The sequence below is a fragment of the Zootoca vivipara genome, chromosome 5, assembly GCF_965207765.1.
Source record: "Zootoca vivipara chromosome 5, rZooViv2.hap1.1, whole genome shotgun sequence".
NCBI classification, from domain to species: domain Eukaryota; kingdom Metazoa; phylum Chordata; class Lepidosauria; order Squamata; family Lacertidae; genus Zootoca; species Zootoca vivipara.
The window spans coordinates 4,974,575-5,046,442 of NC_142588.1; the positions used below are offsets into that span (position 1 = coordinate 4,974,575).

At 46.4% G+C, this 71,868-nt stretch overlaps 1 protein-coding gene across 14 annotated transcripts; it reads left to right on the plus strand.

Moving 5' to 3' along the window:
- The first annotated feature begins 20,220 nt into the window (after positions 1-20,220).
- Positions 20,221-59,316, plus strand: A4GALT (alpha 1,4-galactosyltransferase (P1PK blood group)). Of its 14 annotated transcripts, XR_015950110.1 has the most exons (6): positions 20,221-20,669; positions 20,781-20,864; positions 21,001-21,205; positions 22,262-22,366; positions 45,236-45,324; positions 57,120-59,316. XR_015950110.1 is itself a non-coding variant. In XM_035137890.3 (4 exons), exon 4 carries the CDS (start codon positions 57,167-57,169, stop codon positions 58,226-58,228), a length of 1,062 nt encoding a protein of 353 aa, XP_034993781.1. In that variant the 5' UTR covers positions 20,916-21,205; positions 22,262-22,366; positions 45,236-45,324; positions 57,120-57,166; the 3' UTR covers positions 58,229-59,316. The 14 variants fall into 14 exon arrangements, 11 of the variants coding, with proteins under 11 accessions (XP_060131126.1, XP_088526106.1, XP_034993781.1 ...); XR_015950108.1 differs by lacking the exon at positions 45,236-45,324 and having other exon boundaries at positions 20,273-20,669; XR_015950109.1 differs by lacking the exons at positions 22,262-22,366; positions 45,236-45,324 and having other exon boundaries at positions 20,272-20,669.
- Positions 59,317-71,868: the final 12,552 nt, after the last annotated feature.

Here is a 71,868-nt window from a genome sequence, read left to right on the forward strand (position 1 = left end):
ATCAACAGATATATAGTGTCCAGATCAAGGGAAGTAATAGTCACACTGTATTCTGCCTTGGTCAGGCCACACCTGGAATACTATGTCCAATTCTGGACACCACGGTTTATGAAGAATGTTGACAGGCTGGAAGGTGTTGACAGGATGGAAACTAAGCCTTATAAGAAACGGTTGAAGGAGCTGGGTATGTTTAGCCTGGAAAAGAGGAGACAGAGAGAAGATATGATAGCCATCTTCAGCTATCTGAAGGGCTGTCACATGAAAGATGGAACTAGCTTGTTTTCTTCTGCGCTGGAGGATAGGACTTGAACCAATGACTTCAAGTTACAAGAAATAAGATTTTGACTAAGCATCAGGAAGAACTTTCAGACAGTAAGAGCTGTTTGACAGTGGAGCAGACTCCCTCGGGAGGTGGTGGACTTCATTTGAGGTTTAAGCAGAGGTTGAGTGGTCATCTGTCACGGATGCTTTAAGGGAGATTCCTGCAGGGGTTGGAATAGATGACACTCAGGGTCCCTTCCAACTCTATGACACTATGCCTTCCTCTCTCCATCTCCCAATAAATGTAATCCATTAGGATGACCAAGGCCAAAGCCAAAAGGAAATGGATCAGGATTTCTGGTTTCCTGCAAGATTGCTTGAAACCAGCTGCCACCCTCTCAAGCAGGGTGTTAGTTATCAAATACCAGGATAGTTCCCCCCACCCTACTTCATGAGTGGGCACAGCACTGCCTCTTCATGGGCGGAATGTAGAGATGCATTGTAATATAGGGCTACATAACAGCATCCTTGTGCAACTTGGATCTCAACAAGCCAAACCTTGCCCACCAGCCATCACTCATGGCTTGACAGGCTCATGCATGTGGCACAGTGAGGACCGGGCACAAGCAGTTTATCAAGTCCTCAATGAGCTGCAATGAGATTAGTGGCCACAAGGTGTACAGCCTTGATCTGTAGAAAAAAATTGATGTAATACAACAGGGGTGGCCAACTCCCAAGAGACTGATCTACTTACAGAGTTAAAGACTGGCAGTGATCTACCCCCTTTTTGGGGGTACAGGTCAAAGTTGTTGAGCTTTTTTAGGGATGGGGAAAGCTCCGTTTTTGGGGGGTGCAGGGCAAAAAAAATGAGCTTTTTTTAGGGGACCCAAGGTTGTTGAGCTTCTTTGGGGGGAGCCAGTGATCTACCAGTGCTCTACCACAGATGTCCAGTGATCTACTGGTAGATCAGGATCTACCTGTTGGATGTGCCTGTAATACAGTATCTGGAAATTTCTTCCTAGGCAGAACACTGGCAGGAATTTTCAGAAAAGTTAAAAGAATGTTTAGAAGTGCTGAGAGGTTTTCCAGGGGAGTTATGTAAACCACACGTTGGGCTGAAAGAAAATATGCTTCTAGATTCTCTCCAAGACTATGTTTTCAAGAGTGGCAGAAGACACTGTCTAAATTTGTCTGGCAGGGGAAGAAACCCAGGATTAAATACAAACTTTTGACTGATGTAAAAGAAAGAGGAGGATTCTCCTTGCCAGACTTAAAGATTTATTTTGAAGCCGCAGCTTTTTGTTGGTTGAAGGAATGGTTTTTGTTAGACAATGATGACTTGTTGGATTTAGAGGGCCATGATAATGCGTTTGGTTGGCATGCATATTTATGGTATGATAAAGTAAAATTACACAAAGGTTTTAAAAGCCATATAATTAGGAAATCATTGTTTAATGTTTGGATTAGATACAAAGATCTATTGGAAAGAAAAACTCCTAGGTGGATCTCACCACTTGAGGCAAAGAAACCTAAAAGGACAAATATGGATGAGAATAGGTTGAAATACAAAGATATCCTGATGGAGGTGGGAAACCACTTTAAGTTAAGGCCATATGAACAACTGAAAGATAGGTTGAGTGACTGGTTTCAGTATGTGCAGATAAATGAAGCATTCAAGCTAGATAAAAAAATAGGATTCCAGACAGAAAAGTCGAAATTAGAAACGGAGTTATTAGAGACAGACTACAAGAATTTGTCTAGAATGTATAATTTGTTGCTAGAATGGCATTTGAAAGATGAGCAAACAAAATCAGTGATGATTGAATGGGCCAAGGACTTGGGTCATAATGTGATGATGTCGGAGTGGGAAAAATTGTGGAAGAAGGGTATGAAATTTACGGCTTGTACTGTGTTGAAGGAAAATTTGATGAAAATGATGTATAGATGGTATTTGACGCCGGTCAAGCTGGCTAAAATGTATCACAAAAGCGACAATAAATGTTGGAAATGTAAGCAGGATGTTGGCTCATTCTACCATATGTGGTGGACATGCCCTAAGATAAAAGGCTTCTGGGAAATGATTTATAATGAGTTGAAAAAGATGTTTAAAAACACATTTTTGAAAAAACCGGAAGCCTTTTTGCTTGGAATAATTGGGGAAGAAATCCCCAAGGACGATGTTAATTTGTTTATGTATGCCACCACAGCCGCTAGGATCTTAATAGCACAATATTGGAAAAAAGAGGAACTGCCTTCGAGGCAGGAATGGCAAATGAAAATGATGGATTATATGGAATTGGCAGAATTGACAGGAAGACTCCGGGACCAAACAAATGACAAAGTTTTAAAAGATTGGAAGAAATTTAAAATATACATAGGGTATGAATTTGAAAACTAGATTTTGAACATCCAGGAAAATAAAGAAGTTAAGGCAATAGGGAAATAATAGAAGATTGAAAGGGAGAAAATATGATAGATGATATAAAGATGAAATTTTTGAAGTGTTAAAGAGACTATATGATGGGTAAGAAGGATGATTTAGAAACTGCTACAGAAGTTTATAAAAAAGAAAATCAGATAGTAGGGAATTGGGGAAGCCAGAGGACAATGAATATTAAAATGGATTAGAGATGATATATTTTTTTTGTTGTATTTTTGTATTTTTGTATTTCTGTATTTTGATGTTTACTTTTTGTATTTGTGTTCTGTATGTGTGTTGATAAAATGTTTAATAAAAAATATAATTAAAAAAAAAAATAGATTCTCTCCAAGACTGTTAAGCACAGAAGACGAGCCCTGCTGGATCAGACCAATGACATACGTATACAGGGCAGGACCCAGTTTTCAACAGGGACCAGCCAAATGTTTCTGGGAAACTTACAAACCTTGCCTAAAGACCATAGTTCATCCAGTTAACTGGTTTACTGCCTCTGTACAAGGATCACTCACTTAGCTATCATGGCTGACTGCCATGTGTAGACCTCTTATCTATGTATTTGCCTAATTCCCCTTTCAAGCCAGCTGACCTAGGGACTCTCATGTGGCAGTAAGATCCGTGAATTCTGCACTGTAGTTTTGTTTTTCTGCTCAGTCAAATAAACTACTGTTGCTGGATTCTACTGGTAGACACTGACATATTCCCAGCTTTGGGAAGACAATTTCACTGTCGTTATTTAATTTTTTTAATGCAATATCAAACAACCCTTTTATGGAATGAAGAAGGAGAGCCATGCCATCGTGGCCAAAAGCTGCACCCTCTGGCCCTAAAATTTTATAGGGCAGGGTATTCATTTTAAGGATGTTAACTGCCCCGCAGAGTCAACAGCAAATTCATCCACCTGTCGAAGTCCACCCTCGCACTGTTATTTATTAAATCCATACAGGATATTTCAATCTAGTGATAACAGTACCATAAATACAGGTGGCAGGCCAACATTGCATGTGTTGGTTAATCAACAACTTTCAAGGGCAGAAACACACCATAAAAAGAGGAGGAAATAATAAGCAAAGCACAAAGTTGTCCTGGTAACCAGAGCAACAAACTGAAAGAAACAAGTGGAGTTAAAGAAGATTATTATTCAGAAAATAATACACTAATTCAAATGTGAGGAAAGCAGCAATTATACAGCATAACTGTCGCAACAGAAAAACCACTGTTCCTTTCATGGCATCCAAGCTTTATGCTAAAATCACCTAATTGATGACAATCTGCTTTCACTGTATAGCAATATTTTATATCCGTTAGCATCCTTGTGAAAATTGCACCTGGATGTGGGGTGTATCTATCTATATATATATATAAATGTAAACTGCGTATGTTCCTTTGTCTCCAATGCTCAACAAAACCGCTTGACCGATAGCGTTGAAATTTGGACACAAAGTCAAATGTGACTACCTGAGTGACCCCATACCGTTTTCAAAAACAGATGTGTCACCTACGCCAGGTAAAAAACCCAAACCCCTGTGTTTCAGAACTCACAAATCATATGAAAGTGCATGCTGGGAGCACAGGAGAGATTGCAAAACAGCGCCCTCTAGCGACGGCTACACTGGTACTGCAACTAGGAAAGCTTCCCTCTCCACAGTATCTCAGCTCGGCTTTGCAGACTAGGCTGAGTGGAGGTGGGGGCTTGCCTGGGTGGGCCCAGTCACAGGGATGCACCTGTGTAAACCTAACACACGTAAAACAGGGGGTGAAGGTGAGGGAAGTCTGAAGGGGGACTCTGAGGCTCCATTTAACAGACTGAGCCACAGCAACGCGTGGCAGGGCCAGCTACCGTGTTTCTCCGAAAATAAGCCATACCCTGAAAATAAGCCGTAGTGATAGGCAGTTTAACCTTGTAGGTTAACCTTGTAGGTTAAACTGTACCATACTTAATTAAAAAAAATAAGACATTCCCTGAAAATAAGCCACTGTGTTTTGTTTTTTTGAGGAAAAATAAATATAAGGCGGTGTCTTATTTTTGGAGAAACACGGTAGTTATTTATAAATAAATAGAGGGAACAATGAATTGTGACGTAGCAACATCTAAAGCACAGTATATGGCCATGAGCAATGACACATTTTAGATCTATCAAAATCAGCTCAGAGATAATTGAGTGCATAAAATGCAAATCTAAATCAAGAATCACTAATCCAAGAATTAAATGCATATACAGAATAAATGGGACAGAAAAAGGAAAAGTAGCTCTGAAAACATTGTGTTTGTAAATGTTCTGTTCCACAAGTGGGATAAATAACAGCTGCTTTTGAATTACGAGGTAGTCCATTACTCACAGATATCAGGATTGTACACTGTAGTCAGAGAAGACCAATGCAAGTACAGTAGATCCATGCAATCATTCTTAGGATCCATTATTTTATGCATTGACCTTCCTGGGCACTGAGTCAGGATAACATTGCCATTTAACATGTTGTTCCAGCTTGTCTTTGGGACACAGTTACATCCTTCCCACTCTCCCACCGGGTGATAAGTTCCAGGGGCACTGCTGGGGACATAGGGTGTGTTTGTGCCATCTGCGTTGCATGCAGATATACAGGCAGAGTTGAGCAGTTCAAGAACTCTGCTTTAGACCAAATAGACCCAAAGGTGCCTCCAGAACGCCCCCCCTCACATTCTGTGTCTCTCTGTTCTCTAAATTGTGGTTCTCTGCCTCCAGACAGAGCTTAGTCCATTCCCCTTAGTTGTCTGTGGGTGTGGAGAGAATGAGTCACCTTCCCATAGCATTTCCATATATTTCATGGACTGGCTGTTTCTCGAAGTCATCTTCTAACACGCAGCGTCCACAAAGAGCCCATCGCTGACCATTAAGAACATTAGTCAGTCACTCTGGCCTGTTATGACTCTTTCTTTCCAACCCTAGATGCATTCAGCAATCAGATAGTACACTCCTAAGACAGCGCCATTTAGCTAAATGAACCTAGCAGTTTATTGCAGACAAGAGACACTGGTCCACGTATGAAACAATCAAGATCACTTAAAAATGATTATTATTCAAGCAGATGAGTAGCTATATAACCTTTAGAAGACATCTGAAGGCAGCCTTGTCTAGGGGAGCTTTTTAAAATGTTAAATGCTTTATTATGTTTTTATATCAGCTGGAAGCCGCTCAGAGTGCCAGTGATAACCCAGTCAGATGGGTGGGGTGCAAATAATAAAACTATTATTATTATTACTTTTATGTGGGAAGTATATTTGGCTTGCCTGGTGCTCTGGTGCTTAAATTCTTCTGTAGAATTTATCTTGCCCACAAAGCAATGTGGGTCAGTGGTTGCAGCACCATGGACAATTCCCAGTGAGCAAAATGCTCCGACAAATGCTAGAGAAGAAGAAGAAGGGTTTGGATTTGATATCCTGCTTTATCACTACCCGAAGGAGTCTCAAAGCGGCTAACATTCTCCTTTCCCTTCCTCCCCCACAACAAACACTCTGAGGTGAGTGAGGCTGAGAGACTTCAGAGAAGTGTGACTAGCCCAAGGTCACCCAGCAGCTGCATGTGGAGGAGCAGAGACGCGAACCCGGCTCCCCAGATTACGAGTCTACCGCTCTTAACCACTACACCACACTGTGAAACGCTAGAGGTGAGCTGAGGACCTTACAAGTCATAGAATCATAGAATCATAGAATCATAGAGTTGGAAGAGACCACAAGGGCCATCCAGTCCAACCCCCTGCCAAGCAGGAAACACCATCAAAGCATTCCTGACAGATGGCTGTCAAGCCTCTGCTTAAAGACCTCCAAAGAAGGAGACTCCACCACACTCCTTGGCAGCAAATTCCACTGCCGAACAGCTCTTACTGTCAGGAAGTTCTTCCTAATGTTTAGGTGGAATTTTCTTTCTTGTAGTTTGAATCCGTTGCTCCGTGTCTGCTTCTCTGGAGCAGCAGAAAACAACCTTTCTCCCTCCTCTATATGACATCCTTTTATATATTTGAACATGGTTATCATATCACCCCTTAACCTTCTCTTCTCCAGGCTAAACATACCCAGCTCCCTAAGCCGTTCCTCATAAGGCATCGTTTCCAGGCCTTTGACCATTTTGGTTGCCCTCTTCTGGACACGTTCCAGCTTATCAGTATCCTTCTTGAACTGTGGTGCCCAGAACTGGACACAGTACTCCAGGTGAGGTCTGACCAGAGCAGAATACAGTGGTACTATTACTTCCCTTGATCTAGATGCTATACTCCTATTGATGCAGCCCAGAATTGCATTGGCTTTTTTAGCTGCTGCATCACACTGCTGACTCATGTCAAGTTTGTGGTCTACCAAGACTCCTAGATCCTTTTCACATGTACTGATCTCAAGCCAGGTGTCTCCCATCCTGTATTTGTGCCTTTCATTTTTTTTGCCCAAGTGTAGTACTTTACATTTCTCCTTGTTAAAATTCATCTTGTTTGCTTTGGCCCAGTTGTCTAATCTGTTAAGGTCATTCTGAAGTGTGATCCTGTCCTCTGGGGTGTTAGCCACCCCTCCCAATTTGGTGTCATCTGCAAACTTGCTCAGGATGCCCTCAAGCCCATCATTCAAGTCATTGATAAAGATGTTGAACAAGACTGGGCCCAAGACAGAACCCTGTGGCACCCCACTAGTCACTACTCTCCAGGATGAGGAGGAGCCATTGATGAGCACCCTTTGGGTTCGGTCAGTAAGCCAGTTACAAATCCACTGAATGGTAGCATTGTCTAGCCCACATTTTACCAGCTTCTTTACAAGAATATCATGGGGCACCTTGTCAAAGGCCTTGCTGAAATCAAGATAGGCTACATCCACAGCGTTCCCTTCATCTACCAGGCTTGTAATTCTGTCAAAAAATGAGATCAGATTAGTCTGACATGACTTATTTTTCAGGAACCCATGCTGACTTTTAGTGATCACAGAGTTTCTTTCTAGGTGCTCACAGACTGTTTGCTTAATGATCTGCTCTAGAATCTTTCCTGGTATTGATGTCAGGCTGACTGGGCGGTAATTGTTTGGGTCCTCTCTTTTCCCCTTTTTGAAAATAGGGACAACATTTGCCCTCCTCCAGTCTGCTGGAACTTCGCCTGTTCTCCAGGAATTTTCAAAGATTATTGCCAGTGGTTCTGAAATCACCTCTGCCAGTTCTTTTAATACTCTTGGATGTAGTTCATCTGGCCCTGGAGACTTGAATACATCTAAACTAGCCAAGTATTCTTGTACTACCTCCTTACTTATTCTGGGCTGTGTTTCCCCTGCTGAATCATCTGCTCCATATTCTTCAGGTCGGGCGTTGTTTTCTTTCTTGGAGAAGACTGAGGCAAAGAAGGCATTGAGGAGTTCTGCCCTTTCTCTGTCCCCTGTTTGCATTTCACCATCTTCTCCTCTGAGTGACCCCACTGTTTCCTTGTTTTTCCTTTTGCTACGGACATACCCATAAAAGCCCTTTTTGTTGCTTTTAACCTCTCTAGCGAGCCTGAGTTCATTCTGTGCTTTAGCTTTTCTGACTTTGTCTCTACACGTGCTGGCTATATGTTTGAATTCCTCTCTGGAGATTTCCCCCCTTTTCCATTTTTTGTACATATCCCTTTTAAATCTTAACTCAGTCAAAAGTTCTTTAGATAGCCAGCCTGGCTTCTTTAGGCACCTTCCATGTTTCCGTCTCATTGGTATTGCCTGAAGTTGTGCTTTTAATATCTCCCTTTTAACAAACTCCCAACCATCATGAACTCCCTTCCCTTTTAGTATTACTGTCCATGGGATTTCACCCAGTGTTTCCCTAAGTTTTCTGAAGTTGGCTTTCTTAAAGTCTAGAATTTGGACCTTAGTATGCTTGGTTGCTCCTTTCCGCTGGATAATAAACTCCAGAAGAGCATGGTCACTCCCACCTAATGATCCTGCCACTTCTACCCCACTAACCAAGTCATCACTATTGGTTAGGACCAGATCTAAAATGGCTGATCCTCCCCCACTTTCTGGACAATGGAATTGTCTGCAAGGCCAGTGAGGAATCTGTTCGACCTTATGCTCTTGGCTGAGTTTGACATCCAACAAATATCAGGATAGTTGAAATCCCCCATTACTACTATCTCACTTCCTTTGGAATGCTTGGCCATCTGTTCCAGGAAGGCATCATCTGTGTCCTCAGTTTGGCTTGGGGATCTATAGTAAACTCCCACAATGAGATCACTGTTGTTTTTCTCTCCCTTAATTTTGACCCAGATACTCTCAATTTGGCTTTGAAGTTTTAAATCCTGGATCTCTTCACAGGTATACATATCCCTAACATATAAAGCTACTCCTCCTCCTTTCCTGTTTGGTCTATTTCTCTTAAATAGATTGTATCCCTCTATTACTACATTCCAGTCATGAGACTCATCCCACCAGGTTTCAGTGATGCCTATTATGTCATATTTAGTTTGCTGTACCAAGAGCTCAAGTTCATCTTGTTTATTTCCCATGCTCTGTGCATTAGTATACAGACATTGAAGACCGTTGATCATTCCCCCATGTCTCTTATTTAAGGATATTTTCGTCCCACCACTAGGTCTGCATGCTGTTTGCTCCATTTGGTCCTTGACATTTGGATGATCATCTTCAGCATTTGATAGACTCCTACCTTCAGGACCACTGTCTCCCTCCCCCACATAAGTCACTTTAAAGCCCTCCTGATGAGGTTTTTGAGTTGTGTGGCAAAAACATTCCTCCCAACTTTTGTGAGGTGCAGTCCATCACTTGCCAGAAGTCCATCTTCAAGAAACTGCAGACCGTGATCTAGGAATCCAAACCGTTCCTGTTTGCACCATTTGCGAAGCCAGTTGTTCACTTCCCCTATTTTCCCCTCTCTCCCTGGGCCATGTCGTTCAACTGGGAGGACAGAAGAGATGACAATTTGTGCATCTAATTGCTTCAACTTCCTGCCCAGAGCCTCATAATCATTTTTGATCTTCTGTAAGCTATGGCTTGCAGTGTCATTGGTTCCCACATGCACCAAAAGGAAGGGGTATTTGTCGGTGGGTTTTATGATTCCTTGCAGCCGTTCTGTTACATCTTTGATCTTGGCCCCAGGTAGACAGCACACCTCTCGAGACATCTTGTCAGGCCCACAGATCACTGCTTCTGTACCCCTCAGTAGGGAATCCCCTATCACCACTACATGCCTCTTCATAGGCTTGGTTGGGATTCTTCCATGTGCTGTCCCTTCCAAGGTTACCTGCATATTCCCGGAGGACTGACTTTGCTGCTCGTCTTCATATTCCTCATCAACTGTGATGAGGGAGAGATCCTCAGGTGGAGTCTGTTCCTCGTCTTCCATGAGCACTTCAAAACGGTTGTGTAATTCTAAGCACTCAGAGCGATCCCTGGGCCTTCTACTTCTATGAGTCACGTTCCTCCATCCATCTGGCTGCTGTGTTGGGGAACTGACCTCCTCCTCAGGGAGATCCCCTGTCTCCTCCTTGGTGCAGACAGTGTGCTCTGCTGCATCCAAGAAAAGCTCCAGCTCTTTAATTCTCTGGAGCGTAGATACACGCCCCTGAAGCTGCTGCACCTTCTCTTCCAGAAGGGCAACCTTGTTTTCTAGTAGGGCAACCAACTTGCAATTGTTGCACATGTAGCTACCCACATCCTTTGGCAAGAAAACAAACATTGCACAGGAATTGCAGGTGACAACGGTTGTTCCCTCCACCTCCATCTTGAAAACCTTGAAGTCAAGGGGGAAAGAGGAAGAGGCCTAGGTCCCCCCTAACAAACGTGTCAGACTTGCTGCCTTAGATCAAAAAGATGGGTCAAACTGCGCGCGCCGCCAGGCGCGCGCTGCTGCACTCCAAGCTCTGACTAGCTCCGCCCACAGCTAATCACCTGACCCTCCTGACTCACACTTCTAGGTGAAAGGTCACAGCCAGAAACAAACAAGGTCACAGCCAGAAACAAACACCCACACAAGCCTGGACAGTCACCCAAATCCAAGAGGCAGCAGCCCTAGAAAACCAGCACAAGCACACAAACAAGTAAGAAAACAAATAAGCACACAAACTTACTAACACACAGCCCCAAAAGACAAAGCCACAAAACCTACAGAGTGTCTCCCAAGCTCAGCTCACTTTCTGCTTCTTCCTCAGTCGCTGCACTCCAAGCTCTGACTAGCTCCGCCCACAGCTAATCACCTGACCCTCCTGACTCACACTTCTAGGTGAAAGGTCACAGCCAGAAACAAACAAGGTCACAGCCAGAAACAAACACCCACACAAGCCTGGACAGTCACCCAAATCCAAGAGGCAGCAGCCCTAGAAAACCAGCACAAGCACACAAACAAGTAAGAAAACAAATAAGCACACAAACTTACTAACACACAGCCCCAAAAGACAAAGCCACAAAACCTACAGAGTGTCTCCCAAGCTCAGCTCACTTTCTGCTCCTTCCTCAGTCGCTGCACTCCAAGCTCTGACTAGCTCCGCCCACAGCTAATCACCTGACCCTCCTGTCTCACACTTCTAGGTGAAAGGTCACAGCCAGAAACAAACAAGGTCACAGCCAGAAACAAACACCCACACAAGCCTGGACAGTCACCCAAATCCAAGAGGCAGCAGCCCTAGAAAACCAGCACAAGCACACAAACAAGTAAGAAAACAAATAAGCACACAAACTTACTAACACACAGCCCCAAAAGACAAAGCCACAAAACCTACAGAGTGTCTCCCAAGCTCAGCTCACTTTCTGCTTCTTCCTCAGTCGCTGCACTCCAAGCTCTGACTAGCTCCGCCCACAGCTAATCACCTGACCCTCCTGACTCACACTTCTAGGTGAAAGGTCACAGCCAGAAACAAACAAGGTCACAGCCAGAAACAAACACCCACACAAGCCTGGACAGTCACCCAAATCCAAGAGGCAGCAGCCCTAGAAAACCAGCACAAGCACACAAACAAGTAAGAAAACAAATAAGCACACAAACTTACTAACACACAGCCCCAAAAGACAAAGCCACAAAACCTACAGAGTGTCTCCCAAGCTCAGCTCACTTTCTGCTCCTTCCTCAGTCGCTGCACTCCAAGCTCTGACTAGCTCCGCCCACAGCTAATCACCTGACCCTCCTGTCTCACACTTCTAGGTGAAAGGTCACAGCCAGAAACAAACAAGGTCACAGCCAGAAACAAACACCCACACAAGCCTGGACAGTCACCCAAATCCAAGAGGCAGCAGCCCTAGAAAACCAGCACAAGCACACAAACAAGTAAGAAAACAAATAAGCACACAAACTTACTAACACACAGCCCCAAAAGACAAAGCCACAAAACCTACAGAGTGTCTCCCAAGCTCAGCTCACTTTCTGCTCCTTCCTCAGTCGCTGCACTCCAAGCTCTGACTAGCTCCGCCCACAGCTAATCACCTGACCCTCCTGACTCACACTTCTAGGTGAAAGGTCACAGCCAGAAACAAACAAGGTCACAGCCAGAAACAAACACCCACACAAGCCTGGACAGTCACCCAAATCCAAGAGGCAGCAGCCCTAGAAAACCAGCACAAGCACACAAACAAGTAAGAAAACAAATAAGCACACAAACTTACTAACACACAGCCCCAAAAGACAAAGCCACAAAACCTACAGAGTGTCTCCCAAGCTCAGCTCACTTTCTGCTCCTTCCTCAGTCGCTGCACTCCAAGCTCTGACTAGCTCCGCCCACAGCTAATCACCTGACCCTCCTGTCTCACACTTCTAGGTGAAAGGTCACAGCCAGAAACAAACAAGGTCACAGCCAGAAACAAACACCCACACAAGCCTGGACAGTCACCCAAATCCAAGAGGCAGCAGCCCTAGAAAACCAGCACAAGCACACAAACAAGTAAGAAAACAAATAAGCACACAAACTTACTAACACACAGCCCCAAAAGACAAAGCCACAAAACCTACAGAGTGTCTCCCAAGCTCAGCTCACTTTCTGCTCCTTCCTCAGTCGCTGCACTCCAAGCTCTTCTTCCACCCCGTCCTCCCCTACTTCATCCCCCTTGCCCAAAGAAAGAAGATCTTAAGAGGCCAACCCTTGGCCTGCAAACGAACTTCTTCATCTTTCCATGGCCTCCTGCTTCGCACAATCCTTGCAGTAGTCCTGGAGGGACTTGTCTCCTCCAGCAAATCAGGGGCATGAGAAGGCATCCGTGAGGGAACTGGCTGGCTGGGGCATCATCCTCAAGTTCTGCAGGCTCCTGACCAGCCTCAGCCTCTGAAGTCTGGTGCTGTTCTCCAGAGGCTGATTCCCTCATCCTAGTTATCCTCCTGTCACTTGGCTGCTAGGGCCATGACAGTATGATGGATAATTGTGTAATCATCCACTTATTCGGCTGACACATGAAGCATGTTGCAGTGATCTTTTATCCGTGCTGATGCTAAAGGTAAAGGGACCCCTGACCATTAGGTCCAGTCGTGACCGACTCTGGGTTGCGCGCTCATCTCGCATTATTGGCCGAGGGAGCCGGTCTGGCAAAGCCGCTTCTGGCAAACCAGAGCAGCACATGGAAACACTGTTTACCTTCCCGCTATAGCGGTTCCTATTTATCTACTTGCATTTTGATGTGCTTTCGAACTGCTAGGTTGGCAGGAGCTGGGACCAAGCAACAGGAGCTCACCCCGTCACAGGGATTCGAACCGCCGACCTTCTGATCAGCAAGCCCTAGGCCCAGTGGTTTAACCCACAGCGCCACCTGGGTCCCTAAACAGTGGCAAATCAACAGAAAGCAGATCAGACATTGTGGTGCATGCAGATTCCACATGCATTTGTAAAGGAAATGCTGTGAATCTTAAGAACTGTGGAAAGATTTAGAGCGGTGACAGATGACTGCTCTGTGTCAAAAAGAACATAAGAACAGCCTGCTGGGTCAGTAGCCATGATGAGAAAGTATAAATATAGGATTGGAGCTGTGAAATGGGGTGCATTAACCAACAAAGGCTGAGGTTGTCTCATTTCCAGTGAAAGGACACTATCACCCAAGGCTTAACGAAGTTAATGATGATAAAAGACAGGCCTAGATGCACAGGAAGATTATGGATGATGAATGAGACAGAGATGCCTTGATGGACAGCACACTTAAAAATTCACAATAGTACCATGTCCCATGCGAAACCTTTTGAAATCTGCAGCCAGACACTTTTCATGACAACCAAGCTGTGGCCATGAGAGATTTGTCTAAAGAAAAGAAAAGAAAAGAACAAGAACTCTGCACCTCTCAGCAACACTGACTATTAGGGGATAGGCAATTACAGGTTTTCTTTGTACAGGCTGATCTTATCCATGTCTACTCAGGAGGAAGCACCAATGAGTTTGGTGGGATTTACTTTTCCTCTGCACAGGCATTTGGGAATTGTCTGGGGAGCCTGTATGTTTAGGATTGCAGCCTTAGGCTGCTAATTGTAGTGCATAGATGGTAACAGTTTAAATTGTTTTTCATAGATGATAACATCATAATTAAGGAAACAAAGCGCATGGCTCCAATTATCTCAGAACAGTGCGTCCCTGTGCTTAATGAAATATGGCCAGATGAAGCGGTGAAAGCCAAAAATGTAATGATCCTCTTTCAGTTGGCCCAGATCCTCAGTATTTCCCCCCCCCCAACCTATCAACTTTTGTTTCTAAATTATTAACCTTGTCACCCAACTTCCCAAACTGTTCTGTCAATAAGTTGGTAGTTTTTTCTAAGTCTGAGTGCACCTGTTGTGTCAGGCTTTTCATTGACTGGGCCATCTCTCTCCTAAAATCAATATATTGCTTTGTGAGGAAGTCAGTAAAATCTTCTTTCCCCATTTTTTCTGTTGGTGCCTCCTCTTGTACGCTTCCACATCTCCTCTCAATAGAGGCTTTTCTGGTTACAGCTCCCATATTCCGTTTACTTTTTCCATATTTAGCTAAGAGTTTTTTCACACTCAAGGATCTTTGTTATGCTCTATTCAAGGTCACACCTGCGTTTCCCACTGTATTCAAAAGTGAAAGTAATATCCCGTTCCCAAACAACCCATAAAAGTTTGTCTTCACTACTTTTAGGCCCTCTTGCTGCTTGACAGAGAAGAGACAGAAACCAAAAAGAAAGAAAATAAAAAGACAAAAATACCAGTAAAAAAATAAAGGTAGCCAATATTAATTTATCACAATCCCCCTTTCCCCCAAGAGTTGTTTAGCTATTTAATTTGTACCACCAGATCCCCCCTTCCACAGAAAGCACACCTTATTGCTCAAAACAATTCACCAATAAAGTACCACCAAAAAGTGGGCAAAATCCATGCAAATACACCAATCAAAATATACTTCTCTTCTGCAGTTCTTTTCCTTTCTCAAACAGTGGCAGCGAATGAGAATTAATCTGGAACTTCTAATTGTAATCCAATTGTAATCCAGGATTGCCCAGAGCTTTCCGATCAGAAGGTCAGCGGTTCGAATCCCCGTGACGGGTTGAGCTCCCATTGTTCGGTCCCAGCTCCTGCCCACCTAGCAGTTTGAAAGCATGTCAAAGTGCAAGTAGATAAATAGGTACCACTCTGGTGGGAAGGTAAACAACATTTCCGTGCACTGCTCTGGAAGCTGTCTGCGGACAAATGCTGGCTCCCTCGGCCTATAGAGCAAGATGAGTGCTGCAACCCCAGAGTCATCCACGACTGGACCTAACGGTCAGGGGTACCTTTACCTTTAATCCAAATTGGAAATTTCAAGAGATATGCTTCCAAAGACGTCAGAGACTGTTGAAAAGTTGCTTGCTGGCAGATAATATTGCAATAAAATTCCTGGTCTTCAATAGCACTTTTAATCCAACTTCAACTCCAGCTGTTCAGGGTCTCTTCCCTTCCTGGGAGATTCCTCCCCCAATGAAGGTAGAGAATTGTCCTGCAAGCTTTGGTTTGTGCCTCCAAATTCCAGGGTTTAAGGTTTTAATTCCTGTATTTCCAAGCCTGCCAGATATCACTCGGTCTGTCAGATTGTATCTCTGCTCAGCTGTCAACTTGTATTTCAATGTTGCACTATTGAAGAACAACCGCATATAATTTTATCCAATATGTAACCAGAAGAAGCAAAATCTCTTATATTTCAAAATTGTTAAATAGTTTCCATTAGCTGCTACACGGTGCTCTGCTCCCATTCACAAAAAGTTCCCTTGCAGAGCCTGTCTGCAGAAAACGGAAGCTGACTTCCTTTTTTGCTTCCGTTTTGCCAAATCAGTAAACTCAGAACAAAATTCTTTTTTATAGGCTTAATTTGGTCTTTACCTCTAATTGGAAAGTCCACTGCTTACGGTGACAGTATGTGGCTTCAGCTGCAGGGTACGTTGAAGCCGTGAGCGGACTCTAGCCTCTTCCCCTTTCCCCTTCGTAAACAGCGAAGGGTAAATCGGGGTTGGGCGAGTTCTCCGATGCTCCGATGGACCCTTTAGACCCCCCACTTACCCGTGGGTTTTTTTCCAGGGGGCGCCTAGCCCTGGCACACACACCCCCAAATGCCCTTACAGCTTGAACCGTGTCGTCCCTTAAGTGGACAACACGGAGCTCACTGCCATTGCCTCCGCAGTGAACCGGAAGTCTCCCACACTGAAAACTTGAGCTCAGGGTTCATGCATGCAAGTGCTAGACATTAACTGGATATTTCAGCAAGAACTGCCTTTTGACATCAGATCTGATGTAAAAGCTTGGTGTTGTGCTTAGCAGTGGTTTGTGATCAGTGGACTAGAGGGACTAGGCTAGTTCCCTAAAAGGGTCTTGTTTCTCTCATAGTCACAGCTTTGGATTCAAACAGAATCCAAACATGGTTCTCAGATGCTGCTCTCTCTCTCTCCGCAGCTTGCTCCTTTTCTCTCTAGCTCACATCACTTCACTCTCAATTCCAAATTCCAGCTTTGAATAAATTCCAGAAAGTTGCTGGCTTAGAGATAACTCATGAACTCATGTGTATCTACACCCCCCCCCCCAAGGAACAAAGCAGACTACAAAAGTTATGCCATCTGAAATTGGCAGTTTGAAATTTTATAGTTTTAAATATCTAGGTGTCGTTATCCCAAAGGAAAGAATGCGTAAGAAAAACCTCAAGTCTTTTATTGCAAACAGTGAGACGAAATTTATCGAGGCGGGATAAATTTCAGCTTACACGGCTTGGGAGGAATGCACTGTTGAAAACAAGACTGCTTCCTACATTTTCACTTCTGTTTCAAACTGTGCCCACTGGATTTTTAAAGCAAGGGTGCAGGCAATGATAGAATACTTTAATGGAGAACTTAAAGGGCCACCAACAAATAAAGCAACTCTTTCCATAGTGGTTAGAACAGCTGGTTTCACTATGAAGAGCCCACAAACTTAAAAGGACTCTGCTGATTGAGAACAAGACAAGTGTCCCAGGGGCGGATATTGAGAATGGCAGGCAAACACCCGCTGTTGCAGCCCCTGAAGAGCCTGGGGGAAAGTGAGGAGCCATTCTGATGAACCATGCTTATGACAGGGAACAAATTGGCCCATTGGTTCACCCCAGAGCCTCCCTTCCTAGGTTCTTTGAGATTTCTGGGTATACAGAGAATGAGGAGCAAGACTGGTTCATCAAAGGGAAGCCTTTGCCACTGCAATCATAGAATCATAGAGTTGGAAGAGACCACAAGGGCCATCCAGTCCAACCCCCTGCCGAGCAGGAAACACCATCAAAGCATTCTTGACAAATGCCTGTCAAGCCTCTGCGTAAAGACCTCCAAAGAAGGAGACTCCACCACACTCCTTGGTAGCAAATTCCACTGCCAAACAGTGGAACAGTGGAATCCTCAGAATTCAGCTGAGGATCTTCTGCAGCAACTCTCCTTAGAACAAGGGCATGCATGCTTACCTTGTTTGGTGGCGGGGAGTGTTTGTGGAGAGCTCTTGGTGAAGTGCCAGCAGTTTACAACACACTTAAAGGTAAAGAGACCCTTGACTGTTAGGTCCAGTTGCGGACGACTCTGGGTAAAGCTCATCTCGCTTTACTGGTCGAGGGAGCCGGCGTACAGCTTCTGGGTCATGTGGCCAGCATGAGTAAGCCGCTTCTGGCGAACCAGAGCAGCGCATGGAAATGCCGTTTACCTTCCCACTGTAGCAGTACCCATTTATCTACTTGCACTTTGACGTGCTTGCGAACTGCTAGGTTGGCAGGAGCTGGGACAGAAATAAATGATAAATTGCAAGAACTCAGGCCAAAAGAAGATGGGTTTCAAATAAATCTTCACTAGGTTTTATTGATGTGATGTGGAGTTTAAATAGGAATCAATCCCAATATTGAAGGCAAATAAAGGTAAATTCCAGTAAAAATCAGGACAAGGCCCTGTTTCAACTATTCTTCGTCAGCAAAGATTGGCAAACAATTTGAGCTAGCAAGGCAAACATACTTGGTACACTGTGAATCTTTGCTGACCGTAGCCACCACTGGAACACCACCACCTCATGTGGGGCTGGGATTAAAGGGTGCATGGCTGCTATGTCCCCACACCACCCTCCCCAAGCGGCCTTGCAAGACTCAGATCCAGGGAGGGTGGCACGAGAAGGGCACAACAGCCCCACAGCCTATCTGTAAGCAACTCCCATGGCCAGTTGCCCTGGAGTGTACAAAGGCAAAGAAAGTTTCTTACCGTCTGCTTTTTCTTCAATACTTACAGAGAGAGGCTTTGGAACACAGCCTCTTGGATAAGGGCGTTGTCCTGAGTGAATCTCTAGCCCACATCTCTCCCAATTCCTCATTCGTCATCATCATCTACAGGTGCTGCTAAGCGCCCTCTGTCTTTGAGCTCTTTGCTCTTCTACTTTTAAGGCTCGCCGGGTTCTGGGAGATGGAGGGTCTGGAATGCTTTCTAGTGACAATGTGTCAGCAGGGGCGTACGAAGTGGGGGCCGGAGGGGGCGGTCCACCCCGGGTGCCACTCTGGGTATGTGTGACAAGATGGCCCCTGCCTCCCCCCAGCTTTAGAGCGGCCGAGGGCACACATAGTCCATATGGGCGCCGCTCGTGCAGCATCTGTACAGGCTGCCGCTCTCATACACTGTCCGTACGGGCTGCCGCACGTGCGCAGTCCATACAAGATGCCACACATGCACACTCTGTACAGGATGCTGCTCACACGCGGCGGCCGTACAGGCTGCCGTGAGCGGCATCCCATATGGACTGCGCATGTGTGGCATCCCGTACAGACTGTGTATGTGCAGCATCCCGTATGGACTGCGCATGTGTGGCATTCCGTTTGGAGTGCGCACGTGTGGGATGCCGCACAAGCACACTCCATGTGGGCTGCCCCAACCTGGGTGCCAGAGAGGGTTCCTCCGCCACTATGTGTCAGCCAGCTGCTGCTCCGGCTCTGCCTGCTCCTCCTCTGCCATTATTTCCCAACTTTCCCCCTCATCTTCCTCTGAGCTGTCACCTCCCTCAAACCGCTGTTGTAATTCTGTCTTCCTCTTCCTCCTCCCTGGAAGGATCAAGCTGGGAAGGCAGTCTCCATCATTCCTCCTCTGCCCAGTCCCTGACACACTCCTTGCCACCAACGGCGAGGCTGGGATTGAAGGGCGCATGGCTGCTGCATCCCCTTCGCCCCCCCTCCCACCAGCCATCTGCGCAGGGGAGAGCCCAGCTAGCTGAGGGGACTTGGCAAGCATGAAGCAGGCACACCCACACCAGTGTGCACACAGAGTGGCCTGGCCTGCTGCTCCATTGGTTCCACTGACACCAGGTGAGGAGCACCGAGCTGGGCCATGTGTGGAGATGCCCCTCGAAAATCCACGCCCGGGGCCATGGCCCTTCTGGCATGCCCTTTGCCTGGTTCTCTGTGGCTTCACTTCTCACAATGAGAGAACCACCAGAAGGCCCCAGTGGAGATATTCCTTCAGGTATACAGGGCTGAAGGGACCCAGGTGGCGCTGTGGGTTAAACCACAGAGTCTAGGGCTTGCTGATCAGAAGGTCGGCGGTTTGAATCCCTGCAACGAGGTGAGCTCCCATTGCTCGGTCCCAGCTCCTGCCAACCTAGCAGTTCGAAAGCACATCAAAGTGCAAGTAGATAAATAAGTACCACTACAGCGGGAAGGTAAACAGCGTTTCCGTGCGCTGCTCTGGTTCGCCAGAAGCAGCTTTGTCATGCTGGCCACATGATCCAGAAGCTGTCTGAGGACAAACACCGGCTCCCTCGGCCTATAGAGCGAGATGAGCGCCGCAACCCCAGAGTCGGACACGACTGGACCTGATGGTCAGGGGCCCCTTTACCTTTACCTTTATACAGGGCTGAAGCCATCTAGGGCTTTAAAGGTGGTCATGAGGTGGTCTTAGGCAATTCTCACTTGACCACAACCCCAATTTTCAATATGAGAATACTGCTCTGCCTTTCAGGGCTGTTGTCAGGATTCCTAAGTATGTGAAGCATTTTGAACCCTTGAAATATGCAACATAAACACTAAGAGGTACTATTAATTACTTGGTGATAATTGGACTGCATTATTAGCCATATTGTGAGAGGTGTTGTGCAGAAATTACCTTTCTCTCTCAGCACTAACCTCCCCACTTCAAAGGCAGATAAGACCTTTAAAGTAGCTATCTCTATAAATAGTCCTGATCAGTGCTATTTTCTCTAGAAAGAAGAGGTGCTGGAGCCCACCATGAACTTCTTCCTTGCTCTCTTAGAATGGCAATGGCACACACCTGAGAGGTGCTGGAGCTGAGCTCCAGCTGGAAAAAAAAGCCCTGCTCCTAATTAACCCGTTTACTGTAAACAGACCCAATTAACATGTTACCTGGCAGGGATTCCTGAGAGCACTGGAGTGTGTCAGGTGAGGAGGGATAACCAAGACTCCAAGCCTTTTCTGATAACTCTGCTTCTAATTTGCAGCCCTTTGATATTTTTCTGCTGAGAGAACAGGCTTAGCTTCCAGGTTCACCATTTCTCATGAAGATTTCTTTGCCTTCAGTGGCCCTCTTAATCTGCAAGGAACTGAGGTAGGAAAGACTGGTGATTTTGTTTGGAATGCCGACAACTGAGTGTCATATTACAATGTTCTAGTAAATGTCTGTAAACATTGCGAGAGGCTTTAAAGCATTTAATTGCAGGGACTCGCTCTCAACAAAACCCACTCATCGGGATTTGCTGATGAATTTATCAACTGCTGGACTGATGAGCTGAAAGCATTGGTGGTGAGTAGTGGAAAACTCTCTGTGCTGCTTTCATAGGCGTACGAGATGCTGGTGCCTCGCCCCCTACAAAGCACATAACAATAACAACTGTGAGCTTAGCGGCCAGCTTGTATTATTTATTTTTTCTGGCAAGCAGGACTTGAGCTGGAAAGAAAAAGAAAGGGAGAGGTGTGGCTAGAAGGGGCTTGGAAATGATGGCAGCTCCACTATCTGGGAGTGGAGCCTTTTCCTTTTTGGAGAAATGGCAAAGAGGCTACTTAGAGAAACAGTTGCTGTCTGTTCCGAAAGCCTATGGCACCTGCCAGAAGTGCCCCTCTCAAGAGAACTCATTGCTTTGGAAGGTAAGCCTTTATTTTCTGAAGACGGCTGGCAAAGGGTTGCTTTGGTGAGACTTTACCTGAAGGCTTGAAGCTGGAATAAGCTCACAAAGGAGGAGAGGGGGGAGATGCCTAGCTGCTGTGTAGCCTTTGGGATGCCGTCCCTTCTGGGCAGGAGGGTGGGAGTGGCCTTCAGTGACTTTTCTTGCACTGTGGAAGAGGCACACATCTGCTGGAGAAAGCTCTCTGGAAGGTTAAAAGCTTTGCATGCAAGATCTGAGAACAGTCAGTGAAACTGCGTTTCTTCATCATGATCAGACGGGGAATAATAACACAAGGAGTACAACTTTGCAACTAACTTGAAGAGGGTTACTACTATGAGATGTGGAGATAGCCTCTCTCTCAGATGACTTCCACATAGGCAGACAAATGCATGGTGCAGGATAGTTAAACACAACTCCATGTATGGGGGCAGTAAATCTTTCAGGTTGCTGGGGTTCAGAAACAGAGGGACCCGATTGTGTTGCGTCCTGCTTGTGAGTGACCAGGCACTTTTGACTGGCTAGTATTTGAAAACCAAAAGCTAGACTAGCTGGTCTGAGTAAGCAGGAACATTTTGATGTTCTTATCAGGAGAGGCAAATTGTAGCTGGGTAGGAAACTTGTTATTTACACTAATCTGAGAACAGAAGGTTTATTGCTAGGTCTCCATTTCCTCATTATGGAGGAACATTCAGGCCTGGTCTCTGGCTACAGTTCAAACAGGGAGTGCTTCATCTTCAGTATTATTACAGCCTTTTGACTGTTTTTGATAGAAGAGTACGGAATAAACATAGTAGATAAAGGCACATCTGATGATATACACACAAGGGGTTAGATTGCCAAGTCAACCTCTTTGCTAGTGAATCATGCAACAAAAGAACCAAAATGCTTTCCTTTTGTTTTAAATTTATGAGCATTAAATATACTATATGTTTGATTGAAAAGTGCCCCAGACTCTATATATGTACCTGTAGGTTAGCCATTAATTAGCATGGCTTTGAAAGGTGCTTCAGGATTCTCTTTTGTTTTATTATAACAGATTTACGTGGTTGAGATTCCCCCACTCCTGCTGCTCTGGAACTCATTTGCATAGTTGATCCTGATTAAATATTTAAAGAAAGAAGTTGGAGCATTTAGGACAGAGGTGAGAGGGAAGATAAGAGTAAAAATTGGGATATGAACTGTGTGTGAGAGAGTGTGAAAGAGAGAGAGAGCAAACTGGGCTTCTGGACAAACACTAGATGGGCACGTCAAGGGCCTTTAATAGCAAATGTCTGAGTTCCAAGAAGAAGTTATGCCAGAGTTCTCAAGTAAAGTATGTTGGTGGAATTCTTGCGTTCCAGGTCCATGAAGACATGTTGCGCTTTATTTTTTAATTTTTTGCTGTGAAGCAGGTTCGCTCTCCTAATTCATACCACAGCACCGCAAATGAGATTTCCTCCATCTTGACTAATTGGGAGAGAAGAACAAATTGGTTCCTTAGCTCAATGCAAAGCATCTGAACTTATTCCTGCAACCTTCACATTAGTTTCTTTACAGCCATCTTATGTAATTGAAACTGAGTATGGAAAAAAAGTGTGGAAAACACAGGACTGCCACAGAATATGGGCCTTTCTCCACACTAACTGTTTACAGTTGCCGGGGGGGGGGGAATGTTTGGCTTTTTTTTTTTGCATACTGCCACATGTCATTGTCCATTAGTCAGTTATTCTGGAATAATGTGCTCAAAGAAACCCTCCATTTATCTTCTACTGTCGTCCCCCCCCCCAAAAAAATCAATTGAAAGATCCAGAATGGATTCTCAATATTTTCCTTTGTACGGCATGTGCACAAGCACCGTCCCAATTTCTGCATGGAGCAGGTGGGGGCTGTTTGGGAGGTGTCTGTTCTGCATCACTTCCATCGACTGGTGCCAGCTGTCTGATTGTGACCACAGTTCGTAGGACAGATATGGGAGCGAAAGGCAATGAGACTGATTAAAAGTCTTGCCCACAGCAGCAGCAATTGCTTTGATAGATGAAATTTGATTACACAACAGCCAGTTTTGCCATGGCTCAGGCAGACAGTTATCTTCCATACACCCAAACGTTTTCAATTAGCAATAATTGTGCCCTGGAGTCACCTCATTGACTACAATACTGTCATTGGGTAGTATAGACACACCCAGTCCAAGATCTGTTGATAAAGTATTGTAATCCATCCATTTTATTTTGGAGAACAATATGCCTGGAATCTCTGTCATGCAATCTCATACTTAGCTTGCTGTTCTTCACTCAGTTGTAACCTGTTAAAGAAATCTAATACCTAGCAATATTTAGAAGAATTTCTACCTTGTCCAGCTCTCTGCTACATTTTTGGAGAGAGTGAGTTGTTCTGGAGTTCTGAGTTGCTTCATCTTTTTATTTATCTCCCTCTCTCCCTGGTCTTTCATACGTCTTCCACCTTCCTTGTTGCTTAGTGCAGTCAATCCAACTTGCACTCAACCACTTTTGGTACCATTCATGGATTTATAACTTGCAGAATCCAGGATGTCTATAAACATTGTTGCTGTTGATGTCCGTCTGTCTCGAGACAGTCCGTCTGTCTCTTGGGGGGGGGGCAAACTGTTGTGTTAGCAGCACTGAAGTGACCTCCCCGGGGCGCAAGCATGGCCAGTGTGTCTGGAGGTCCTGGGCTGCCCAGATGACAAGACCCCCCTCTTGTCCTGGCTGATGTCGTCCAAAGGAAAGCAGAGTAAAACATCTGGCACCAGCTTGGCTGCAGGAGTTGCCAGAAGGAGGCATACAAGGCGCAGTCCAGCCATCATGGGGAATTCACTTGGAGGGTTTACTAGTACAGAACACCAGACATTTAAAAGCACAAATTGTTAAGGGTGCTGGGAACTGTAACTCTGCAAGAGTTTCCTGAATTTTTTGCTAGTGGTGGGAGAATGTGCTAAAGTCAGGGCCGGCTCTAGGTAGAGCCCCGGTGGTGCGGTGTGCCAGGGCGCCGGGCTGGCAGGCAGGGCGCTGCGCGGCGAAGCAGGGCGCTGCGTGGCAAAGCAGCGCGGAAACCATGCTGCGCCCTGCGAGGGCGGGGGCGCCGGAGCGATCTCCGCCCCTCAGCGCCAGGGTGCCCGACCTGCTCGAGACTGCCCTGGCCAAAGTACCCCAAACCTGAGAGACTAAGCCTGTGGTTTAGAAATCTCTGCCCCAAGTGAAGCAGCCTGTAATAAATTGCAACTGTGGAGTATAACCTCTGCCATATGTATAGCTAGTTATTCTCCGTTATGTTGAGACATGGAGATTTGTATTAAATGCCAAAGGAATCTCCTTCCTTGGAAGTTTTTAAGCAGAGGTTGGATGGCCACCTGTCATGGATGCTTTAATTGAGATTCTTGCATTGCAGGCGGTTGGACTAGATGACCCTGCCATCCCCCCACCTTCCTTATGATGTTGTCATAGATGATAAAGATGTAATCTATAATGAAAAGGATAATTATAGAATTTTGGTGTAAAATTTAAAAGGTATAAACATGTTTAAGATAGAAAGAAACAATGTTCAGCTGATGATTATGAAATTGCCAAAGAGAGTATAAGATGAACCACAGTAAGGGGGGCTGAGGAGGTCAACCTACAATGTCAGAAAAGATGAATGGTTTTTGAACTATATATATATATATGGTTTTTTTAATGTTTAGATATGTTAATGTTTTTGAGTTTTTTGTTTTCTATTTTAGGTAATGCTGGGGTTGGTGTGTGGGTGATGTATGTTTTGTTGTTATATGTCAAAAAATCAATAAAAATTATTTTTTAAAAAAAGATGAAACAGAAATGAAGAAATCCTACAATGCTATGTCCATGGAAAATGTAGTATTCGTATTAATAAAGCTGGAGATTGACAAGGCTTCAGCTGAATTGAGTAGTATTACATAGTTGACTGGAGGTGTTCCACCCTTCCTTTGTATAAAAGGCAGAAGAAAGATCTGAATGGCAGGTGCTGCTTACAACTTAATGTTCATAATTTGGGCAGTATTGTTGAGTGTGTGCTTCCTTTTATGCTTCCTCCCCCTCGTGAGAGTTAAGGTCTAAATATGGTTGATGTCAGCTGGACTTAGCTTATTAAATATTTCTCCCCGGGGGAAAAAATCAAACTATTAATAGCTGTCCTAAGAATGTCGTTTTTTCCTATGTGTAAAGGCACAGCATAAGAAAACATTTTGATTTCGTCTTAAAGCAACATTTCTTCTCTTTGTACTCGCTGAAAGATAGAAGTGTCTGCTGCTGTGTTGAGATTAAGTAATTATGTTAAAACCAAGAGATCTTGGACTGTGTTCCTTGCCAGCATGGGTACTGGGCAGACTTGCTCAGTGTCAAGGAAGCAGCCCACCAGCTGAGAAAGGTGCCCCAGAACGGCTGCAGAGAGGGCTGGCAGATGCTGGCAAAGCCCCTTAGTGCAGTATAGAATTGGCAGGGAAGGTGGGGGATGGGTGGCAGTTTCTCAGCATAGGAAATACGTCCCGCCAAGAGGAACTGTTGTAGGTCAAACCACGCAGGAGAAAGGGCTCCCCCAAAGTCTGCTCCCCTTTTTCGGTGGGCCAGGCGCCCGGGACCCTGCAGTGATCCGGCGCGGGGAGTTGACTACCCCATCTGGCAGGAGGTTAATCTGCGCCGGTAGGGGGCGCGACCGTGGGAAATTTAATTTTGGCGCGGCCGCAGGGCCACGCCGGATCCTTGCCCTTCATCATTGGATCCTGCGCGGTGATCCTCTTTTGCAGCCTTTGGATCGAGCAGCCCGGAGTTCCCTGCCTGCGCAGCCTCTCCCCTCTGCCTCCTGCTTTGAGCATCCACGCGGCGCGAGGAGCAGCGGGCTTCAGGCAGCGGCGTTGAGTCCAGGCTGAAGTTCCTGCGATGGTGAATGACCCTGAGTGACCCGCGAACTTGGTGCGGACTGGCGTTGTGTTGTTGTGTCGGCCGGGTTGGGTTGTGCTTGTGTCGTGTCGTCCTGGGGTTGAAGAGGACGAATTCAGAGGTCCCTTCCTTCGCGGGTCCTCCGCCCCACCCCTGGGGTCCCTGGGGGTCGTGGGTCTTTTGCTGCTTGGCGGTGACTCTCTGCATTGGGTCCTGGGGAACTTGCAATGCTCGGTGCGCGCGAGTGTGCGGGTGCATTGGCTTGCTTTGTGTGCCCACTTCTTCCTCGCATCGCTTCTCCTTGGGCCGGCTTGCTTGCACCTGTGTGCCTGAGCTTAAGGTCCCGGCCTTGTGGTTGTCTGTGCGCGCTTCAGAAGGTCTGGGCAACTTGCTCATCTTGGCCCCCTTGCCTGTGTTTGAAGGCAGTTTGCCCCACCCCCCCCGGCACCTCTTTTTGCGCGCGCGCTTGTGTGTGAAGAGGTTGAGCAGCAGGCTAGAGTGCCATTTACGTTTGTTTGTGCTTTGGCCGATGCTTGATCCCGGGTCGAGGGCTCCGAGCCTTCATTCTTCCTCGATCTCCTTCCTCTCCACCATTCTGTTGGACCACTTGGTGGGAGCTAGAGGCCCCCCCATCCCCCACGTGGGCCTGGCCCTCTGGCACACATCAACACCCCCTTTCTGCCCCTCCCTCCCAGAGTCTTGGCTTGGCCCTGATTTTATTGGGGGCCAAAGGATTTTAATTTGTGGCTTAGCTAGGTAGTTAGCAGACAGAGAAGCAGATAACTAATAATATTTTAACACGCTACATAAATAGCTAAAGGCCAGGCAGAGGAGCGAGTGATCCAGCCCATTCATTGTACAGTGGTACCTCGGGTTAAGAACTTAATTCGTTCTGGAGATCCGTTCTTAACCTGAAACTGTTCTTAACCCAAGGTACCACTTTAGCTAATGGGGCCTCCCGCTGCCACCACACCGCTGCCATGCAATTTCTGTTCTCATCCTGAAGCAAAGTTCTTAACCCGAGGTACTATTTCTGGGTTAGCGGAGTCTGTAACCTGAAGCGACGGTCTGTAACCCGAGGTACCACTGTACTGATAGTGGTGGAAAGGTGCTGAGCGTTATTTGTGTCTGGCTGCTGCTGTGGGGACCTTGCGATTCCTTGTTTTTTGGTGTCGGCAGGGCTGGCCCTACGGCCAGACTGGGGGGCGCCGCACTGCTGTGCCCGCCAGACAGCCGCGCTGAGAAACGGGGGCGGGGGGGCGGAGGGATCTTCGCACCATGGCGCCAGGGCGCCAGATGTGCTTAAGACGGCCCTGGGTGTCGGCATATACGGGGGTCAGTTTTTGGTAGAGGAATTGCTTAGAATTGATTCACTTTAGAGCTAGCCCCCCCATTTAGTCAGGAAAAGAGACAATTACAGGGGTTTCATGTTGAGGTTTACTGTATTTCATTGATAAATCAGAGGATCCTGAGGCTGAACTGTCTCTGTGTCCCCCCCCCCCATTTTATAGAGGTTGTTCCCAGTTAGTGTAGTCAATACTGAGCTATTTTCATCTGGTGGTTGCTCCCAGGTGGTTTGGTGGATGCTGCCAGTCAGTGTAGACAATATGGGACTGCACTCATTTGGTGGCTGCTGCCAGTCAGTGTAGGCAATAGGGAACTGCACTCATTTGGGCTGTGTACATTGCCAGTATTGGTACTGGCCAGACTTGTTCAGCCTGGCAAACAACCTGTTGTCTTTAGGGGTGTCAAGGAAGCAGCCCCCCACCATCTGAGAAAGGTGGCCCAGAATGGCTGCAGAGAGGGTTGGTATATGCTGGCAAAACCTAGTATAGAATTGGCAGGGAAAGAGGGGGAGATGGCCCAGTTTCTCAGCATAGGAAATATGTACTGACAAGGGGAACTGTTGTAGGTCAAACCACGCAGGAAAGAGGGGAAACGGACGGCTTCCCCAAACTGCAACAACTTCACTTTCCCCTTCCTTCCCTACACCCCCCTATTTTGTTGGCAACTAACAAAACAACAATAATCTGGGACTTGATCCTGGAAGAAGGAGACCTGATTATAAGAGACAAATTTGGAAGAGTCAGAGAGTCCAGCTCTGGTCCAGCTGGTTTCTCTGTGCAGCGTTCATGCCAGAGGCGGCCTGCCCTATTTCCCTGCCTGAGATGAAACAGGAAGGGGCCCTGCCAAAGCCTTGCTTGCTGGGGTTGTGCGGCAGAAACAGCTTCCAGGTTCTGGCTAAATCTTGTGGTGCTCTCACAGGACCTCATCAGAAGCTAGAAGCCACCACTGCTTCCCCTGCTTCTGCGGTGGCAGTGGCGGCCCCCATGGCAGCCCCCCTTGGATACTGCTGCCTGAGTCCACCTCATGGATGGCCTGGCTCTGAACAATGCATGACTGAAGTGCAGCTGGGAGACGAGGAGAAGTTTTGTTTTTTGGGAAGCTAGGAAGAGAAATGGGCTTTTGGTCACAGTCAACATTTATTGAGTGTCTGATCATAAAGTTGTGCTCCAAGGATATCCTACTGGGATCTCCTCAGTTTGGAGATGACTTCCGTGTCAAGGATGAGGTCTCTCAAATCAACAGCTGGAATGTGGGGTAAATATATGCCGGTTGATCAGCTCTAACATAGATTCCAGTTATCTACGTCATTGTCTTCAGAAAAGGTTTAGAAAATGGCAACCAAAGAGATCAAGGGAATGAAGCAGCTCCTTTATGAAGAGAGGTCACAGCTTTTCAGACTTTTTAATCTATAGAGAATGCAAGTAATATAAGTTATAAAATTATGTATGGCGTGGAGAAAGGAAAGTTTTTCTCCCTCTCATAATACTAAAACTTGTGGATATCCCATGAAATAAAGTAATTCTTCAAGCAGTGTAGTGATGGCCAACTTGGATGGCTTTCAAACAGGATAGGAAAAATTAATGGAAGAGAGAACTATGGACGGAGGTCGAAATGCTTCCAAACACCAGGAGGAGAGAGTGCTTGTGTGCTCGGATCCTGCTTGAGGATTCCTACAGGCAGCTGGTTGTCCTTTGTGAGAACAGCATCCTGCATTGATGCACTCAGGCACGTAGCAAGGGAGGGGCTTAGGGGGTAGGCCGCCCCTAGCTCCAGTCTGGCGGGGGCAGTGCGGGGGCAGCGCCCCTGGCCCGCCCCTCGCTGCCGCCGCCCGAGCAAAACAGCAGCGCCAACCCAGACAGACTGCGCATGTGTGGCTATGCGCAGTCTGTCCTGACTCGTCCTGGCGCGCACACCGTGATGTCACAATGCATGCACGCTGCGGAGCGACACCCCGCCCCCAGGGGGCGCTGCCCCGGGCAGCCAAGCAGCACCGTTTGCCACTGGATGTGCCACCGGCCTGATCTAGCAGGTTCTTATCCTCCTGTGTTAACTGAGGCAGCTCACATTATCTCCCTCATGGCAACACATTGTGCACAAAGACACAGTGATGCACATTGCTACTGACATTAGGATGACATGGATGTCGGTGCCTGTACCCAGAGGGTGGTGGCATCTGCAATGGCATCTGATAAGCCATACGTAAATTTCTGGCTTCCAATATGAGACTTTTCAGAAGTGTGAGAATCTCTCATTTTTTCCTCTCCAGCCAAGCAAAGAGCCTCTCTTCACTGATGTTTAAGAGGAAAGCATTGGTGGTGGTGGTGCGAGTCACATGTTCAGGGGAGCTAGGTGGGAGGACGTGTGGAGGAAGACGTTTGTGGTCAACAGTTTCACTATGTCTTCTGTTAGAGCAACTTCCGTAGTAGAAACTCTTGGCCTGGTTTTACTTCCAGACTTGCGGGCACCCAGTCACACAAGTTCACCAGCAGAGGGAATGATAAATAAAGATGACAGCAATATAAAAAGGGAATTATTGTCTGTATCTCACATTCAGTTAAAGAAAATCTTTATTTCAGCATTCACTTGTTCAACTTAAATGCATTTCTATTAGAGGTTTAGAAACGGTAAGTCGTCAAGGCATTTCCCAAAACACCTGAAGTATTAGGATTCTGCCTCTAGTGAACCATAAAGTAACACTAAGGGTTTTTCTTGGTGGGGTGGTATTTGTACTCTGATGCTGTTTTTCCACTAGGAAAAGCTGAAGAAGAGTGGAAATACTGAGCTCAGTCCCAGATAATTTTTCTTAATATGGTGGTGGTGGTAGGGGGGGGGGGTTGAGACTTTGCCTTGTGCGCTTGCCAAGGATTGCCTGACTGAGGTTTTAATCATTACTGAAAACTAGACTCATTTCGTATAGAGATGCCTGATTTGGCCAAAGTGACACATGCCTTAGCTACGTCCTGTTTGGATTACTGTAATGTGCTCTACGTGGGGCTGGTAGAAACTTCAGCTAGCTCAAAGAGCTGCAGCCAGATTGTTGACTCGGGCTGGTTATAGGGAGCAGACGACTCCCTTGTTACAACAGCTTCACTGGCCTATTGGTCTGTTTCCAGGCACAATTCAAAGCGCTGATTATGACCTTTAAAGCCCTAGATGGCTTAGGTCCAAGCTATCTGAAAAAACTGTATTCCCTCCTATTCCTCCCTGCCTTCTGAGATATTTGAGGGAGCTAGACTCCAAAAACAGCATGCCTACAGTAGTTCCCCATGCCCAAGCGACCACATTGAGTCTATTCTTTGGAACATCAGCTCCTGCTCCGAAGCCACATAGGTAAAGGGTAAAGGAGCCCCTGACCATCAGGTCCAGTCGTGTCTGACTCTGGGGTTGCGGCGCTCATCTCGCTCTATAGGCCGAGGGAGCCAGCGTTTGTCTGCAGACAGCTTCCAGGTCATGTGGCCAGCATGACAAAGCTGCTTCTGGCGGACCAGAGCAGCGCACGGAAACGCCGTTTACCTTCCCGCCAGAGCGGTCCCTATTTATCTACTTGCACTTTGATGTGCTTTCGAACTGCTAGGTGGGCAGGAGCTGGGACCGAGCAACGGGAGCTCACCCCGTCGCAGGGATTCGAACCGACGACCTTCTGATCAGCAAGCCCTAGACTCTGTGGTTTAACCCACAGCGCCACCTGGGTCCTACAACTGTGCCACAACTGTGTGATTTGAGCTAAATGCTTTATTGAGGACAAATTCTATGTGATCTGCTCTTAATGACACCTTGTTGAATATTGTTGGCATCCGTATGTCTCGAGAGACAATGGAGTGTGCCTCCAGGAGTGAAGTCAAACTTCTGGAGAATCACAGTGCATCGGGTACAGATTTTTCCTCAGGGCTTACTCCCCAAGCCTTTCTCTTGAATTAGACTTGTTGCAAAGCGGTGGAGGTTGAGGATCAGAGTTTTCCTTCTCCTAGATGGGCTCCCTACCCAGGTGGACGAACCCCATCTGCCCACTTTTGAACAGAGCTGCTTCTTATCTCCCTATGGCTTGACTGGTGATTTTGGTCATTCATAAAAGTACATCATGTGGAAGACAGGAGGGAGAGGGATCATAGTTGCATCCATAGTTTGTGACAGGGGAAAGAGAGTATTACGGGAAGAGTGAGATCACACATGCTTATCCATCTTCTCTGGTACAGTGGCTTAGTGGTTTGAGCGCTTCTCAAACTCTCCTCAGGCCTTAAAGAGAAGACCTTGAAGAAAACTCCACCACCTGACAGAGAGAAGGTGCTCCCTTGCAGACAGGTTGGGGAGGTAAAGAGTTCCCTGCAAAGAGAGAGAGTAAACCACCGACTGAGACAGGCTCCCAGGTGCAGATCTGTGGGCGTTTTTAATAAGCATATCTTCTGCACCCATGTAATGTCTTTGAGTTTGCAACAGGAAACCACTGTATTTGCAGCAACTATGTTTGCTTTATGACGTGCGGTTACCGGGGATGTGCCAACCTGCCAGTTGTTTTTCATTTTCTCCTTCCTAGTTCAGTTCTCCCCACATTTCCACATCAGTTTAGAATTTTAACACTGTTTTAAGATTACTACAAAAAACAGTTTCCCCCCCTGCAGAGTAGACACCAGATGATCACAAACTAAGGGTTTTGTTTGGCCATTTAGATGAGTTCACAAGTGGATGTTTTTAAAGACCACCTTTTGACAGTAGAAGGCACTTGTTAAGTAATTAAAGTAGGACTGTAATAAGTTAGATTTTAAAATGTACTTGGCTAAAACTCTGCTCCCAATTAGTCAGGCAGCCAACTTAATTATTTTACTTCACATTATCATATCCTTTTTAGCCCATCAGAGATCAGAAATAGGGAGGACTTATGCAGAAGGAGAGCACTGTGTTGTTTTTTAAAGTCTTCACTGGAAGAAGTCATTTACAATGTGAGTCTTCCGTTGAGTATAAAGTTGCTGACAGGTGGAAGAACTTGAGCTGAAACAGGCTAGAATTTTGTGCTTTTGGAAGGCACCAGACACCCATGCAAAGACTGCGTGATGAAGCAGGGCTATCCCTCCATCAGTAAAATATGATTTATATTGACAGAGGCATCCTATAAAACAGGGATGTCCAACTCCCAACAGACTGTGATCTACCCATTGTTGTTGGATCAAAGTTGTTGAGCTTTTTTGGGGAAGCCAAGTTGGTTGAGCTTTTTTTAGGGAGCAAATGAATAAATGGAACTGAATACATGAATGAATGGAACTGAATGAGCATTGCGATATACACAGAACGTAATCAAAAGTTGATTATATAAAACAGTTGAGGGTCCTGAATCCCCAGTCTGGTAGTCGAACTTAATCTGATGGCCCACTTTTTTGCTAGGAAGCAAAAGTTGCTGAGCTTTTTTAGGAAAGCCAAAATTGTAGAGCTTTTTTTGGGGGGGGGGAGTACATCACTGAGTGGCCAGAGATCTACCAGGAACACCCCATGATCTACCAGTAGATCACGATCTACTTGTTGGACGTGCCTGCTATAAAACTTATGCATTGTACACTGTGGACTATTTTAGCAGCACGTAGACAGCTTCAGTGGTGATGGCTCTAAATACCAGCTTTGTACAAGGAATTGTAAATCATATTCACTTGCTTGCAGTATGGAAAGTACGAGACTTTTATAACCTAATAAATCAGGGCTGCAAAGGTCAAGGGGAAGAATAATTTGAAGAGTGCAGCCTAACTGTTCCTGTTTAGGAAGTGTAATGTAAGTGCACCTTCACTTAAGAGAAAGTACAGTGGAAATAATATCAACCGTGAAATGCGATGTTAGTCTGTTTTTTTAGAATGTATAGTTTGTTTTTTTGCAGGGGAACTAGCTGCACTGCCCCAGATCCGGCGTTGCGGCACATATTGCAGTAATGAAGTCTTGAGGTTACCAATGCATTTTGGTCGGACAATTCCTGTTCAGGAATGACCATAGTTGGTGCACTTGGTGATGAGTCTGGGTGTCCTTGGGTCAAGGTGGATGATTCAGAGATACAGCTCTTATCTGAGCTACCCTCACTACTACTACAAAAATAAGAATGCATGTTGGTGTCATTCCAAGACTATTTTTTATATCTTCAGTGCTCTAGGGTTAATAGTGCACTAGAAAACTCAATTTTTTCTTATGACTGCCTAGTTAATATGAAGGCACAGGGGGGGAAAAACACCATGGAGGTTAAGCAAATGCTTATTAAAAGGTCAGGATTTAATATCACGAGCCCTAAGGAAGCCAGACTATCCTCCGCCAGGGCCAGGGCTTTTTCAGTGATGGCTCCGACCTGGTGGAATGCTCTGTCCCACAAGACTAGGGCCCTGCAGGACTTGATCTCCTTCCAGGGCCTGTAAGACAGAGCTATTCCACCTGGCCTTCAATCTGAATTAGCCTGATCCTCTATTCCCTTTTCCCTTTCCTCTTCTATGAAGAAACCCTTTCTGGGACCCCACATTTAAATCCTTATTCACACACCTCCTTGATGGCCCTAGTAGGACCAACTTGGCCAGTTAGCCCTGGTTATCATTCAATGTCTACTGACTGGATTTTTTTCCCCTCTTCCAAAAATGACCCCTGAATTTTAGAATTTTATTGATATTAATGCTGCATTTTATGTTGTATTCTATGCTGTTTTATGCTGGTTTTAAGTCGCATTTCAATCCATGTTTTATATTTGCTGTTAGCCACCCTGAGCCCGGTTTTTAAACCGGGAAGGGCGGGGTATAGATATAAATTTATTAATTTAGTATTATTAAAACTGAGTAGCAAACATATGTATGGTTTTTCTTTTTCAAGCAACTCCAAGAAAGCCTTATGAGTTTATCAGAAAAAAACTCATAATTATTTTCTTACTATTTTAATATAAGAAGCAAAGTGGTTAATGGATGCTCTGGCTAGAAGAAGCTAGCACATTAGAAAGAAACAACACAGCAGATTACATCAATGGTAGCCTAATTGTTGATATTGTTAAGGATAAGGGAAGATGCAGCATATCTTAGATGGTTGCACTGCTCTAATCTCTCGGCCACCTTGCCCGGTTTCGGCAGGATCGCAGAGGGCGCTTAGGTGTGATCTCATCGATGGCCACCAAGAGCCGGTTATTCCAGTTCTCGACCAGCTCATCTAGTGAGCCGCCAGGGGGAGCAGGGGCCCGCAAGGCCCATCAGGATCCATCAGCCTTTGCGGGCAAGCCCAAATAGGCTCGCCACCCAAGCGGGGTAGGGGCCGGAAGTCAATCCTGGCTTTCAGAGCGTAGTGATCAGACCATGCTACTTCCACAATTGAGGACATGATCACATCTATACACACACCAAAGATCAAATCCAGCGTGGGGCCTAGTTGATGTGTGGGACCCAAAACAAACTGGGAGAGCCCTAATGTCACCATGGAAGGCACCTGATCTGGAACCCGTGAGGAGGAGGTGGCATCCACATGGACGTTTGATTCTGCTGTGAAGGAGCAACTGTGTGGTTTCATTGTATATTAAGTGACGTTTGGGTTATTGAACAAATAACTTTTTTATATAAAAAAGGAAAAAAGGAAAAGGAAAGCAAACCTTTGAAAAGTTTTGTAAGTACTGTAAACCATTTTTTGATTTACCAAATGTTTGGTCTATCTCTGTGCTAGCGAAGTGGGATAGCTTGGAAATGGGACATTTTGGGGCTCACTGAAAGGGCACATTTTAAAGCTCTAACAGCTTATATGTGACTTTAAATCTCTGCTGGGGTTCTCTCACCAAAGAGTACTTGTCCCAACCTTGGCTTCTACGATTCCAACACCCTCTGAACTGGGTAGCTGGGTTAGTCTGCTGCAGCAAAGTCAACAAAAAAACTTGTGGCAGCTTGAAGACTAACCATTGTATTTTTGGCAAAAGCTTTCATACACCATTTCATCATATGCAAAGATAGTCTCGCCCGCTGCACAACCCCTTATATTGGGAGTATGTCAGTTCATGTCCATTCAGAATTTTATTGTTCTGATACAGCTTTCCAAATGTTCCAAGTTCTTTGCAAAACGAACAGACAAAAGCCACATTCCGAGGCATATTGAGGAACTTTATGTCAAAGAAGGACGTTTCTACAAAACCTGACTTTCCTTAGTGTTAACTGTTGCATGCTGTAAACATCGCTTTAGAAATGCTGTCAATGAGAAGAAGGGGGCAGAGAGGAGGGAGGGAGGGAGGTTGGGGTGGTAATACTTAGTGTATATGTGGGGCATCACTTGGGCAGGTTCTCTTTCGAGAGACAATATGTCACGGTCCGGTCGGCGGACGTCAGGACCAGAGGCAAGATGGTGGTGTAGAAGCAGGAACAGGTGCAGGGCTGAGGGTCCAGCAGCAGGCAGTCGCAGGGTCAAGGAGCAAGGCAGAGGCGAAGGTCTGGGAGTCAAGGAGCAAGGCGTCGGCAAGGCAAGGGTCCAAGGGTCGAGGATCAAAGTGTCGGCAAGGCGAGGGTCCAAGGAACAAGGCGTCGGCAAGGCAAGGGTCCAAGGAGCAAGAGGCCAGAGGCAACCAGGCAGGGATAGTGTTGCTGTGGCAAAGAGCTGAAGGGAAATGCTGAGCTTTTATCCCTCCCAGCTCCTGCCACCAGGTGCAGTGAGGTATCAAGTGGCCTCACCTGAGTGACCACTCCTTGCCTCTCCAGCACAAGTTGAGGTCTTCACCTGAGTGGCCACTCCTTGCTTCTCCAGCACAAGCTGAGGCAGGCCCCAGTTCTGCAAAGCACTACATGCCCCAGAGCCTGACTCCTGCCCATACTCCTGACACAATGCACATAATTTTGTAAAATGCTGTCAAGGGAAAGCAGTGAGTTTTCAAACTATTTATTTGAAGCTGTTGGGTGCGGTCCTTAGGGAGCAAAGTGTCACCAGGATGCTGATATCACACAGCTCTGGTTCTCTATAATAGCTGAATCGGGAGAGGCTGCAAAAACTTTGGGCAGGTGTCCAGATGCAGTGGTAGACTGGGAAGACAAAGGTTCCCATGTTTGGGAAATTGGCAAGTTGGATGGGGGTTGCACTCCCTCTGAAGGAGCAAGTACTGGATACCTATTTGTCACTAGAGGTCCAGGTGTTCTCTGAGGCTAGGTGTGCCTTTGACCAGCTTAGTCAAAAGCCTCGCTCCCTTCGCTCACATCCGAAGGACCATGAGCCTCAAAAACCGTGGAAGATGTGGAAGTGCCGGGCTGAGCCTTCCAAACTGCTGAGCCAGAGACTCCAGCTCTGTATTAAACCTTGGATCTGATCCAATATTGGCCATAATTGCACCCAAGCGATCCAGCGTATGCTGGGGAACCGCTGGGGGAGGCGCTGAACGCAGTGACTGAGACGGGCCTCTAATCACCCTTTTGGAAGGGAGAGCAGGACTGGGATTCCTCTTAATAGGCATCCCGAAACCACCTTATTAAACGGGGAATTACAGAAAATACAGATGGAATTAAAAAGGTACCTCGCAATCAACATGGCGCTCCCGCCAAAACAAGATGGCGCTCCCGCCAAAATTAGCTGGGCTAACACCTCCCCTACTTGAAAAGAAGGTACAAAATTACGAATGGCGTTAAGATGGGGGGGGGAGGGGTATCCCCAGCCCTAGGAAATTCCCCACCAGCCGCCAAGCAGAACAGTGGTGAAACTCAGCAATTCGCTCAGAGAGGGACTTTCTGCGATGCCCCAAAGTGATCGGCTAGACAGAATGCCAATATCGCAACAGACAAAATACCAATAAAATTTCCAAGCCCCGAAGTGCAGCCGGAACGGAGAAGGAAAGCAAAAGGCCACCGGAAAATTAAGCAGGCAGCAGCAACGCAGGCCCATCCTAGCCATAGAGGCTAGTGGCGCGGAGAACCATTGTGCCGGGCGCTGGAGGGCGCTGGAGGGCGCTGGAAGGGCGCCAAGTGAGCGCAGGGTTCCGGCAATCTGGCCAGGACTGCGCTCCTTCTCCGAGGACTCCGCACTGCGCCTCCTCGTTTCCCCAGCGCTGGGTTCCGCTCAGTCGAGCTTTGCTACCAGCGTGCGCACAGCGCCCAAGCAGCTCTTGCTGGTCCCGCGGTGCGTGTGCTGGTGGCGAAGCTTGACTGAGCGGAACCCAGCGCTGGGGAAACGAGAAGGAGGCACAGTGCGGAGTCCTCGGAGGTGGCCTCCCGCTGCTGCTGCGGTCCACTTGGCACTCCCAGGCCCTTGGAGAGGCTCTGGAGGGGGGCACTGGAGGGACCTAGCGCCAGGGCGCTGGATGGGCTTAAGACGGCCCTGGCGGCAAGCTCCGCAAACCGCGAGCACTCTAGGAGCCGAAGCCCTGTGGGGCGAAAGCCCCTATGGGCGGGAAGGGAAAGGCAAGGAAATGAAGGGAATTAACCAAGGAGGGAAGAATAACTACTGGGAGAATCTAGGGGGGAAAGGGGGGGGAGGAGAATAAAGGAAAAAGATCACCAGGACGATCCTTCGAAGGTAAATCGCTCTCTCTCTTGGTAGCACAGAGGACACGCTGTTAGCTTGTTCTGAATGGAAGCTCTGGGTCACATTCATGGGTATATATAGGTCCCTCAATCCATTTGGACTGCGCCCCATTGGCCAGATTGAACCCAACATCGAGGGACCTACCGATTGGATGCTGTGGCTGACCAATCTTACCCACCCACAACACAGGGTGTTGGTCTCCAGGTCTCACCGCAACACGTGCCCTCTTTGAGGGAGGACCCGATCTGTCTGAAACAATTGCTTTTTGACTGTCAAAAGTCTTTCAAGGTCTATTTAGAGTTTTGGTAGTACAGAATGATTGAAGTTTTTCCATAGCTCAGTTACAAAACAAGAAAAATGAAGAACAAATGTCCTAAGTTGTTCTTCTACAGGCTGACATTTGCTACATTCATATGAACTTGACAGGAAACTAATTAAGCATGTAAGGTCATAAAATAATAATAATAATAATAATAATAATAATAATAATTAATAAATATATATAAATTTATTATTTATATCCCGCCCATCTGACTGGGTTTCCCCAGCCACTCTGGGCGGCTTCCAACAGAAAAATGAAATAAAATAATCTATTAAACGTTAAAAGCCTCCTTAAACTCAGTTCTGGCACCTCTCAGGCCAGAGAACAAGGGTAAGAGAACAAGGGAGGTGTTCATGGTGAGTCCCAACATCTCTTTTTCCAGAAAAATACCACTGACTATGGCTTCCATTTTTCTGTATGTATGGTCTACACAATTTCTGTTTGTCTACTACTAGACCTTGGCATAGAATTAACAACAAGCCAAAACAAATGGACATGTGAGGTGAGCCAGGATGGCAGAGTTTTCCAAACTGTGTGTCGGCTGCAGTGTGTAGGTGTCTGGCACTAATAATAATAATAATAATAATCAATAATAACAATTTATTTCTACCCCGCCCATCCGGCTGGGTTTCCCCAGCCACTCTGGGCGGCTTCCAACAAAATATTAAAATACAATAGTCCTTCAGATATTAAAAGCTTCCCTAAACAGGGCTGCCTTCAGATGTCTCCTAAAAGTCTGCTAGTTGTTTTTTCCTTGACATCTGGTGGGAGGGTGTTCCACAGGCTGGGTGCCACTACCAAGAAGGCCCTCTGCCTGGTTCCCTGTAACCTCGCTAATCACAGTGAGGGAACCACCAGAAGGCCCTCAGAGCTGGACCTCAGTGTCTGGGTTGAACGATGGGGGTGGAGATGCTCCTTCAGGTAAACTGGGCTGAGACCGCTTTAAAGGTCAGCACCAACACTTTGAATTGTGCTCCCCGCTCTCCTCCTAGGGCTGGAAAGTAGAACTGAATTATGCCCTGCGAAATGATGCATGTCTAAAGAGTGTGCCACCAACATAAAAAGTTTGGAAAGCTCTGCAGTGTGGTGTGAGACAAAATCAGCCACCCCTAACCTGTGGGGATTGCCCCTCCCCACATGTTCCAAGCAGACTTTGATATTTTCTCCAGAGGCTTTTTTCTGCCTGGCCTGGGAGGCTGGCTGCTAGTAGTAATGGCAATGGGTTTATGGCATAGCCTCCCCACCAGGGGCGTAGGAAGAGGGGGGCGATGGGAGCGCAGCGCCCCTGGTTGCGTGATCCCGGCAGGCAGCGTGTCCTGCCCCCAGGATGCGTGTCAGCCCCGGTGTCGGAGCATGAAGCTCCGCCACTGCTCCCCGCAGAGTCTTGTCTAGTGCTTGCTTCATACCATGTTGTGTGACTTTAGATCGCTGCACCATGCTAAGTTCTTTTCATTTCCCCAGGTCTTTTGCATCCATTTCAGATTGTTAGATCTGCTTCAATCCACTTTTTCATTCTTGGCTTTTCAAATTTTATTCTGCAATTGTTACTTGCCATAACAAAGTACAAAGTACTTTGTACTTTGTACTTGCCATAGTTATTTGTACTTTGTACTTTGTACTTGCCATAGTTATTGCATTTTTACCTGTTTGATTTCATGTTGTAAGGTGTGTTATCAGGTAGCAGGAAGCCTATCAGTGCTGTAAATGAGCACAGATAATAGGACAAAGACAATGGAGGTGGGATTTAAACTCAGAGGTTGAAGTCTACCAATATCCACTACACTGTGCTGATTGTCTAGCTGGGAGATTGAGAAGTTTCCGGTCAGGTGTATGAATCAAAAGGTTGCAAAACAAAAAACACAGAAAAAAATGATGAAATGAATGTAACAACTTATATCACTGTCACTACAAAAAATTGAGGGTGGGGGTGGCAACAGCAAAGAAGGAGGTCATTGGATGGATCCATGACAACTTATATCATATGATCTTCATGATACAATAAAGAAGCTTAATTAACCACCTGGTTTTCCCACCAGCTGCAGCAAATAGTACGCAACCAATTTAATTTGAGTCACATAGCAAATCCCAGACTTTGTCAACATCTTTTTGCCATGTCAGTCCAGTAAAAAGTCGAGACACAGTGTGTTATCTACAGCTCTCATTTAATGGGCAGTTGAAAACAAGTGGGCGACACACACACACACCGTGTGAGAGAGAAGGAGAGAGCTTTGTGCACAATTATTGACTGATTCGGGATGCGGGTGGCGCTGTGGGTTAAACCACAGAGCCTAGGGCTTGCCGATCAGAAGGTCGGCAGTTCAAATCCCCGCAACGGCGTGAGCTCCCATTGTTCGGTCCCTGCTCCTGCCAACCTAGCAGTTCAAAAGCACGAAGTGCAAGTAGATAAATAGGTACCTCTGCAGCAGGAAGGTAAACGGCATTTCCGTGCGCTGCTCTGGTTCGCCAGAAGCGGCTTAGTCATGCTGGCCACATGACCCGGAAGCTGTACGCCGGCTCCCTCGGCCAATAACGCGAGATGAGCGCGCAACCCCAGAGTCGTCCGTGACTGGACCTAACGGTCAGGGGTCCCTTTACTGATTCAGACTCCAGAATACCAGCTTCTAAGCAGCTGCAGCCTGAAAATGTACCCTCTTTAAAGATTTTTTATAATAAGGAAACATCTGTTCATGGGTGTAATTCCTTTTGAACACTGTTTCTAGGTGACCGTTTTTGAACATGGTATTATTTTGAAAAACACACACGGTGTCATTTGTATTATTCCCATATGTAAATAAATGCCCTTGCCAAGATCGTTGCTTTATTTCCACGATTTATTATGTTCAACCACAGCCAACTCCCACCCCCAGTTAACTCCACATCTGCCGCACAAAACATCTTGGGACAGAGGGATGGTCATCTGAGAATTTCTGTAATTTTGTAAAAAGAAAACAAAAAGCCACCTCTCATCACTACGATTAGTTTCCCTGAAGTAGGGGCAGTAAAGGTCCTTAAAGCTGGTTATGGATCCCCCCCCCAAGGACTACAAATGGAGGTGCAAAACCTATTTTAGACTGAGGGCTGGATTCGAACCTGAAAAAAACTTCCAGCGGCTCCATTATAATCATGGGTGGAGCTAGAGGCAAAAATGAGTGGGGTGATTGTCTAATGATTTCCCCCCACCCCGGTATTTTACCTGCATATTAGGGGGAATTGTATGTAAAATGTACATAGAATCATAATGTGTAAGATATGTAAAGTCCATTGCTAAGAAATCACAGAAAATGGCAGGGTAGATTGAAATGACTTATAGGTGACATCAGATGATGTCACATGATTGGCAGTTGAGTAGAGTTTACTAGAAATGGTCTCATGGGCCATTTTGAGGGGTGTGGCAGCAGGCCTAAGTAGGTTCCTCACTACTGCTGCAAGGCTTGTTGACCCTGCAATTGCGTTCCCTATGTCATCTTACAAACAGAAATGTTGGCTGTGTGTGTCAATACATTTCTTCATTTTCCGCTTGAGATATCTAAAATTGCTTGGGTGGACCTAGAATTTATGTCCCTGACTATATATGTTTTCATTGTATCAAACCCCCCCAAATATTATTCTCATTTACTAATTTATATACCACTTGTATACCAAAATGGCTTTCCTACATTAATACTTTCCACAAGCCACTGACCTTTCTGTGATTTTTTTTTTTGGGGGGGGGGTACCACCGAATGATGGCAAGATTCTAGGGGGTTCTAGAATTCTCCTGTGGAGAATTGAAGACATGGCGGAGACTGTTGTAGCTTTAAGAAATATGGCTTATTCACCTGTTTACAACTTCAGTCCTCATGGCAGGAGTCCAGATCTTACAGCATGGTCATCTCAAGCAGGACTGGTTCCCCATAGCAGTGCAGCCCTGGAGTCCAAGGCATCTCTCCAAGTCAGCCAGCCTTCAGCCAGCCTGCCCAATATGGATCTCTCCCCTTCTTCTCCCCAGCACACCTTGCCAAAGACTCCTTGTTCCTGCCAACTTGGCAACCTCTGTCTGCCCAGACCCAAGATTCCTATCAGATGGGCCATCAACACCTTTTGTCATGTTGATGCCTTTATCCCAGGTGAAGCTCTGGCTTGGAAAGGAACCTTAGCCTATATTTATCCACTGGCCTGCAATCTTCCCTTCAATACTCCAAATAACTGTGTTTAGTCGTTTAGTCATGTCCGACTCTTCGTGACCCCATGGACCATAGCACGCCAGACACTCCTGTCTTCCACTGCCTCCCGCAGTTTGGTCAAACTCATGTTTGTAGATTCAAGAACACTGTCCAGCCATCTCGTCCTCTGTCGTCCCCTTCTCCTTGTGCCCTCCATCTTTCCCAACATCAGGGTCTTTTCCAGGGAGTCTTCTCTTCTCATGAGGTGGCCAAAGTATTGGAGCCTCAGCTTCAGGATCTGTCCTTCCAGTGAGCACTCGGGGCTGATTTGCTTCAGAATGGATAGGTTTGATCTCCTTGCAGTCCATGGGACTCTCAAGAGTCTCCTCCAGCACCAAAATTCAAAAGCATCAATTGCAAATAACTACTATTTATTAATTTCTAGGGTTTGGGGGAGTCGCCCACCCCCCAGACTCACAACAATATAAAGCAAGGCATTTGTCTTAATAGACTTTGGCTTCTGTCGATGGGTTGAGATACTAAAACTGGGTTAAAAGCCAAACTAATGTGCGTCAAACCAGGGGCACAACCACAATTTTATTTTTTTTGTTTTAATTACATCCTTTTAAGGTGAATGGGAGAAGGTAGAAGTGGAAAGATTGCGGGGTGGAGAGAGCTAAAGGCAAAGGGACAACAAAGTGAGGCACAGACATGTATTAAAACAGCAAAAACAGATCCATGTGACAGGTTGTGGTCATAGGTCGTGGTGGGCATGAACACTGTAGATCCATCTGGCTGTTATCTTTTATTGGAAGTCGGCTAGTTCTTCTCTTATAAGATCCCGTGGTTCAGCTCAGTCTTCCTATTTATCTAATAGAAATTGACTATAGACTTTAAAATTTGCACGTAGGATGCTGGAGTGGTGGTTGTTTTGCAACCATTTTAAAATATTGGGATTATTATGCTTTGCTTCCACAACTGATCAATATATATGTGAAATAATTTGGCTAAAATGGGAGCCCACCAGGGTAAACTAGATTTGTGCTCTTCTTGCAGAAGCATATCTGAACCTATACATGTCAAGATTATTTTTTTTCCAGTTAAGGGAAACGGCTGGCAATTTTCCAAAGCAAAAGGATATTTTAATAAAATATTCTGCCTTGCTGCATATTAAAAATATCATTGAAATTCTGTTCTCATGGGAAGGTTGGGTGGAAAATATTATCTCATGCATAGTATATGCAGCCCCACCCCACAAATCAATTTATTTTCCTCAACGACAAGCCCAAATCAGCACATTTTGAAATAACCTTCTGTTGTCTTAAGGAGGTTCTTATAAATCCCGCCCCATCCCCTGCGCAAGCAGTCGTGAAAAGCTTTTGAAGTTTTGCTGGCTCTCAGTCATCTAACACTGGGGTCCTCAAACGGTTGACCTCTGCATCTCCCTTGAGAGAGCTGGAAATCACGGAGGCCCCCCAGTCACAACATGGCTGCGCAGAGGCAAAGGCAAAATGATAACTGAGGTAGGCAGAGTTTGGTACAATCATTTTATATTGACATCCTATCCCTCTTGGGAAATTTATTTGCCAAAGTGATAAGCTCTGCCTCTCTTTTAAACCAGAACCAGTGAAGGCAGTTGCTGATAAGACAGAAGTACTGTTTTGTGGAGAGAGGGGGTAGGCAGGTGTGGAGGACTCCCTGGTCCTGAATGGGGTAACTGTGCCCCTGAAGGACCAGGTGCACAGCCTGGGAGTCATTTTGGACTCACAGCTGTCCATGCAGACCCAGGTTAATTCTGTGTCCAGGGAGGTTGTCTATCAGCTCCATCTGGTATGCAGGTTGAGACCCTACCTGCCCGCAGACTGTCTCGCCAGAGTGGTGCATGATGCTCTAGTTATCTCCCGCTTGGACTACTGCAATGTGCTCTACGTGGGGCTACCTTTGAAGGTGACTCAGAAACTACAACTAATCCAGAATACGGCAGCTAGACTGGTGACTGGGAGATGCCATTAAGACCATATAACCAGAGGCGGAGCAATGTTGGTGCTGTGGGGACAGCCTGCCCCGGGTGTCATCCTGAGAGGGATAACATTCAGCATGCCGCCCACTGTTGCCCCCGCTCCTGGCTGGAGGAGGCAGGCAGGCAGGCAGGCAGGGGAGAGGACGGGTGTCTTCCCTGAAGGGGGGTGACATTCAGCATGCCCACGACTCCCAAGCCTACAGCGAGTGGCGGCCTGACAGCTTGTCTGCATATAACACTGGTCCTGAAAGACCTACATTGGCTCCCGGTATATTTCTGAGCACAATTCAAAGTGTTGGTGCTGACCTTTAAAGCCCTAAATGGCCTCAGCCCAGTATACCTGAAGGAGCATCTCCACCCCCATCGTTCAGCCCGGACACCGAGGTCCAGCGCTGAGGACCTTCTGGCAGTTCCCTCACTGCGAGAAGCCAAGTTACAGGGAACCAGGCAGAGGGCCTTCTCAGGAGTGGCGCCTGCCCTGTGGAACGCCATCCCATCAGATGTCAAGGAAATAAACAACTATCTGACTTTTAAAAGACATCTGAAGGCAGCCCTGTTTAGGGAAGTTGTAAATGTTTGAAGTTTTATTCTGTTCTAATATTCTGTTGGGAGCCGCCCAGAGTGACTGGGGAAACCCAGCCAGATGGGTGGGGTATAAATAATAAAAAATTATGATGATGATGATGATGATGAATCTATGGTTTAGCTTTCTGCACACTGAATACCGACCCTCCATGTTGCTATTTTCCAGGGACATCCTTGATTTAGAGAAGCAGACCCGATTTCTGATTTGATCCTAGAATGTCCCTCTTTTCTTTAGGACGTCCCTAATTTTCATTGGAGAAATGTTGAAGGGTATGGATCTGAACACCGAAATGTTCGGTGCAGAACGAAGTCTTTAAACAAAATGTATGATATTTTATTATATTATTATATATGTTGGAAGCTGCCCAGAGTGGTTGGGGCAACCAAGCAAGATGTGGAGGGGACAAATAGTAAAATTATCATTATGGAATGGGCCATCCCTATTTTCATTGGAGAAATGTTGGAGGGTATGTGAATATAGGCAGTTACTCTGGAGGTCCTGGGATTTTCATTCCCTGTTTCAGGCAGAACTTGCTGATTCAGAAAAATTTAATGGAGAAGACTTTTCAGTTCCTCTTCCCCCACCCCACCTCAAAGTCAGCAGTGGAGCTAGCCGCTCAGACACCCAGCACATGCCATGCACCCAGGCGGCAGAGCGATCCGCGTAATTTCGTCTTCCTTTCTTCTACGTAACTTATACCTCACCCTCTCTTTCCCCTGCTCCTTTCACATTTCCTTCTTCCTGTTACAACTTTCCTCTCTCATCCCCTCCTTTGTTTCTCCTCTTTAAATACCCCATTATTAAAAATAACCAACATGAATATGAGATGGTATGTTGGATGTTGTTGGGGCCAGTAATGGTGTTGTCCGGGTGTATGTGGCAGCAAAGTTGGCATCTGGGTTTATTGCAGGCTCTGGTACCAATGTCCATGTTAAGTCAGGTGGTTGTCTTATTGTGGGTGAGGAGTTGTTTAAGATTGGGTGGCTTTCTGTAGGCAATGAAAGGTCTTCCTCCCAGAGCTCTCTTGAGCTGTCATTGTCTAGGAGAGGTTGTCAAAGAAGTGTAACGTCAAAGAAGTGACTCTCATTGACTACAGCCTGACAATAGTGCTATGTAGTGGCATTTGCCCTTATTGTTCATAGATTTTTCAGTGCGTGACAAATATTTATAAATATTGAATGCATGTACACCTGCCAAGCTCTCAAGGATCACTCATTCTGCCGTTGTTAATAATGACATACAAAATTGGGCGCTGAATAATTTATTGTGCTGTCTTCAGTACTAATTAACAACGCAACCAAGTTTCCCTGCATTAATCCTGAATTTGGATGAGAACATAAGAAGAGCCTTCTGGATCAGACCGATGGCTCCTCTAGCCCAGCTGGATCAGCCTCCTGTTCTCAGGGTGGCCAGCTAGAGGTCACAGGAACTAAGCACAAGAGCCCTCTCCCCTGCCCTGTGGTTTTCAGCAGCTGGTATCCAGAAGTGATGTGGTCTAAACCATTGAGCCTCTTGGGCTTGCTGATCAGAAGGTCAGCGGTTCGAATCCCAGCGATGGTGGTGAGCTCCCGTTGCTCGGTCCCAGCTCCTGCCAACCTAGCAGTTCGAAAGCACGTCAGTGCAAGTAGATAAATAGGTACCACTCCAGTGGGAAGGTAAGTGTCATTTCCGTGCTCTCTGGTTTCCGTCACGGTGTCCTGTTGCACCAGAAGCGGTTTAGTCATGCTGGCCACATGACCTGGAAAGCTGTCTGTGGACAAATGCCGGCTCCCTTGGCCTGAAAGCGAGATGAGTGCCGCAACCCCATAGCAGCCTTTGACTGGACTTAATCGTCCAGGGGTCCTTTACCTTTTACTGCCTTGGATTGTGGAGGGAGAACATAGAGAGGAGTATCCCACCAGATCCACTGCCTGTTTTAATTTGGAAAAGGCTGTAGGTCCCTTGGAGTTAAACCATGGCGACACCCTGAGAAGGTAATCCTTTTTGTGCTACCAGATAGGCAATCCGGTATAAAATCTGTGCTGACTTGGTTCTGTTTTTGCTAGCCATGAGTCCCAACCCTGACAAAGAGTAAATGGAAATCTTACTCTGGCTTTGGAGGTTCTGCATGGAATTGCCTACAGAGCTCTGGGGAAGGACCTACTTTTGTGGAAGAGAGTGCACTTTGCATGCATAAGGTCTCAGTTGCACCCAGTGCTTGTTCAGATGTTTGCTTGTCCCATTGCTCTCCCACAGGAATGCCTGATATTTACTGCTGAATGGGAGCAAACGCCAATCAGGTTTAATGTGGTTTGATATTTGTTCTGATGTGGTCTTAAAGAGCGGGCTTTCCAAGGGAAAGGGGGGGGACAAACTGGAAAGCATGGAACAAGTAGAAATCTGCATGGACTCATGCTTTCTAGGCATGAGCCCCTCTTGGTAGCAATAGATCCCTGTGTAGGAGCTGCTCCTAAGGAGGGAAAATAATACTGGACTAAATGGACCAATTGTCTGATAGAGTAAAATATAATTTAGTGTCTTCAAATATTTCAAAAACTACCTTTGCAGCCCTAAGGGCCTCTTGCTGCTGTAATTGATATCTTGGTCCCTTGCTCCCTGCACTCCCCAGCTGAATTCAGCATCAGTACCAAACCCCGTGCTTGTGTGTTGCCATAGCAACGGTTGTCTTAGAAGATGCTATACAATGCACTGTTGCTGTGAAACAGTATGTTTTGCACACTGCCACACTTATGACTCTGAACCAAAAACAAACCCTTATGTTGCACTAAGAACGAATCACAACAATACAAACACAACACGTAGGCAGAGAATATATAATAGAATAATGATAGCATTACAAGTGTAGGAATGAACCAAACAAAGTTCATATGTACAATATAACAGAGTGGTAGTGAGGATCGTCAAGCCGTGTGTTCAAAACAGATATCTAAGGACAGTCTCACGATAGTCTTTCAAAAGTTTCAACAGAAGGTGTCTCAAAAGCCTCAAAAGGACAGTGTCTCTGAAATGATACTACTGTTTTGTAATAGTCTTCATCAGCTGGAAATAAGATACAAGGCATACAACCAATGAATGATAACAAAACTGAGCTACCTGCATACACATTGTATAATAAAGCAGAATATGCAAAGCAGAATATAAATGGGAGTATATTTTTTAAAAGGTTACATACGGAGGAATAGTATTAAATGTTTCATTTCAATATTGCTGCACGCATGATTTCTTGCATGTTTAAACCATTTAATACTATTCCTCCGTATGTAACCTTTTAAAAATATATTCTGTTTTGTATTGTTGTTGTTTAGTCGTTTAATCGTGTCCAACTCTTCGTGACCCCATGGACCAGAGCACGCCAGGCACTCCTGTTTTCTACTGCCTCCCGCAGTTTGGTCAGACTCATGTTAGTGGCTTTGAGAACACTGTCCAACTATCTCGTCCTCTGTTGTCCCCTTCTCCTTGTGCCCTCCATCTTTCCCAACATCAGGGTCTTTTCCAGGGAGTCTTCTCTTCTCATGAGGTGGCCAAAGTATTGGAGCCTCAGCTTCAGGATCTGTCCTTCCAGTGAGCACTCGGGGCTGATTTCCTTCAGAATGGATAGGTTTGATCTTCTTGCAGTCCATGGGACTCTCAAGAGTCTCCTCCAGCACCATAATTCAAAAGCATCAATCCTTCGGCGATCAGCCTTCTTTATGGTCCAGCTCTCACTTCCATACATCACTACTGGGAAAACCATAGCTTTAACTATACGGACCTTTGTAGGCAAGGTGATGTCTCTGCTTTTTAAGATGCTGTCTAGGTTTGTCATTGCTTTTCTCCCAAGAAGCAGGCGTCTTTTAATTTCGTGACTGCTGTCACCATCTGCAGTGATCATGGAACCCATGTTTTGTATTATTTTGCTTTATTATACAATGTGTCGCTCAGTTTTGTTACAACTCCACTTACGACTCCAGCAACAAGAGATGGAAACTGGAGTAACATGCAGTGGAAGATACCACTAAGGGAAAGCCTTGCTACACACACAGAAAGCAAAACCAAACCCGCTTAATGTGCTTCAGTGTGTCCACACTGGAGTAACATGCCAATTGCTGTTGGTTAATTTCTTCTTCTTCTAGAGCAGGCATGTCAAACATGCGGCCCTCCATATGTTATGGCCTACAACTCCCATGATCCCTAGCTAGCAGGACCAGTGGTTGGGGAAGATGGGAATTGTAGTCCAAAACATCTGGAGGGCCGCAAGTTTGACATGCCTGTTCTAGAGGATTATCTGCAGATAGGGAAAATCTGATTCAATGTTGGGAGGACACGGGGGCTGCCATTTTGATGAGGACAACATTGTGTGGGTGATATGAAAAGCATGCACACCAGAAGTGCATCTAATCCACTCTAAGCTGCTGTGTGCGACCCATAAGACAGGGTGCTGAATTTCTTTGTTTGAATTCCTTGTGTGTGTGTTTATCTATGGTTTTTATACTGCAGTTTTGGCACTTTCATGCAGTATTTTTGTTCTAATGACATTGTTTGCTCTTTTATGTTGTATGATGCTTACAAATTATTTACATTTTATTAAGACGTTTATAAATGCTTTTAAACAAATAAGTAATTATTAAATTCTGTGGGTGCTTCCAGGGGGAGGTCCCCCCTCCCCACTAATTATTAGAGAATGCTGAGAAGAACTTTCCCTCCGAAAGCACTCACAGAAAGAAGAGTCTGGGGAGGCAGCAGTAAGAGAAAGAGGAACTTAGAGATGCAAATCTTGGTTCCAACGGAACACAAACATTCATGCCTCATCAGAATCTCTTTCTGCTGGATCAGATCTGTACCTACGTCTTTACAGAAAGCAACGGAAAGACACAGAGAACGGCCCTGCTGAGCTTAGGTGACAAACTGTGAGTCCTTCCAGGTGGTTTTTTCTCTCTTATCATACATGCATACATGGTACATTGTTCTTTTGCTCTACAGCATTCATATGATGTCCTTGGCACTAGAATCAGTCCAACTAGGCATCACTGTTTGGGAATTTAACAAGAGCTGCAAAAATGTTATTAGCTGCTCAATGGAGAACTCTGGAATTGCCTACACTGTAAGAATAGCAAGATAAAGTGGGTATCGAGCTTGCTGAGAAAGTAAGATCAAAAGTCAGAACAGTTTGAAAGTTCATGGTCACCAGTTCTAGGAAAAGTAAATAAAACTTAGTGTTCTTTGAAGGATTTTCATTTTTAAAAAAGATAAATAAGATTTGAAAAAAACATTATATGACTAAATATAATTTTGGGGAGAGAGAAACAAGAATAAGAAATATTAGGCTGTACACACACACACACACACACACACACACACACACTATTAGTTTTAATTATTACTTTATTGTTTTCTTGTTTTTGTGTATGCATTTATATTTAGAATAAAATACTTTTTAGAAATCCTGTTGCCAGTAACCCATTTGTAGAAAGGTCCTGCCCATTTTGATTCTCTCCAATCTTAAATTCAGTTCTCCACAGTTCTGCAGCAATTTGTTGTCTTTTTTATTTAAAAAAATCCTCAGTATTTTAGTGTGAAATTTGTCCAACAAAGACATTTTTGAATTCAGTAATGTACACATTTTTTCAGGCAATTTCTCCCAGCACACTGCATTTTTGATATGTTATTGTCATGAATATAAATACAGTTGTGCTTAAGAATACTTCCCCCATATATATGCATTTTTATTTTTTTATTGAAATTCCAGGCCCATACAATAATCAAAATTAACACAATTTGGTCAAAAAATGATCTAACTCATTTTGAGGCAGCTCCCTATATTTCCTAAATTATTTAGAGGGGCACCTGAAGCTTTTCTATCAGGACTTATAGGACAGGAGATTGTGAAAGAAGATCAAGTATTATTTATGTATGCGACAACCGCGGCTAGGACTTTGTTAGCCCAAAAATGGAAAACTCAGGAGTTACCGACGATTGAAGAATGGCAGACAAAAATGATGGACTATGCGGAACTAGCAAGACTGACTAGCAGGATCCGAAACCAGGGAGAGTCAAAGTTTCAAAAGGATTGGAGTAAATTTGTGGACTATATGGAGAAGAACTGTAGAAGTTTGAAGACACTTGCAGGACTGAAATATATCCTACGAATTGACTTTAGATAGAAGGAATAAAGAAACTGCAAACAGGAATGGACAAAAAAAAAAAAAACCCGACTGGGGGGGGGGAGGGAGGGAAGTCAAAGCTCGGCAGAGCAAAGAAAATTGTAATAATTGATAAGATGTTTAGAAGAAGAATTTTGTGTTTATTATGTTTATGTGATGTTGTGTTTGTTGTTGTTTGTTTTGTTATTGTTTAAATGTGTTTAATTGGAAAATTTAATAAAATGTCTTTTAAAAAATTATTTAGAGGGGCATTTTCAGGCAGGGTAAATGATGATTGAGCCTCTTCTTTTTACTTGACTCTTAAACACACACACACACACACACACACACACACACACACACACACACGGTGGTGGGGAGAGAGAGAGGACACTGCTAGTTGGAAGGGGATGTCAATTTCTCCAGGTGTTGCAAGCAGTGCCAGTGAGCCCAGTCAGTCCTCAACTCTGGCAACTATGGGCACAGAGCCCATAGCTTCACCTGTCTTCTTTGCGGCTCCATTGCTTAGGCCCTGCCACACACACACACACAGAGAGAGGAGAAGCTGTTGCCGATTCTATTAATGCTGGAGACAAGTGCCTCCTCCTGCATGGGGCAGTGGGTGCACACTGACAGTATTTTTGTCACTCCCTGGGACTGTGCCCTTGGCGGGGGTCAACCTTACCAATGGCTAGGTATCTAGCTCAGGTGATCACTCCAGCACACGCCTGCCATTGTGCTTCCTCTTTTCTTTTTTTCTTTGCTTGCCAGTAGGTCTAGACCAAAGGTTCTCAAAGGTGTGGCCTGGTGCTCTTTGAGTTTATTACGCATTGATTTCATAAAGCCCAATGCACTGCTTGACTGTAAAACAAATGAATAAAAATCGACACCCTCCCCCCACAAAGCAGCCTTTACTGTAGAATAAGGTAAAGAGACCCCTGACCATTAGGTCCAGTCGCGGATGACTCTGGGGTTGTAGTGCTCATCTCGCTTTACTGGCCAAGGAGCCGGTGTTTGTCCACAGACAGCTTCCGGGTGATGTGGCCAGCATGACTAAGCTGCTTCTGATGAACCAGAGCAGCGCACAGAAATGCCGTTTACTTTCCCGCTGGGAAACAATTTGACGTGCTTTCAAACTGCTAGGTAGGCAGGAGCTGGGACCGAGCAACAGGAGCTCACCCCGTCACAGGGATTCGAACCGCCGACCTTCTGACTGGCAAGTGGTTTAACCCACAGCGCACCCATTTCCCTATAGAATAGTCTACCACTTTTTTTTGAAAACATTAGAAGTCATGCATAAAAATTCTCCTCCCATGTCCTCCCACCTGTTTTCTCTCCCCCCCCATCATTCAGAAAACTCACATTTTCATACGTACATACATTTGTATGCTGTCTTTCCACAGTTCAAACCATGCTCAAGGTGGCTTGCAACATGAAAAAATGCTGTTACCTGCTACCCCAATCTCTGCTGAACAGAGGCAAGATTCCAGGGGTCTTGTCACTTAACCAGGATTTGTGTTTTGTTTGAATGAGACACTGTGGAGTCTCTGTAGCGTCTTTAAGAAATGTGGATGACACATATTTATACCTGAGGATTGATGGAGGGAGAGCAGAGCATTACACCCCAAGTATGTTTCTTGTTGCTCCCCTCATAGCTTCAGCAAACTTGGGTCGAGAGCAGAAGCTCATCACGCAGCCCATTCTCTTCACGCAGCCTCTCCCACACAGGAATTTCTCCCCGCCTTCCGCCAAAGCTCTATTTTAAAAGGACACATTTATTTTCTGCGGTCGGTCGCAGGGCATTCTTTCCCTGGCAACCTCCCCCCTCTTAGATTACATCATTGAACACTGAAATCTTAAACCTGGTTTTTATCTCAGTACTGGCACCTTTCTTTCCCAAATGTTGAAATGTGGCACTTACTTCCTTAACAACTTCATGGTGAGTACCGGCACCTTTTCCCCCTAAAAAAAGAGCACTGGTTGTAAACAATAAATGAAACATACGGTAGAAAATGCAGAACCCAATCGAGCAATTTCCACATAAATAACAAGATCTAAAATAAAGATACAAAAAACCATCAGCCGCTTTTTTTTTGCGTTTTGAAATTTTTATTGAAGTTTAGTCCAAAAACAAACATACCAAATTTTTAAGACAAATATTACAATAAATCCAAAAAAGCTTAACTCAACTGATAATTAATCTTCAAACACAAAGATAACAAAATCATTTATACTATTATTGTGATGTTGACTTCCCATCGCCTCCCGTAGTGCTTCTCATCTTTTTTTGCAAAGTACATACTTTCCTCTTCATCTTCTTATAATTTCTTTTGTACCACAATGAATCCAATCATACCCATAACTCTTATAATCTCTAATACAAAGCCGGTCATTCTATGGCTGCCATGGATAATACGTTATAATTATTTTTCTCTTGTATATATCTCTTAAACACATCCCATTTTTGTGCAAATGACTGTTTGGTGGTTCCCCTTAGATTGTCTGTTAGTTGGGCTAAGTTTACCATATCTGACGATTTATTTTGCCACTCATTAATGGTTGGGACAGTGTCCCCTTTCCACCTGCCCGCAATTAGCAGCCGAGCGGCTGCTGAGGCATATAAAAAAATCTCCTTATACTTAACCGGTATATCCTTGTTCAGAATTCCCAACAAAAAAGCTTCTGGCTTTTTTTGAAAGTTTAGCCTAATTTTTTTTTTCAATTCTTCATATACTGCATTCCAAAATTCTTTAATCATCCGACATCTCCACCACATATGCATCAGCCGCTTTCGACCAGGATAGTCCCGTATCAAGAATTGCCAGTGTCCCCTGTGAATAAGGAACTGAATAAGTGAATAAGCTTGGGACAAGTTCACTACCAGGGGGCTGTCTCTGCTTGCTATTGTATTTACCGGTAGCACCACACTTGGTTTTTTCATGCTCCAAATTGTACAGCCCAGCCACGAGGAGACTTTCTCCTACAAGATGACCTGGTATCATGTCTGGTCCAAAGCTTCATTATTATTATTATTATTTGCATGATGCCCTCATGATTAAGGAACAGGGTCTGCACTCCAAAATAAGCTTTGGATCATCACAGAAAAGATGGTGTCCAAAAACAATGCTTTGCGGTAGAGCCACTCAAGGGGAATCTGAAAGTATTTTGGGTGACCCAAAAGTTATTCTGGGGGTAAAAAGGTAAAGGTAAAGGGACCCCTGACCATTAGGTCCAGTCGTGACCGACTCTGGGGTTGCGCGCTCATCTCGCATTATTGGCTGAGGGAGCCGGCGTATAGCTTCCAGGTCATGTGGCCAGCATGACAAAGCCACTTCTGGCAAACCAGAGCAATACACGGAAACGCCGTTTACCTATTTATCTACTTGCATTTTGATGTGCTTTCGAACTGCTAGGTTGGCAGGAGCTGGGACCAAGCAACGGGAGCTCACCCTGTCACAGGGATTCGAACCGCCGACCTTCTGATCGGCAAGCCCTAGGCTCAGTGGTTTAACCACAGCGCCACCTGGGTACAGAAATATATAAACTTTATTCAGAGTTCTGATGCAGTGTCAAATAGGGAATTGGATCCAGGAACCCCCTTCAGTCTCCAGTTGTAGCAGTGCACAAATTTAATTAATAAAAAACAATAGAAGTAGCAAATTATCTTTTTCCCGTCACAGAAATAAATGTGATCTTTCTAGTTGTGGTGGTAGTGAGAGTGGTCTGTTTCTTTAAGAGGTACTGTATGTGGTCTGGGTGTGGCTCTTTCTATACCTGTGTGCAAACTAGCCAGAACGTTACTATTGCCTGAGTGATAAGTCCTGGCTGCTATGCCGAGTTGTTGAGCGGTAATTCATGAATCAATATTGCTATTTGAGTTCTCCTGCTTCCTTGTATGACGGCAGACCCGTTGCAAGGTTTCCTCACACAGTGAGTACCCTTCCAAATCCCACCGGATACTGGTTGGTATCAATTGTCTTGGGAGATGATGGGGGACTGTGCCTTGTGGGGATATTACAGTGGCAGATAAAGCTGCTGCTAAAAGCATAGATTCAGGGGTCAATGGAACAGTTGGCAACCCTATGCCCAACTGCATCGAGTCATACTAAAAACTCTTTTAATAATCCCCCCCCACAGGAAACAAGTGGGTTGGAAATGGCTTTGAAGCAAAAAATGCAGCCAGTTTGGGTTAGGAAAAATGATTTTAAAAATACTTTATTATTCTGCAAGGGAAACTAATACCATTATTATTCCTGATAAGAATTTTGGCAGCACTCCCTGTACAGCTTTTACCGTACAGTTTTCACTAGCAAGTACATGCTTGCTCACTATTGTTAGCTGCCTCTGCTGATTACCCTTGACCCTAAATCAGATTTCTTCAGAAATGCTTGGAATGTAGTTTAATTTTTATGCTTTCAAATGGTTCTGTTTCCACTAGGTAGCTTTCAGGAGAAGCTGGCAGGATAGGGTGGAGTTGCAGAACTTTGCTACGGTTTTCCTGAATGGGGTTTACCTGAAGTGTGTTGGAGCTGGGCAGGGGGGTGAGGGCTGCACAGGCACATTGGCAGAGGTTCCTGCTGGTGTGTCCACTCAGCCCCAGGTAAAGGTAAAGGGACCCCTGTGTTGGGCAAAATATGCACCAACCGAGTGGCAACAGCGGCAGGGTCGACGAAATAACAAAGTCGTCTTCAGTATCTTTGCTTGCTTTTATTTACAATTATATACAACACACTCCTCTACTCCATTCCTCCCATTTCACAATACATCACCACCACCATGAACCATTTGGGTAGCTTAAATACAGAATTCAAAATAGTCAATTACCCAATCACATTACAGTGAGCAAACTCTATCTTCAATTATTCAAATTAGCAAAAGCTCACAGGTGTGCTATCATTCAGATCAGGGCTACAAACACACATCTTTGTGTAGCACCATTGACCACATTAGTCTTAAAGGAAAAACCTAACACCCTGACCATTAAGTCCAGTTGTGACCAACTCTGGGGTTGCGGTGCTCATCTCGCGTTATTGGCCGAGGGAGCTGGCGTACAGCTTCTGGGTCATGTGGCCAGCATGACAAAGCCACTTCTGGCGAACCAGAGCAGCCCACGGAAACACCGTTTACTTTCCCGCCGGAGTGGTATCTATTTATCTACTTGCACGTTGACGTGCCTTTGAACTGCTAGGTTGGCAGGAGCTGGGGCTGAACAATGGGAGCTCACCCCGTCGCGGGGTTTCGAACCGCCAGCCTTCCGATTGGCAAGCCCAAGGCTCAGTGGTTTGGACCACAGTGCCACCCACGCCCCTATGCAAAAGGAAACATGATTACAAACAGGGCCGTCTTAAGCACATCCAGTGCCGTGGTGCAAAGGTCCCTCCGACGCCCCCTCCCTTTCCCAAAATTTAGCCTGGGGCGGAGGGCGCCGTTGGGGCTGCCTGACTACAGCCTGCTGCTGACTCTCTTGCTGCTGCCCAGTTTCTCAAAAACAAGTCATGCCAGATGAATCTCATTTCTTTTCTTTTTTTATTGAGTTACAAGCTTGGTGGATCAGGGGAATGCTGTGGATATAGTGTATTTAGATTTCAGTAAAGTTTTTGACACAGTCCCCCATGATATTCTTGTGAGGAAGCTGGTAAAATGTGGGCTCTTTAACTGTTAGGTGGATTTGTAGCTGGTTGACTGATCAAACCGAAAGAGTACTCATGAATGGTTCCTCGTCTTCCTGGGGCAAAGCGTCAAGTGGGGTGCTGCAGGGTTCTGTCCTGGGCCTGTTGTTGTCCAACATCATTATCCAACTTGGATGAAGGAAATGAGGGGATGCTCATCAAATTTGCAGGTGGCACCAAACTGGGAGGGGTAGCTAAGTTTTTTTTTGGGGGGGGGAATCACTTCATAATCATGATCAGCAATTTATGTTGCCTTTTCATATTTATTTCACTCCTTATTTATTAATTAATCATGTTATTAATTCATCTGGTTTGTTTGTTTGCTTGCAGCTCATTTTGGTTTTCCTTCAAGTTCAAAACTCTGTAGTGAGTAGACGATGCGGAAAGTGCCTACCTGCATACTGAAATTAATCAAGTTGGCTTCAAAGTACAAACTCTGGGCGGTGTGCATCATCATCTTTAAGTTCATGTCCTTCATCTCTATCATGTTCTACTGGAGAATCGCCCAGGATGCCCAAGACAAGAGACAGCACTACAGTTTGCCTACAGAGGTTAAGTGTCCTCCTCTTCTCACTCCTTCATCCAGATGGCCTCCTTCATCACACAAAGACATATATTTTGTAGAAACATCGGAACGAACTAATCCAAACTTCCTGTTTATGTGTTCTGTTGAATCAGCAGCCAGGGTTCACCCTGAGTCCAGAATCATTGTTCTTATGAAGGGTTTATCAAGCTACAATAAGACTTTGCCCAAACATGTGGCCTTCTCCTTGCTTAGCTGTTTCCCCAACATTGAATTCAAACATCTGGACTTGATTGACCTTTTCTCTAACACCCCGCTCGCTGACTGGTATTCACTGGCTCAGAAGAGGTGGGAACCTTATTTCTTGCCCATCCTTTCCGATGCATGCCGAATCTCCATCATGTGGAAACTTGGTGGCATCTATTTAGACACAGACTTCATAGTCCTCAAGAACTTAAATAACCTCACCAATGTGCTTGGTATGCAGTCCAAATATGTACTTAATGGTGCCTTTCTCTCGTTTGAACCCAAACACAAGTTTATAGAGCTTTGCATGCGGGACTTTGTGGTGGACTACAACCGCTGGATCTGGGGGCACCAGGGTCCACAGCTCTTTACACGCATTTTTAAGAGGTGGTGCTCTATCCGTAGCCTCCGAAGCAGCAAAAGCTGTAAGGGTGTTACTGTTGTCCCACAAGATGCCTTTTATCCCATTCGCTGGCAGGATTGGAGGAAGTATTTTGAAGCAATTAATGCTTCAGAACTTCCCACACTGTTTAGAAACACTTATGCAGTGCATGTCTGGAACAAGAAAAGTCAAGGGGCACAACTTGCGATCACCTCTAAAACCTTACTAGCTCAGCTGCAATCCCACTTTTGCCCTTCCACATCCAGGCTCATGAAGGTCTCATTCTGAAGGGGCAGGGCCTAGCAGCAGCCTGCTGTTGATACAAACGCAAATCAGCCAAGCTGTTCAGCCCATAGTTGCCAAGTCTCCCGCTGAAAAATGCGGGATCAGCAGCGGCGCGGCACCGGAAGTTGCATAGAAGCAATTTTCGGGGCCGCTCTGGCCATGTGGCCATGCCACCAAGATGGCCGCCTGGGCATGCGTAGAAGCGACTTCCTGTGCATGTCCGGACTTCCGGTGCCGCACTACCCAGGACCCAAAATGGAGCCTCCCTGGCAGATAGGAAATCCGGGGGATTTCCGGGATATTTTTCAATCCGGGCTGCCAGCGGGAAAAGGCTTTAAAAACAGGTTGTTGTTTTTTCTCCTGGAGCCGTCGACTGCTTCCCAGGAATGACTCTGCTTCAGCCGTGTTCAAGGTAAGGTTACCTCCTACCTGGCCCATCCCCCCGGCAATGCCTCCCCGAGCTGGATTGGACAGGTAACTGCATGGGCGGAGATCACCAGTATCCAGTCTGGGAAGGCAGTGCCGGCCTCCAAACTTCCAGGGCTGCCCCAGGGATCCCAGGGGGCTGCACGCGACTGCGCAAAATGCACCTCCCCTTTTATGTGGGGAACGGTCATTCTGACCATAAAACAAACATCCATATTTTCTAAAAAGAAGGGCTAGGTGCCGCAGGATATGACCCTGAAACCCAGGGCCGTCTTAAGCATATCCGGTGCTGTGGTGCAAAGATCCCTCTGCCACCCCCCCTTTCCTAGAGTTGTCAACCTTTCTTAAGGGGGGGGACCCCAAAGTTGTTGACCTTTTTTTAGGAAAGGTTTCCCAGGGTTCTTGACCTATTTTTTTAGGGAGCTGACACCACACTTACACATTATCTCTAACAAGCCCTTAGAACAAATGAAAATAAAACGAAATAAAATGAAAAGGCAGAAGAAGAAAATCTAATGAAGTCCACAATTTCAAAGCAAGACTCATTCAAGACTCAGCAGTTCTTCTAACTCATCCTCATGATTCAGATCACCACATATCAAAAAGTTAAAGCAATCACCAGGTTGTTATTCTTTAAATAAATTAATAAAGACACAGAGAATGAAGTTCCCGGCCAATTTGTGTTTAAGTACAAAGCTGACGTTTTCAAATATTGTGGGGGGTGGGTGTGGGGTGGGTGTAAAGCAGTGACATCCTGAACCTACAAAGGACCCAAAACGTGGGTCACAAAGGCTGCAGCCCTAACTGCACTTACCCGAGAGTAAGCCCTGCTGAATCTTACTTCTGAGTAGACCAGTAGGACTGCAGCAAGAAACACAGTTGGGAATTAGGGCTTGCTGTTTTATCGTCTCAGCCAGAGGAAAATGTAATATTGGAGATTAGGGAGAAAGGAATATGAATAGACTGGGGGGAGGGGGCTGACGAGAGACCAAAAACCACAGGTAGGAAGACAAGGCACACTTTCTGGGGAGCAAGTCTCACACACAGTTGCTTGGGGCAAGGACCGCAGAGGGACCATAGTTGGGTTGTGCATGCGTTTTTTTTTCTTCAGAAAAACGTAGAATTGGAAGGGACCCTGTGGGTCATCTAGCCCAACCCCCTGCAGTGCTTTTTAGCTTGCATTGATCTCAAAAACCTTCAGTGCCTTTTTTTTTTAGTTGGATAGGCAATTAACAGGCTTGTTTCACAAATGTGGGAGAAGGAGGGTTGCTGGCTTGGTTTGGTTTGCCTTTGTTCTAGTTTTTAAAGGTAAATGTAAAGGGACCCCTGACCATTAGGTCCAGTCGTGACCGACTCTGGGGTTGCGCGCTCATCTCCCATTATTGGCCGAGGGAGCCGGCGTATAGCTTCCAAGTCATGTGGCCAGCATGACAAAGCCGCTTCTGGCAAACCAGAGCAGCACATGGAAACGCCGTTTACCTTCCCGCTGTAGGGGTTCCTATTTATCTACTTGCATTTTGACGTGCTTTCGAACTGCTAGGTTGGCAGGAGCTGGGACTGAGCAACGGGAGCTCACCCCGTCACAGGGATTCGAACCGCCGACCTTCTGATCAGCAAGCCCTAGGCTCAGTGGTTTAACCACAGCGCCACCTGATTACCATAGTTTCAGGCTGTGAGCTGCCCTGATATCTATGGGTGGAGGGTACTACTACTATTACTAGCTACTGACCAGCTGCTGGAATGAATGGGGTTGGTGCTAAATGGTCTGGCTTGCTTTACAACCCCTAGGGACCTTGTTGGTGGGGTGGGGGGGTAGGAGAAGGAGCCCACCCCAGAAGAAGAAGAAGAAGAAGAAGAAGAAGAAGAAGAAGAAGAAGAAGAAGAAGAAGAAGAAGAAGAAGAAGAAGAAGAAAGTGAAGGGAGGAGGCTTCCCTTCCCTGGGATAGAGTTGCCCATAACTTTAAACACAGGGCACGATTCTAGGGAGAGAGAGAGAAACCAGGGCAGCAGCTGCTGCTACTCAGGCTCGATGGCAAGAAAGACAGTCACGGGAATAGGAATAAACACAAACCAAATATCAACCGTGAAATTCCCTGAAACGAGAAGTAATAATAGAGCTTAACTGAAAATAATAATAACCACTTAAACAAATGAATATAAAAAACCACTAGGGCAAAACTAAACGGTGCAAAAATAACTTGAGTAATAATCAAACTCGTTAACAGGATGCTGGCTACAAACCTTGTTTCACTGTGATTAACAGTTTCCTCAGAAGGAAACAGAAAGATACTAGACTCTAAATGACCAAGGTTCAAAGATAAAGGATAAAAAAAACCCAGCGAAAGAAAAGCTTATGATAATTTTAATTGGATTTAAAGGAAAGCCAATAACATTCCAGTAATAAAGGGTTAAATACCTGTCACGGTGGCCGGAGTGGACTACTTCAGAGTAACGACGCCACGCAGCTCTGCATTTTATTCTTTTATTGGTGCTGCGTATTTACAGTGCTCAAGTCATTGCTATTTACACGGAGTGATGTGGTCAGTCGGTTTCAGAACCTCCTGGCTTTTGGCGCGTCTTTCTCCAACACAAAAGCTTTGGCAGACCCATCCTCTTGCCCCTCCTCTTCCTGCGTAAGAGGAAGTTGGGGGGATGGGTCTTCCCCCCTTGCTTGCCCCTTCCTGTCCCACCTGGGACCCTGGCTCCTCTACCTTGCCTGAGCCTCGGACACGACTTCCTGCTTCCCCACTGGAATCGGAACTCTCCCTGCTTTCCCCTTTGCTCGGGGACGGGCTTGAACTCAGGAGGGGAGGGACTTCGCGATATCCCCTGTCCCTCACATCCACCCCCCTCCCAAGCTCTCCTTCACCCCTCCCCAGGCCCCCCCCATGTGTCGGTGACGACTGGAAGCCTAAGAACTCAGTGCTCTCCGAGCCCGTTGGTGTGAATACCTCCCCCCAGTCCTGCGAGCCCCCCCCTTCCGCCTGGGCGGACGGGAATCCCAAAAAGTCCGTGGCGTCAGAGCTGGTGGGGGTAAAAACGTTCTGCCAATCTGCTCCTTCCTCTGACTGGGTGGATCTCGGTGACACCCATACCTCATCCTCTGGTTCCTCAAACTCCGCTTCCCAGCGCCATGGTGAGCTGCTCTCCCGTGCCTCCTCCTCCTCCCCCTCCCTTTCCATGTGCCAGGGCTTGGGTCTGTGGGGAAAGAGGGCGTGAAATTCTTCCACCAAGAATTCCTCCTGTATCTGAGTGGCTGGGACCCATTCATTCTGGGACGGTGGAGCATCCTCCCATGCCATGAGGTACTCCAGTCCCCCCACCCCCCACCTTGAATCCAGGATGGCCGTGGCCTCATTGAGTTGCTCCCTGCCTTCCCTCTCCCCCCCTCCCTCGGGGGTTTGTTCGCTGTCTCGGAGCCTGCTGCTTTCCCTGTACGGCGACAGCAGCGATCTATGAAACACTGGATGCACCCTCATGTCCTCTGGCAGTGCCAGCCTGTATGCCACCGGGTTGACCTGTTGCGTGACCGTGAAGGGGCCCAGCCTTTTGGGTGCCAGCTTTTTGCACCTCCCTCTGGTGGGAAGGCCCTCCGAGGACAACCACACCTTGTCCCCCACCCTGATGACCTCCCCTAGTCGCCTGTGGCGATCTGCCCCCTTTTTGTACGCTTCCTTGGCCCTCTCCAAGTGTTCTCTGAGCTGCTGGTGCACCGTCTCCAGTTCCTCTGCCCAATCCTCAGCCTGTGGGCCCTCCTCCTCCTCCTCCCCCTCCCTCTCTGGGAAAGATCTGAGGTCGCGCCCGTAATTGGCCTTAAAGGGCGACACCCCTGTGGAGACGTGCACTGCATTGTTGTAGGCAAATTCTGCTAGTGGCAGGCGATCCACCCAGTCCGTTTGCCTCTGGCTGACGTAGCATCTCAGGTACTGCTGCAGAATGGCGTTGACCCTCTCCGCTTGTCCGTTGGTCTGCGGGTGTCTAGCCGTCGACAAGCTGACCTCCACCTGCAGGAGGTTCATGAGCCGCCGCCAGAACCTGGAAACAAATTGGCGGCCACGATCCGAAATAACCCTTAAAGGTAATCCATGCAGTCTGAAAACGTGATCAACAAACAGTTTGGCTGTCTCTTCTGCAGAGACTGCCCTGGCACACGGTATAAAGTGGCACATTTTGGACATGAGGTCCACCACCACCAACACTGCGGTCTTACCCCGGGAAGAAGGCAGATCTGTGATGAAGTCCATGGACAGCACTTCCCACGGCCTGTGTGGCGTGGCTAAGGGCTCCAGCAACCCTGGTGGCGCTGCTCTGACCACCTTTGCCCGCTGGCAGGTGTCACAGCCCCGTACATAGTCTCGAACATCTTCCCTCACCCCTGGCCACCAGAAGTGTCTCATGACTAGGTGAGTGGTCTTGTCCCTTCCAAAATGCCCCGCCGTTGGGTTGTCGTGCATCTGTTTGAGGACCGTACGTCTGAGCTGGGTGGTGGGCAGGTACAGTGCCCCCTTGTAGAAAAGCAGCCCTCTGCGTTCTGCAAAGTCTTTTGCCTGCTCCCTCCCCCCTCTCAGTTCTCTGAAGATGCGGTTGGCAAAGTCATCCGCTGCCGTCAGTGCTGTGAGTTCTGCCTCGCTCACCACTGCTGCTCCGCAGGACCATGCCGACGGGGGGAAAATGTGCCTTGGGGCTGGTGGCTCCTCCTCCTCCATGTACTCTGGCTTGCGGGAGAGGGCATCCGCCCTGACGTTCTGCTCTCCCGGGATGTAGTGTATGGAGAAGTTGAAGTTCGAGAAGAACTCTGCCCACCGTATCTGCCGCTGGTTGAGCACCCTGGCAGTTCTCCAGAACTCCAGGTTCTTGTGGTCTGTGCACACCTGGATGGGGTGCTTGGCGCCCACCAGGAAGTGTCTCCAATGTTTGAACGCAGCGTGGATCGCAAGAAGTTCTTTGTCAAACACGGTGTAGTTGCGCTCGGGCTGTGTCAACTTCCTGGAGAAGAAGGCACAGGGTCTCCACTCCCTGTTGGTGTCCAGTTGCAACAAAATGGCGCCCACAGCTTTCTCAGAAGCATCTGTCTCAATGCGTAGGGGCGCGTCCTGGACCACGTGGAACAGGTTCTGGTCCGAGGCGAACACCCTCTTGAGGCTTTCGAACGCTGCTTGCGCCTCTGGTGTCCACCTGAACTTCTGCTTGCCTCTCAGGCAGTCAGTGATGGGAGCCGTAACGCGAGAGAAGTTCTTGATGAACTTCCTGTAGAAGTTGGCGAAGCCTAGTAGGCGTTGGGCATCTTTGCGCGTCCTGGGGCTGTGCCAGTCCAGGATGGCCTGCACCTTGTCCTTGTCCATCGCCAGCCCCTTGTCTGACAGCTTGTAGCCCAGGAAGTCCACCTCCTTGGTGTGAAACTTGCACTTCTCCAGCTTCACATACAGGTGGTTCTCCTTCAGGCGCTGCAACACTTCCCTGACATCTTTCACATGCTGCACTGGGTCATTGGAATAGATAAGGATGTCATCCAGAAAGACCAGGCAGTTCTTGAAGAGGAGGGACCCCAGGACGTGGTGCATGAAGGCCTGGAAGCAGGCTGAGCCCCCTTGCAACCCGAAGGGCATCACCAGATATTCAAAAGAGCCCAGAGGCGTGAACATCGTGGTCTTCCATTCATCGCCTTCCCGGATCCTGATCAAGTTGTACGCCCCCCTCAGGTCTAGCTTGGTGAAAATCTTGCCCCTGCGTGCTGCTGTCAGGAGATCATCCACTCTGGGCATGGGGAAAGCCACTGGCTCTGTCACCGAATTCAGCCGTCTAAAATCCACCACCAGGCGGCGCTGTTGCGTGTCTTTCTTGTCCACCCAGAAGACCGGGCTGCCCCCTGCTGCCTTGCTTTCTCTGATGAACCCCCGCTTGAGGTTCTTGTCGATGAAAGCGCGCAGATCCTCCAGTTCCTGGTCTGACATGGCGTACAGCTTGGCTGGGGGTATAGTTGCCCCTGGCACCAGGTTGATCTGGCAGTCAAAAGGCCTGTGTGGGGGTAGGTGGTCGGACTCCGCTTCGCTGAAGACCTCCTGCAGGTCCCAGTACGGCTTGGGTATCGCCTCACCCCCTTTGACGTGCATGGTGGCCACCGTGGCTATCGGAGGCCCCTCCCCTGGTTGGTGCTGCATGCAATGTTCCAGGCAAAAGTCCGATCCAAAAGTGATGCATCTCTGGTGCCAACTGATGGAGGGGTCGTGGCGCGCCAGCCAGCTCATGCCCAAGACGATGGGGGGGTCTGAGATGGTGGTGACGTTGAATGCCAGTGTCTCTGAGTGCCTTCCCACCGTCATTCTCATGGGGGGGGTTTGATGAGTGATGGCCCCCCCCAGCAGCTCTCTGCCGTCAATGGTTGCCACGTGAAGGGGAAAATCCAGCTGCAGAAGCTGGATCTGGTGCTCTTCTGCAAAGTTTCTCGAGAAGAAGTTCGCTGAGGCACCACTGTCAATTAAGGCAAGGACTGTCAGGGGATAGCCATTTGGGAGCGTTAGCGTGACTTCTAGAACCACTCCTGCTCTGGGAGGGGTGGGCTGGCTCTGCTCCTCTCTGTGCGGGTGGGTGGGCTGGGGCTGTTGTCTGCTGACTGTGCCTGGCTGCTGCCCCTTGTCTCCTGCAGCCAGGCTTTCCCGTTTCCCTGCTGTGGTGCTGCGTCAGTGGGGGAGGGCACCACCGTTCCCGCCCTTCCTTGCCACTCCCTGCGATGTGGGCAGTCTCTGACGAGATGCTGGGGGGAGTTGCAGAGAAAGCAATTCCCGCCCTTTCCCTCCTTGCGTCTTGGCGCCGCTGGGGTTTGAAAAGCCCGCGCGCGCGCGCTATCAATCTGCATGGGTTCCTGGTCCTGGCTGGCCCCAGGCGTGGCTTGAAAGGGTTGTTGGGGGAGTGGTTTCTCCTGCGACCGTGGGAACCAAGCCCGCTTTGCGCGCGTTGCTTGTTTGTCGCTCCACCGGGATTCCTGTCTCACCCCCACCGCCAGAGCCGCTTTGCTCAGCTGATCCATATCACTGGGCTTTGGACCTCTCGAGAGCTCATCCTTCACCTCCTCATGCAACCCCAAGTAGAACGCCGCTTGCATTGGGGGGGACCCCAGTTCCCACCCCAATCTGTGCACCAGCATGGTGAATTTCGCCCAATACGCGCGAACTGTCATATTTCCTTGGCGTAAATTATGAAGTTCCTCCTTAGTCTGGTCCATATGACTATCGGACGAATACATCGTTTTCAAACCTTCTAGAAATAGTTTGACATTCTTCATGCAAGGATTCCTTGTTGCAATTAACGGTCTTAGCCACTCCCTGGCTGCCCCGGTAAGGTGCTCCACAATAAACGCTACTCTGTGCTCATCATCAGGGAACTCATCGTGGTGCAGCTCAAGAGCATACACAATCTCAGTCTCAAAGCCTTGAAATTCCTTCGGGTCTCCATTGAACTTGCTAACTAGGGTCCCAGCTCTCCTTCCTGGCAGCACTTGGACTTGGGGTGCCCCTCCCGCCTTGTTTTTCTCTGCATCCAGCTTGTTTTGGAGGTCTACCGCCACCGCCCTTAATTGCTGCTCTTTTTCCTGAAGCTCTCTCACCTGTTCCGCAAGTTGTAGCCGGTCGTCCTGGACCTTCTTAGTCTCCTCTTTAGCTGCCTTCAATTCTCCCTGCGCCTGCAGCGACAGCTGCTGCAGTTCTAGCTGGGCTTGCTCCGCGATCTGCCGCCACTTCTCCGCCTCTGACACGCTCATCCCGGCAACTCCAAAGTAGCCCAAAAATGATTAGGAGGTTGCTGTCACGGTGGCCGGAGTGGACTACTTCAGAGTAACGACGCCACGCAGCTCTGCATTTTATTCTTTTATTGGTGCTGCGTATTTACAGTGCTCAAGTCATTGCTATTTACACGGAGTGATGTGGTCAGTCGGTTTCAGAACCTCCTAATGGCTTTTGGCGCGTCTTTCTCCAACACAAAAGCTTTGGCAGACCCATCCTCTTGCCCCTCCTCTTCCTGCGTAATTCTGGAGTTGGGGGGATGGGTCTTCCCCCCTTGCTTGCCCCTTCCTGTCCCACCTGGGACCCTGGCTCCTCTACCTTGCCTGAGCCTCGGACACGACTTCCTGCTTCCCCACTGGAATCGGAACTCTCCCTGCTTTCCCCTTTGCTCGGGGACGGGCTTGAACTCAGGAGGGGAGGGACTTCGCGATATCCCCTGTCCCTCACAATACCCAAATGTAAAAGCTCTAATTCTGCATCCTCAAAAAGGTTTGGAAACCTAAAATGCAGAAAGCAAGGATGGATTCAAATTAAGCTATACAGTATTAGCTTTTAAAAGAATTCAAAAACTGGACTGTACAAGCTCCTGTGATCTAATTGTTACTGGTATTTGGCAAAGTCTACTGGAAGGCTTTCTCAATCGCAGGTTTATATACTAATTGGTAACTAATTCTTAAAGGGACATGCCATAATATTCAACACATGGGTGGGGCCGGAAATTATTTTTGAGGAAGGAAAATTAAATACAAAGATATGGCATATGATTATAGAACAAACTTACAAAAAGGGACTAAAATCAATGCAAGCGTTGAGGCCTGATGGGGCCAAAGAGCCAAATCTAAAGATCCAGTACATTTCTTTCTGTAATAATTTCTTTTGCAAGATCTCCATGTTTGCCTCAGTAGTGTAGAGCCACTTTAACTAAAATGTATTAATTGGAAATTGATTGGCACTTTGATAATTGTATAATTTGGGAATTAATTGTTATTGTTATAATCCGGCTATTATTGGGGGTATATTGGAAAACTAATTTTAAAAGTTGTTTTAAAAAAATAAAAAAGGATACCTTTTTTCAAGCTGAGGACCACACACGGGTTTATGATCAACCGTCCCTAGGCCACATGTCAAACTGGGTATGGCTGAGAGGCAAAAGCTTAAAAGTGGCCATGGTGAAAACTGCATTTCTCAAGATGTTTGCTTTTCGAAATATTTTTTATATCATTCAGTCTAATAAAAAAAATTAAGGGCAAATTTTGGGAGGGTCATGGCAAAGAAGGGTTCACACACAAAAAAAGGCAATGCAGAAGAGAACCTATAGGAGAAGCCATTAAAAGATTTTAAAAATAAAAAAATATATACATTCACTTACTTATTTAATTATTTTGGATGACAAGTTTTGGCTGTGGCTGCGGGGGGTAGAGCCATAAAATGCCCGCCCTGGAGTCCAAGAAACATCATACATACATCACAGAAGGGGTGTGGCCCAAGGTGTGGACCATTAGGTCCAGTTGTGACTGACTCTGGGGTTGCGGCGCTCATCTCGCTTTACTGGCTGAGGGAGCCGGCGTACAGTTTCCGGGTCATGTGGCCAGCATGACTAAGCTGCTTCTGGTGAACCAGAGCAGCACACGGAAATGCCATTTACCTTCCCGCTGGAGCGGTCCCTATTTATCTACTTGCACTTTGATGTTCTTTTGAACTGCTAGGTTGGCAGGAGCTGGGACCGAGCAATGGAAGCTCACCCCATCACGGGGATTCAAACCGCCGACCTTCTGATCGACAAGCCCTAGGCTCTGTGGTTTAACCCATAGCGCCACCCGCATGCATGCACACCCCGTGGTTCAGCACCACCCCCTTAATACATCAGAGAAGGGGCGGAAATCTGGGTATGTTGTTTCTTCCTCTCTGCCAGGTTTCCTGACTGGTTTACCTGGGCATCCTGGCCACTCTTTTGTTATGATAACTACTCAATTCCTGAATCCAGGTCACAGGTCACAGGATCGCACCCTATTCATATATTAAGTGCGCCCTTAAGAAAGGATTTGTGAAAGAGACAATGGGGAGATTTCCCATTTCCTTCGACCTTGCAGAGAAATATTTGAGGTCATTTTGTGAGAGAGACTTTTCTGTGGGTTTCAGACATGTAGTTTACATATTTGTATGTGAAACAAAATTTAAAAAATCCTTCCAGTAGCACCTCAGAGACCAACTAAGTTTCTCCCTGGTATGAGCTTTCGTGTGCATCCACACTTCTTAAGATATTTGTTATGTGTTTGCTTGGTACATTTATGAACATCTGTTTTATATATATAAGACCTTAAAATTCTCACAACAGCAGTGAGCCCTCCCTAGGGAGCAAGGCCCATCCTAAGACGGAGATCAAACGGGACAAGACAATGTTTTGGGGTTTAAAATTAGCCACAGCTTTACCGATTCCAGATGTAGGTAGGATTTGGTTTAGGGGGCGTGTATCCCTCCCAGCCTCCTGCTGGAGGGCTGAAACTTGGCAGGGCCGATCTTGGGATTTGTGTGTCCATCACAAGACACAGGTCTGCACGGATGGCCCTCCCATTCTGCTGGAGGAAGCTCCATGGCCCACCTGCTGCTCACCTTGGCTTTTGGACAGGCATTTCCAACTAGACCCCCTCCAATGGGGTACCCTTGTGATCACATTGTTCTGAGGTGGGGGTGAGGTGGTATCCTGCCAGATGTTAGAGTCATAGCTGCCAACCCTCCCTTTTTTTGCGGGAAACTCCCTTATTCCAAGCCACAGCTGTCAACTTTCCCTTTTTTTGCTGGAAATTCCCTTATTCCAGTGCCGTTTCCCACTGCTATCCTGGATTGTTAGATATACCGTAGACTGTTCCCGGGACAGGTGATGCTGCTGATCCCTTATTTTCAAATCTGAAAGTTGACAGCTATGGTTAGAGTGACTAAGGGATTTCACCTAATGCCTTATCCTTTTTATGATTTTCAGTTTCAATAATAATTTCACAATCATTTTAACCTCTCAAAACTCAACTTCTCTCCCCCTCTTTCTGCGACCCCTTATTTTTTTATATTTATTAAATTAAGTTAATCTGGAACTGCAGATTATTACAATAATCCTGCCAATCTTCTTATCTGTTTATAGTTTATTTGTAAATATTCATCAAAACATTTCCATTATTTTGTAAAAAGTTTGTTGTCTTGATTTCTTATTCTTCGAGTAAGTTTCACCAATTCTGCATATTCCATAAGTTTTTGTATCCATTCTTCTTTCCTTGGGACGACTTCTTCTCCTTTCCATTTTTCACCCAATGCCTTATCCATCAATGTTGTTACTATTGCTATGGGGAAGGCAAGACGTGCAAACGAGGCCAATCTGTTTGGAGGCAAAGTCCTTTCCACACGACCAGTTGGGGATTTCCCAACTGCTGGCCACCTGGTCAGACATTAGTCCCTTGGGGGCTGAGTTGAAGCCTGACATGGCCGGCCGCAACTCCTGTCTACTCTGGAACTGGGTACGCGGCCATTTCCCTGCGGTTTATAAACCTTGCTCCATGCACATTTAGACTGTGTGCCTCTCTTTCAGTTATACACTCTAACAGGCAGATAAAGCATGTTTAAGCCCGAGTGGCATTGCTGAAATCTGTCTTGGGTAAGCGTTTCCTGCAAGCTGTACTGGGAAGTGTTCTCAGATAAAATGCAGGTGTACTGACCGCACGCACAACAGGGTAGCAGGAGTAAAATGTGGAATGAAGAGCTGGCTTCCTGGAGGTGGGGTTTCCATATCTGATTTGGCAGTGTTCAAGAAGCTGCCTTACAATGCCGCCAGAGTCTTAGAATCTGCGCTCAAACCAATAACAAACTTAGTTGGTCTCTAAGGTGCTACTGGAAGGAATTTTTTTATTTTGTTTTGACTATGGCAGACCAACACGGCTACCTACTTGTAGTGGTTGTTACTGAGAATGAGCAAGGTTTGAATGCATGGTCAGCGGAATGTTAAATCTATGCCTACATAAAATGTTGTGTAACGTTCTGCATGGGAGAAGAATTTCCGGATGGAAACCATGCTGAATATTCTAAACCTGAAGACAGGCCTGTTTAGCGAAGCTTTTTAAAGGTTTAACATTTTACTATGTTTTTATATACGCTAGAAGCCGCCCAGAGTGGCTGGGGCAACCCAGTCAGTTACTCAGATGGGTGGGGTGCAAATAATGTATTATTATTATTATTATTATTATTATTATTATTATTATTATTAACCGGGCATCCCCCCCTTCAAATGACACTGCAGCAGAGATGGGAAAATGAACCACAGCAAAACGGTTTTTAAAAGAAGGGGAACATTAAGGGGATTGGGGAAAACATTCCAGCTCTTCTTTTGGTACAAAAATTCAGTGAATCAAGTGTGAGGGTTATTTGCTAAAAACTGTTGCTCTTGTTCTTTCCTTTTGAGTTGATGAGGAAAACAGTTTGGCTGGCTGGCAGCTCCTTTCCAAGCTGTTTGCAATCATTGCGGTCAGGAAACAACTTTGGAAAAAGAGCAGATTCTTTTGCATTTGACTTCCTTTTATCATGCTTACTTTCTTCTATACTTCATAAATACATAAAACTCCTCCAGAAAGTGGTCACTCTTTCCTACACAATTATATAATAATAATAATAATAATAATAATAATAATAATAATAATAATAATAATTTAATATTTATACCCCGCCCATCTGGCTGGGTTTCCCCAGCCACTCTGGGCGGCTTCCAACAGAAAAATAAAACACAATCATCTATTAAACATTAAAAGCCTCCCTGAACAGGGCTGCCTTCAGATGTCTTCTAAAAGTCTGGTAGTTGTTTTCCTCTTTGACATCTGTTGGGAGGGCGTTCCACAGGGCAGGCACCACCACCGAGAAGGCCCTGCAACTTGGCATCTCGCAACGAGGGAACCGCCAGAAGGCCCTCGGTGCTGGACCTCAGTGTCCGGGCAGAACGATGGAGGTGGAGACGCTCCTTCAGGTATTATTATTTACTGTAGTTAAAGTCCTTTCCATGGTTTATGGCAACAGGCAGGTATCGTATATTCCGGCATATAAGACGACTGGGTGTATAAGACGACCCCCAACTTTTCCAGTTAAAATATAGAGTTTGGGATATACTCGCCTTATAAGAAATACGACCCGGTGTATAAGACGACCCCCGACTTTTGAGAAGATCTTCCTGGGTTAAAAAGTAGTCTTATACGCAGGAATATACAGCTCAGGCTGGATATGAAAGCCATGTTGAGGGAATGACTCCAAACATGGGATCCCTCCTTTCAGTGGCATGGAAGGTATTATTACAGCACTGTGGTTTAGGCAGGGGCAGATATTCTCAAAGAAAAGTGAGAAAACCTTTTAATATCAGTGCTGTCATGCCTTCAAATTCTAATGTTTTGGGTGAACAGTCACTATTGCCATTTCCAG

Bases quoted from the DNA above. Each gene is read 5' to 3' on its own strand.
- A4GALT (XM_060275143.2), top strand. From the start codon at position 57,167: ATGCGGAAAGTGCCTACCTGCATACTGAAATTAATCAAGTTGGCTTCA.